The sequence below is a fragment of the Apium graveolens genome, chromosome 6 (genome assembly GCF_009905375.1).
Source record: "Apium graveolens cultivar Ventura chromosome 6, ASM990537v1, whole genome shotgun sequence".
Lineage (NCBI taxonomy): Eukaryota > Viridiplantae > Streptophyta > Magnoliopsida > Apiales > Apiaceae > Apium > Apium graveolens.
In genome coordinates this window covers 290,130,234-290,202,322 of record NC_133652.1, presented here as the reverse complement: position 1 = coordinate 290,202,322, position 72,089 = coordinate 290,130,234, and the positions used below count along the sequence as shown (strand labels likewise).

The following is a 72,089-nucleotide window of genomic DNA, read 5'->3' as shown; positions in this document are numbered from 1 at the left end:
AGTAATGAAGAAATTAAAGAGTGAACTTAAAGCAAAGAACACTGACCTGTCGCTGCAGTTCATCCTCAGAGGGATCAGGGGTATCTGCAACCTATTAAGGAGCATAATCAGTGGTTATATAAAGTTACATACATGTACTTCATTATTTACTGATTTAATATCCAAAAGTATTAAATGGGTTACTTACTGAGTTCTGACAAAATGTTATATCATGTCCTAGCTGCTGTGGTAAACCCCTGGAAGCACTAGGTCCAGCACCAACCACATCCTACCAGGATGATACCAGGCAAGTAAAAGATTCAGAAATATTACATTTACTAACATATGACTGTATTTTTGACCAGGAGCTAACATATCAACTTACAATACTAGAATTCTGCTTGTCCTGGGTTTTCTGCATGGAGGATATCATTACCATCATAGTAGACATCTGTGTTGCCATCTGAGCACATGTCTGCTCCATAACTGCCATTTTCTCCTTCATCTCACGTACCTCCGAATTAGCCTCCGACACCATCCTTAATGCCTCAGCACGAGTAGGCATTGGTCCTTTAGATTTTGAACGGGACAAATCCGACCTATTTGTAACCACCTGAGCATGCTTATCTTGTGCCATCATTTCTGTGAAGTTCTCTTCCTTATCTTGTTGGCTGTTACATGAGGTATCATGCTGCTGCGCACTGTTGTCTTGGAGTTGAGACTGCAATGAATATCCAAAGTCTCAATGAGACAGGCTTTTAGGTCAAACGTAGATTAAATACTGAATATACGATCACAGCGGCTGAGGCTTTATTCATAGCCTGCCCATCATTGCGAGAGCGAGTTAAAACATGTAGTTCAGACCGCGATGGCTACCTCCCATCCGGTCATTGTACATGCTATATTTACGAGTTATCAGAAAACATAAACATACAAATAAGAGTACGAAATATGAGGTACCCCGTATCTTACATTCTGCTGTCCCAAGTAAAAAGGTAGGATAAGACGGGAAGAAATAACAGTGATGACCAATCCTATCCTTTTTCCTTATCTGAAATAGCACTGGTAGGATGAGGTGTACCTCATGTACTCTATATAAATACATGCTATTTTAAGTTCTAAAAACTGGCAGTACCTGCTCCTGACGTAGACGTGCAAAGCTCTTAGAGCCTGTTGCATGGTCAGACTTATATTGTGCACGATTTGCTTTATTCCGAGCACTGCGTTCCTAGCAAAATGCACATATATTATCATAATCAGCTTCTATTAAGCACTAAAATAATAGCAGAAAGGACCTCAATTACCCATAAACTACACATGAAACATGGTAATGTTCAGTCCTCAAAAAACAGGATGATATTATTACAGTATTATCCAGAACATACTTGCCCTTCTGCAGAGCTCCAGTAGGAGACAAGCGCCACCCACTGATCTAGAGGGACCCTCTCGTCACGGTCAGCTATTCGTTCTTCATCAGTTGCATGAATGTTGTAATGGGCAATCTTTAACTTAGCTTTCCAATCTTTCCATTTTCTGCTGAGGGACTTCAGGACCCAATCTTTACATATAGTGTCGATGTCAAATTTTGACTACATAACAGAGAGAGTTCTCTTATTTACAGGATAAAAATAAATACTTTCCACAAAAGGCTGCGTTGACTAAAGATAAAGATGCTATGACCTCTAAATACCTGAACTTGCTGCCACATCTTTTCCTTGTTTGCCTCAGGCACTGCCCTCCAGTCAGCATATATAAGTGGTGCGGTAAGCCCATCCCGTGCCACAGTGCCCAGAAAACTTATTAGCTTAGATGCTTCGTCGCCAACAGGCTGGCCTGACTCGTTAATGGTAACGTATATACGTTTTCCATCTCTATTCCACAGCTTAAGGCAACGCGTGGGTCCACGGGTACGAGCATGCCTCCTTTTGCTAGTTGAAGTAATGCCTAGATGAATGATAATATTAAGAGTTTACTTTATTGTAAACTAAGCAGGTTAATCAAAATCAAATACAATAAACCCAGCATAGGCTCCTTCTTTTAGCTAATTTATTTATGATGCCAACTAAAAGTAATAATATCATAACACCACATGGAGGAAGAGTGCCAGCCAATGGAGAAACAACAGGTGCAGCTACCTTAAATGGATTTGGTTTCATTCAACTCGTTAAGATTCATGTTGACATCATTAATTAGTTTGTAGTACCTGGTTCTTAAAGACCTTAAAACTTACTACAGAAATCAAACACATGTTCAGTATTTTAAAAGAATAAATCACAATATACAAAAGAAACTGTTAAGGCATGAATAAGTTTTATAGCTTATACTGTATATTTCTCATGAAAATCACATGTTACTACATCTGTCCATCAGGATATCCTCTCTTCGAATGCCTTCATTTAGCACTTGAAGTTTTCAACATCTGACATCTTCATCTGATTCTCAAAGACAATTGAGAAAGAGAACACAGATTTATTTTTGAGTAATGAGTATAACATATTATTAAAAAGGCTTAGTAATGGAACTCGGGAGTCATATTAATTGCACTATGCCTGACATGAAAACAAGCTTAACTTAAATGTTGAGCTTTAATAGCAAATTAGGAATAATGAAACCATAAGATTTGAAAAAAAAAATTAATTTTGTGAACAAAAAAGGAAACAGAAAGCACAACAGTATAAACTAGGACAAATTTCAATTTTTACTCATGGAAAGAACAGTACCATTTTGAACCTCTGGTTGCTGCTCGGGAGCCTCCGACTGGCTAGAGCTACTGTCAGGCTGTTGCACTGAAGGCCTTGGCTGGTTGGAGCTTGTGTTGTGTTGTACCGAAGCTTGTACTCGGTTGGAGCTTGTATCAGGCTGTGGTAGCAAAGAATACGGTTGGTTACAGCTTTGCTGAGGCTGAGTTTTCTGTCTGTTTAACTGATCTTGGAGCTGGCAGGAAGTGATGGGATTATCTGAACCCACTGGATATCTTTGGTCAAGTTTCCTCTGTCTTACTTTAGTTGCAGTAAGAGGTTGATCACTATCGACTATAGGGAATTGTTGGGACTGAACATGGATATGGTCCACCAAATTATCCAGCATGCGGACAGAGTTGTCAGTATCTGAATCCACTGCATAGCCATCAATATGTCCCTGTTTTCTATGCCTCATGTTAAATTCTACAGGATGCGTAATTCTTTGGTTGTTATTTAACAAGGCCTGATGATGCTGCTCCTGATATATAGAGTTGTCAGTATCCTGACCCACTGGAATCCCATGCGTATGTTTGTTTTGTCCTCTATCTACTTCTCGTTCCCTATCGAGCCAGCTCAGGCTAGGAAACGGATGTTGCTTTTGGGGAGGATTCTGCCGTGGCCTATCACTTGTCGGAGGACCAGGAGGTTTCTGTATCTGGCTGCCAGTCAAGGATGGACATCCGGAATGTAATTGATGTGGGCCAATGTGACTCTGCAACTGGCAGGTAGAGTTATTAGTGCATGAACCATCTTTACATTCTTTACCACGCACGCTTTGAGGAGGCTGTGAGTGTGAAGATCCTTCACCAGGAGAAAAGAACAAAATAAATAAATCTTGTTGACTTATTGCATAAGAAAGTGCATCATGTGAGAAGTCAAGAGTAATGGCAAGTGGCTGCTAGTTCCAAGAAATAAGCAATCCTCTATTAAAAAGTTACGTGGATAAGAAATTTGTCTGAAAAAAAATACTAATTCTTCACACTTAATGGAACACCGGTTTGAGCACATCTAAATCCATAGCTGATATCTTGTCCATCTTGTTATTTAGGCATTACAAGAAGTAAGTGGAACACAACTTAGTAGTTACTAGTTAGTACATTTCTATGCCTGCTTCTGGAAGTGGTGATATACTGTTTCTTTCTAAAGTTACGAGGCATTTGGCCATATAGAAGATACCCACTTCCGCACATAAGTAACCAGTGACAACAAAGTGATCCCACCTTGTGTAAAATGAAAAATAAAAATACACATGAGAACAGAACATATGTTAACAACATTTGCTTTGTTCCCAACAATTATTATTGATTACAAGATACATGAGAGACTGTGCTATGTTAGTATATATGGTCATATATTTTTTAAAAATATATTAGCCTGCAAACTCTACAAACTAGATAAAAAAATATATCAGTGGAACACCCTGTCATACTACTACAAATCACCAATTATGGCAGTACAAATCACCTCATTATAGAAAAAATAAGTTTAAGCATTGGATTATGCGTATTGGCTGGTTGTGATGAGGTTGAATTTCTTTTGTATTTGAACACACAGAGACTTGTATATGAGCACGCACACGCACCGACACAACAAAATACATATAGATCTATTTAACTTTAACTGTTTGGTAAGGTGAGGTGATAAGAATGAAAAGCACAAAAGCACAGTGAATAATGGATGAACTGAGATTTAACCCAATTGTAGGAGCCTAACCTTTAACAGTTCGAGCTGGGTCCACAAACAACTTAGCTTCAGTCCAAAACCTCATAAAATTTGTCTTCACCCGCTTCATGAGCTCTAAGACATAAGCACCTTTTTTATTGTACTTGGAGCAATTCTCCCAAATGAGTTGTACATCTTTAAACACACCCTCTGAATTCACATACTTGACACCATCTTCTAAGTTCTTGCGTATTGTACCAAAATCCATAGGCGTATCAATGATATCATAATAATCCTTGTTCAAGACCCAGCCCAAAATTAAATAAAAGAAAATATATAGATTAGTCCATTGAAGCATTTCATCAAAGAGTTGATTATAGAACATGAGATAATGCTTTCTGACTGGAAGGTAGAAACTGTTAATATTCCATAACATGAAGTATTTCCGGAAAAAATACTTATGAAAAAGAATTATAATATCAGGCAACTGGTCATAAAAATTAAACAATAAGAGGCAACAGATTTCTGAAGAAACACAATTATTCAAGATATCAAATCTAATTTCCAATAAAAATATCATGATGACAAAAAAAACAATCTACACTAGAACAGGATTCACAAAAGCATTCAAGGCCTGAGCTGCAAAAGTATGAATTACAAAGCAACCGATACTTACAGGAATTCCCAGCAAATCAGCATCCACTGGAACGTTGAAAGGCTGTGCTGCATCTGATTTCATAATTATCTTAATCACCTACATGGAAGACAATGACCACATATGTACCAAAAGACTAGTTTAATCAATAAGACAACATAAAACATTAAGAAAATATATAATCTGTAGCATACCAACAGGGCAGCACTCAGTTCTTCTTCGTCATATCGAGGATCCTGGTGCGGTAATCTTGATTCTTCTTGGAAAGTCCTATTGCCTAATGATTTCACATTTTCTGCACTTTTTTCATTAACTAGTTTTTCCACACATAAATGCCGCTTCCCCATGCTAAAATCAGTGTGCGGTGTTTGAGTATTAATGTCATAGTCAAGTTCCACATGAACATCATCCTGAGAGTTAATTTCCGAATCACTTTCAACCATCAGAAGGGATTTATTTTGCCTTGGCTTCCCCTTTCCACGCTTCCGCTTCATTGTTAAGCTACCACTAAAACCGAAAAACATAAAATTAGAAGGAAAGCTTGGGTTAACTTTAATTAAATTCTTAACTATATTTTTCCTTGTCAAATCTTAGTTTATGCTACATTTTTATTGGTAGGATAGTTTACAATACACAAGTATGCAAAACAAACTAACAGCTCGAAACCTGAACCAAAAAGTACAAGATGTAGAGGCGCATAATTACATTACTAACATTTTTACTTGATTCGATGATGACAAATTTTACATAATAACATAATTATAGTTATAACTTGTAGTGGCAAATTATATTTAGGGAGTTGGTCCTGGGAATATAATGCAAAATCATCTCACACATATAATATGCTGAACTTCCAAACAGAATATGTGCAAAATAATGTCACAACCTTCTGCACATATTTTGTGCACCGAGGGAAAACCATTTTACCTAGATTAGCTCCAAAACATACAGCATGTGCGCAGTTTGGAGCTCCAACTTTTTCCAGGCTCATTAAGCTTCCTTAGTCAACATGCAGCTATTAAGTTATCGTATTGCGCCTTGTATATAATGTTAATACAAGTTTAATTATTGTACTGAGAGCAGATTAATGTCTATGGGAAACATCAAGTAGCCCAATTCAGTGACTACTTTTGTTCCGTAATTACTGCTCATTCTGCTGTATTACTTATTTACTTTATTATTACATTATTAATATGCAAATTTGGAACAAAATAGATTGTTTCCTAGGTACTTTTATCCCAACAAAACAGGAGGAGACCAAACCTAGGAAGTATAAACAAGTTATTTTTTAATTACAGAATAATATGACATGAGCCAAGAAATATCTAAAGGGCAATTGCATGCTTGTTTCAGCTACAGGACTACTTGATACCCAGATAACTATTTTACACTTTAATAAATGTACTTTATACTTACGAATATAATATATATATATATGTGTGTGTGTGTGTGTGTGAATATTTTAGTAATAATGTTTGCTACATCCGTATTTTACACCAATTAATCATTCTGAGGACTTTCCCACTAATTCAAATAATCGTTATAACTATTAAGGTACCCTAAGTGATTCAAACCAATTTCCAACTTTACAAAACTTTCTACAACACAAGTTGTTTAGGCCTCCTCATTTTCGTTGGTACACTACAGATCCCACCTGTATACAGCAGCTAAACTGAAGGAGTCCAGCGATGACACTGTTTCCGTTATATACTTTATTAAAAAATTACATCAGCAACAAATTTTTTATTAGCTTATCTAATAAATTTTTGTGACCTTACAAATCAGCAACAAGAAAGAAAACAGAAAATATGTAAATCACACTTTTTTGAATTTCTAAGAAACTCAAAGCAAACTGATAATAACATCCCAGAAAATTCTAGAGAATACAATCCCAAATAAGAAGCTAACTCTGAGCAGAAAAGTGATCACATTCCAAGTTAAAACCGCTTATCACACATTGCGCTAAGTTTCAAAAATACATGACCCAGAAATTAAATTGAAGTGTACCTATTTATTTCCAGCCCAACCATTGACAGTTCTCGTAACAAGAACTGGCTAACATCATAACAAATTTTCAGGCCAAACCCACAAAAAGGTTCCCAATAACAGCTTTATGTTCTTAACAAACAGAGGAGATTAAAAACTACCAATCAGAAAACGAAAACATCAAATGCAAACCCCCCCTTTCCTCATTGAAGTAAACGATCGACAGCTAAAACCTAAATACTAGGTGAGCATTTAATTTTACAGTCAATTACTGATTTAATTTACCAAACAAAACCTTCATAACGGAGTCCAAGACCTCCATAATCCCTTAAAATGTACAATCGCAAATTCTTTCAAAAAATTAAGTGTTTTTCATTTTTTTCGATAACCAACACCCAAACATATCGTTTAGCTACCATAACTCAACAAACAAAACAAACCCATCACACAAAAACTAAAAAGATTCAATTTTTACCATCAATAACAATAAGATCACCAACAATCACAGAAAAAATCAAGAAATGCATGTAAATCAGCATAAATCATGACCCAACAACAATTCAAGTGAAATTAATTAAAAATACTGTAAACCCATCATAAAAAAACTAAAAAGATTCAATCTTTACTATCAAGAACAATAAGATCACCAACAATCACAGCAAAAATCAAGTAAAGTTTCAAGAAGACTGACCTTTTGTATGTTTGAAGACTGAAAGTTGAAGTGTGGCAAAAGAGGGCCTAGGTTAAGTAAAGTCGTCACTTGAGGCTGGCTAATTCGGTTATTATACTAATTATCTAGGGGTATAATTGTCCTTTTGAAGAAAAAATAGAATTTTATTTGTTTTCCGGAACCATTTGTCGACAGAGTTGTACAATTGTCGTTGTTTCTTGGCTTTTGTCACAACTGCGATGCATAAGATATTTAAAGTTATTTTGTGTACACAAATTTGATTGATTTACTTGAAGAAACAATTACTCCCTCGGTCCCGGTAGGTTTTTAACATTGGAAATGAAGAGTTCGACACGCATTTTAAAACTCTTATTTAGTATATTCCATAACTTATTTTTTAAGATTTTTTTTTTGAATAAAAATTTAATGTTTGAACTTTTATTCAGAAAAAGAAAATTTTAAAAATAAGTTATGGAACTATACTAAATAAGAGTCTTAAAATACGTGCCAAACTTTTAATTTGAAACGATAAGTACCTAGTGGAACGGAGGGAGTATGTTATTTGAGGTGAACTGGCCACAAACTGCGTTGAGATCTCGTTTCATTGTAAACTAGCTCCTAAACCCGTGCAACGCACGGGCAATTCTTATCTATTGATTTTTAAATATTTTAATATTTATTAAATATATATTTTACAAATATTTATAGCTGAAAAATATGAGTATATTTATAAAAAATATGTAAAAACGTGTAATATTCAAAGTGATTGTAGTATAAAGGAAAACATTATTTTAATTTTCTTTATCGAACATTTTACTCTTTAAAATAAATTATTTGAATTAACTACGCAATAAGAATTGATCCAAATCATTGAAGTAGAGCATGATTATTATTAATTATGGTAGCTAAACATTTCATACCGAGATATTTTTAGTTTTTAACAGTAATGAAAATTTTAAAATTATCGTGAAATGGCGATGGTTGTTATGTCTGTTGTTTTAAGATTTTTTTTATCTTCTCACCATGTTCAAATATCAGCGGTATTAATTACTTCCCCCATGCAATTTATGGCCATACTCGACGTCACATATTATGTGTTTACGGGGGTATAGATTAATTCTAAATTATTTATTCATAAATATGATTTTATGTTCATAATTTTTAACTAATTATCGATTCATAGGGAATGATCCTCTGCTCTTATTATAAGATCGTAAATTGATATACATATATTTTGGTAAAGAGAAAAATCTTCTTCTTTAAATATTTTCATCTCAAATCTATTTCTTTACGACATCCTTCCATAGATGACTAAAAAAAGTACTGAGTTATTTGTGTACCTGCCTATCCCCTTGCCATTTTGCTCCTATTGGGATAAACATGATTATTTGATTGTTTTGTAAGACATATATAAATTATACGTCAATTTTAATGATAAAAAAGTAATCAACCAAATTACCAAAGTAATGAAAATGGAGGGTAATCAATTGACTTGTGAATTACAGATGTGTTGAAAATTTGTGAAGGGTTTAGTTCAGTCGGTTTGTATTTGGTTTTAAAAACATTAAAATCAACCCGTAACCATATTATCGGATCGGTTTTTATTCGGTTTGGTTATTAATTGGTTCGGTTTTTCATGGTGCAGTTTTGTTCAGTTTTGTTCGGTCTTGGTTTCAGTTTCAGTTTTTGGTCCGGGTTTGCTCATCCCTAAAACAATCACAAACATGTATAATAAAATCTCGATGAATGAATACATTCGGGAATGTAAATTTTTTATTTACCGAGATTATTAATTTAATTGATGAGTTTATTTATTTATCGAATGTTCGTCTATCGATACTGTATATTTTATGCTTATGAATATTCTACATTATTCTTTTATAAAATTAGTATAAAGAGGCTAACATGGTTCGATGGTTACAGAGAAAAATATATTTTTAAAATTATTATGATTAGAAGATCATGCTTCGGTTCGTTGATTAGAATAAGTTAGCTTTGTTACACAAGAAATTTGGGTTTAAAACAAATTTTTTTTATTAAAGTTGTCTATGAACTCTAAATTTAATTATAAATAAAAAGTTGTACAATTAAAATATATATACTCTTGTTGTTTTACCCTAGTATAAAGCTAGTATATAGAAATGAGTTAATTAATCAAGCCTCAAATCATTATATTTTTTAGATAAATCTAAATAAATATAGAGTAAGACACAGTGTAAATAAATAACCTCTACCTCAACACTTAATGTTATCAAGAGTTTCATAAATGTGTCTTTTGCTCAAGTGGTTGATATGCTAAATTTACAAATAGTTGACTTGGGTTCGATTCTCATCCAAAACAATAATTTTTAACATTTAATAAAATACATGGGTAAAATAGTAATTACGAATAAAATAAATAAATAACCTCTACCTCAACACTTAATGTTATCAAGAGTTTCACTAATGTGTCTCTAGCTCAAGTGGTTGATATGCTCAATTTACAAATAATTGACTTGGTTTCGATTCCAATCCAAAATAACAATTTTTAACATTTAATAAAATACAGGGGTAAAATAGTAATTATGAATAAAATGTTTCCCCAAAAACTTGATGTTGCAGTATTATATATATAATAGATTTTATTCCCAAGATATGCATTTAGCCAAACATACTGATTATTAAAATTTTATTCACTACGCCATAGATGGCCTATCGCAATGGTTTAATCATGCGTGTTACAAAATTATGTTACCTTAGGTATGCTCATCTTAGCCTACCGCAACCTAGTGTTTTTCATGTTACCATAGCCTTCATAACATGTTACTATACCTTCAAAGTGTTACATATCGTAACATGTGGAAACTTATGTTACAATAGGGTGTTAATGGATAAAAAAGTAATATTTTACAAACAATTAAATTTATATAATTATTTGACTTCAAAATTAATCAATTTTGATGACATAATTAAGCAATAATTTTAATATTAGCTAAGATTGATAAAATAAATTATTTTTGTTAAATTCTGTAAACTGTACTAATTAGTAACTAATAATTTTTTATTATTAAAAAATTTGAACACTATTTAAACTTAAAAGTTTAGTAAAAAATTAGCAATGTTGGGCTCTCGATAAGGTGTACTAAAGTAGGCTCAAAACTTTTGGAGAAGCGGTAGTTTTTTGGACTGACTTGGGTATTAAAATTTTAGAAAAGTCAAAATTTTAAAATTTTAATATAAAATTTTAAGTAATAAAAAATTAAAATATTATAATTCTCTTTCATTCTGATACGAGCATTGATGTACACATTTTTAAAAATAAAAATTAAAATGTAAATATACAGATTTATGCAAGTAACAAATTATATAACTAATTTTGTTCTAAAATAATGTTTTCAATATTATTTACTACAATTATAAATTACAAATTGTATACTTTTTCTGGAGACTTGAAATTTTTAAAAGCGGACAAAATTTGTAAAAAAATTCAAACGGAGTGCCCTTTTTTTGGATGAAAGCCGCCCAACCCACTTTTTATCTCGTCATTACACTCTCTTCCTCTTCTCCCTCTCTTGTACTCTTCCTAAAACTCTCTCTCTCTCTCTTAAACCTCTGTCTCATACATAGCCTCTCTGTAAATCTCTTCATCTAAAGTAAATTTTCTTCTTCAAATTAGGGTTTTTCAATATAGTTTGGCAAGGGCTCTTCCAATTAGGGGTTTCTTATTTTCAATTCATATGACTCGATTTCTTCGCTTTAACTTCAGGTAATTCATGTTTCTCTTTGGTTTTAGGGCTTCTTTAATTTGGATATTTACATTTTATATTGTGTTGTATTTCGGAGTTATTAGAATCTCGAAACGGGAGTAGTTTATCTGTTCCACAACTTCAGTGTATTATATTTCGGCTGAGCAGTGCACTTTCATTTGTAATGGGTGAAAAGAATCTTAATAATCGAATGCTTGGTCACCGGGAGATTGTAAGTTTTACTAGTTTTAAATGTATGTTTCTGTTTTACTGTTTGTTATATTCATAAATATGGATGATTTCCTAGTGTTGAATGAAATTTTGTGTGTGTTGTGTTTGTTATATTTTGAAATTTGGAAGATTTACTAGCGTTGAATGAAATTTAGTGTGGATTGTGTTTGTTATATTCATAAATTTGGAAGTTTTTTTTACTAGTATCAAATGTTGAGTGAATTATTTATATTTGTTAATTCGTAACCTTGACTAGTTTTGAATGATTTTTGTGTTTGTAAACTCGTAAGCTTGACTGGTTTTGAGTGTGTTTTTGTGTTGGTTTGGTTTCTGTTTTGCTGTATATTAGCTGGATTTGGTGCTTTTAGAAGTATCAAGTGTATATATATGTGCTTTAGAGGGGATGATTTGAATTGAGTAGTTTTGTGTGATGATGGGCATTTTGGTTTAGAAATTATCATACTTTTGGATTTGTTTGTTACTCAGTAATTAACATGAATAGGTATCTTTTAATGAAAGACACGTAAGAAGTGTCTATATAGGTAACGTGTAAGTTGGTTTAGTTTAATTTTGTTTTAGTCCAAAATTTGGTAAAACTTACGATTCTAGCTTTTCGCCCAGCATCTGTCTAGATCCTCACTGTGACTTAATTTATCAATTTATAGAATAAGCTATTGGCGTCTGGTGCATGATGTCCATTTTTAAGTTATACTAATCGCTCATTTTCCAAAGCATTATATATACAGTTTAACTAGTATTGTCCTCACTTCCTCTGTTTACATTACATTTTCTTAAGTAATAGTAAGATTACTTTTGTTTTACATGTAGCATGGAAGTTACGTGTGGCTGACTTACAAACAAATGTACAACATTGTGATGAAAGTTGGGAATGCTATCCGCAATTATGGAGTTCAGGAAGTAAGTGACTATCTGGTATTTACCACGATTTATGAGTTTTTTTAATTTGATTATCCGGTGTCTACAACGACTTATGAGTTTTTTAAATTTGAATATACTGGTGTAGGTAAAGTTGTTTCACGTTGTGTAGGCTTGTACATACTAAGTTGTGCAGTATCTTAAAATGAATTCAACTTATATTTGTTCTGTGTTAAGGGAAGGGTTATAACGTGCATTCAGTTTGAAGGCAGAGCCCTATATTAAAGTCACCAACCATTTAGGTCTTACTCTGAGCAAGAAATTTTCCTCAGTACATAAAGTGCAGATTCTTGTGTGTTTGGTCTTATGCATATATTACAGAAACTTATTATGTTGATTAGGATTTACGACTACTAAAGTTGTTCAGGAGGAAGGGGTGAAGGCCTAAAGGATTTCTATACGAATCAAATCATCAACTCGAGAATTCCACTGTCGTAAACTAATATGCTAGACTCATACCAATTATGGTTGTCATTGTTAACTTTGTAAAAGTAATTTTCCAGCTCTACTTCTTTGTATTCATATTCATGTTATACGATTGGTTCTCCTTTACGTGTAATAATGTTTTGTGCAGTTTTTGAAATAGTTTAATGTAGATGAGACTTATAGTCCCCACTAAACCCAAAAATAAAAAAAAATACTAATCATATTATGGTATATGATTGGAAATAATTTTTGCCCCCAGTAGAGAATTTTTTTTTTATAAAGAGATGTCTAACTTGTATGTTTTTAATTTATTTTAGTGCCCTGTCCCCTGAGTTAAGGTTTTCTAGCTCTACCATTGCTTTTTGATATAGATTCTTGTGGATCTATTAGTTAGCACATATTTAGATGCTGTTTAGGAAGACCAGGGAAAATAAACATCTGTTTAGCATGTGAAGAATACAGAACCTAAGTTTGTACACCTTTCTTTACTTATGCTTAGATTGTAGAATATTATTACAGAAGTAATGCAGAGTTTTGACTGGTGATAATCTTGTAAATTTGAATTGATTATGAAATTGGCAGCGCTGAATTTAACGCCTAGTGATATTCATACGCAGTTTGTGCTACGGCGCTTACATAGATCATGGGGCAACGTTATGCTGAAACATCAAAAATAATGTCAGCTAGGATTGTTGCAGGGATCAGGTAATTTATATCTTCACATCTGCAGTTTGTTCATTTAAATTTGCAATTGAATCTGTATAAAACAGATGTTAAAGCAAGATATGTGATTTTGTTGAATTTACTTATCTGAGGGGTTTCTTAGCACCAGAACAGTCAGTTAATATACATTGTTCTGTCATGGATGCGAAATTCGTTTTTAGAGGTTGTCGGCCTTTTTTGACATATACCTCTTTGTCCACAATTTAAATACTCACCTGCATTTCTGTTGAACCTGTATTTCTGGAATTACATGATACTGTAATGCTTTGTCTGCGTTCTGCTGAATGCATGTCACCAGATGCATTTCTGTTGAACCTGTATTTCTGGAATTACATGCTACTGTAATGTAATTTCTTTAGAATTACATCGTATAAGGCTTTATCTATTTCGGTTATATCATCCCTGCCCCTCTAATATTTTAACTTTGTTTTGTACGTACATTATATTTGTTTTGTAAATTCTACCATGTTTTTGCACTCTCATGAATACGGTTTACTGTTTGTCTGCCTAAAGCATCTATCAGAAGTGCTTAACTAATTTGTGCATTGTTATCTTTGGGGTATCATGCAGTTAGGGACATGCTGGTAAAAGAGGACACTTAACAAAAAGTGGACCAAACACTTGCGTCTGAAGTCGAGGAGAATGTGAAGAATTTCCAGTGTTACTATTTTATTAAGTTTATCTTTTTTTTCCTAATCTTTAATAAAGAACTGAACTATTTTGTTTTGTTAAAATAATTGTCGTTGTCGTAGTTTTAGACATGTGATGGTTTGAATGTTTGAGTTGGTTTGTATGTAATACATTTTGTGGTATGTAATGATGGGATTGTTCGATTTCAAATAGCATAATTTCATGTAGTATATGTGTTCAATTTACAAACAAATCATGTCAAATTAATATAATACAAATCATTATAAAAAATGGGCTCACCTGTGGGCCCCAATATGGGCCCCACAAGTGGACCCCATGTTTTTTTGCAAATTCAAAGTGCAAAGGTAACATATATAGTGTGATACTATAGACATACATTGACGTTACCTTTGATGTCTATTGTAACACAAAAGTCCATGTTGCACCAGGGCAAAGGAAATGTTACCTTAGGGGCCAAAGGTAACTCGAAAAAAAGCAACTTAAATTTTATGTTACCTTAGGCCTTTTTCTGGCTGTGGTAACACTTTTTTGGGCCTGTTGTAATATTTTCTTGGTGTTGCTGTAGGCCATTTATGGTGTAGTGTATTCATGACATTTTGTTGTATTCTCGAAAATTCAAGAGTATTAAAAGTCCAATATATGAATGTGTCAGAGAAAAATAATAAAAAGTCGTGTTAATTATCTTAAACACCTGATCATGCTTATTTACATTTATTTATGGGATCACTTCATTAACTATAAACAACAATCATCAAAACTCTTAGGAGGAAACTCCGAAAAAATCAATAAAAACTGTATAAGCACCAAAATATATAGAAAATCACAGAGGCACACAACCCAACATAAAGAAAACTAAAAAAACTCTACAATTGAAGTCGTTGTAAATCAATAGAAACATTCTCAACTACTCGAATTCGTCTTCTTCAAGAGGCCCTATCTAAAATCATGCAGATTTAAAGCCACCATATCCAAATTTAATTGATCGGCCCAAGTCCCTACGTGGTCTACTTCTCTTTTTCTTTCCCAGTACTAATATACGCCCAACCCTTTTAACCGGAGCTGATGCATACCGTCGCCGAACATGTCCATACCAACATAACCTACCCTCCCGTATCATATTTAAAAATAGACTCAACACCTAATACCGGTGTAAAGGGATCATTTGGAATATGATCTTCTATTGTACGCCCACACATCCATCTCAACATACGCGTTTCTGCCGAATCTAACCGACATTTTTGAACTTTCCGCAATGTTCAACACTCCGAACCACGTAAAAATGCTGGTCGAACTGCAATGGCCAACATTCTTGTAATATATGATTTCGTTAATTAATAGATCATATCTCGAAAGCAATATATATACTCCATTCCTCTCGTTTTTCTTGCCAATCCACATTTATTCAATCAAACCAAATACAATGATAAATGCCATAATAGAAAATTGATAAAAATATTCACACCTTTTTTACCTTTTATTCCCCTTTAATTTAACATAATAATAAGTTGGACAATTAATTTGGGACAAAAAAAACGGTAATAATGGACAAAATAATGAGACTGATGGGGTATATTTTGTTCATATATTACTCATTACTTTCTTAAATAATAATTAATCACAATCTTTTTAAAAAATTAGTTTAAATTTTGGGATATTATAAGTTGCTCCTGAATATGAATATTTGACATATTTTCTTATTAATATTTAATTATAACTTTAATTTGTGTTGTGTTTTTATTTTCTTATTTTAGTTTATATTAATAACCATAATTTTATACCTGCATAATACTTTTATTTAAGTATCAATCTTAATTTTTTGTTTAAAATATTTTTTTGGATTGTTTTAAACCATTATTTGACCTTCATTACAAATAATAACTAATTTTATCCTTAACCTTATATATAATAATCAACCTTATATATAATAATCATAAGTGAGTTCATCCAAAACTTTAGTCATGTATCCTCAAAACATTCTTAGCCATTGTTTAAAAAAAGATTATCAAAATTATATCTTATTACAAAAAATAGGACCTCTAAAATCAATTGAAAAAAATTCTTAATACAATTATAAATAAAAAATATTTTATTTGTCTATTACTATTCAAACACAAGAATGCGATACAATCTCTTAACACAACCATAGATAGAGTATGATTAGAGGTTCAACTTATTATAGATATAAAAGGATTATATTGTTCTACTACTCTTCAAATTTCAAAATATGATATAATGATACAACCGTGGAAAGTGAGCGTTGATCACCTTTTAACATTCGTCAAGGATAATTAGGAGATAAAAGTTGTTAATAGGCCATTATCAGGGCTAATTGGCTCTAATCGGAGCTTATTGGCCCTAAGCAAGGCTAATTTCTATGTATAAACTGCTAATTTATAACCTAATTTTGTGCTAAAGTGCGCTAATCGTCCTGAAAAGAGGCTAATCAAGGCTAATTTCCAAGCACAAGCTGCTAATTAGGCTTAATATAGTTTAATTTTAAGCTAAACTACACTAATTGGCCTTAATCGAGGTTAATCGACCATAATCGGGGCTAATTATCATGCATAAGCTGCTATTTAGGCTTAATATAGCCTATTGTAAGCTAAAGTACACTAATTGGCCTTAATCGAGGCTAATTGGCCCTAATCGGGGCTAATTTCAATATACAAGCTACTAATTACATTTACTACAGCCTAATTTTAAGCTAAAGTATACTAATTGGACTTAATTGAGGTTAATCGGCTTTAATCGGGATTAATCTTCATTAATCGGCCATAAACGGGGCATAATTAAAATTTAAAAACCTGAATAATTGGAAAATTTTCAAGTTTTTTGTCAAAGAGTTTCCCAGGAGGGGCACGAAAAAAACTCCAGAAGGCTCTGGACCAACCAAGACCACTCCATGAGGGTCCTATTTGGTCTTGGTCGGTCAGAGGCCTCCATGTGGAGGACTAGGCCGAACCACTTCTTGGTTGGCAGACACATGAGCTCCGTGAGGATCCTGGTCAGACGGGACAAGTCGGTCGTGAAGGTTCTCGAAAAAATTTTTGGTTAGCATTCTACTCGGCCCAACCCTTCCGTGTGGAGGTCTAGGTTTTGCTCACTCTTGGTCAGCCAGAATCTTTTTATGTGGAGGATTAGGCTTTCCTCACTCTTTGTCGGGAAGAATCTCACCTCCGTGAGGGTTTCGGTTGGCCTAACCCTTTCATGTGGAGGACTAGGCTTTGTTCACTCTTGGTCGGCCAGAATCTCACCTCCATGAGGGTTCTGGTCGGCCAAGAGTCCTCTTGACGAATCTTGTTTCCGTGGACGTCCTACTCTTCACGAAACTCATTTATGTGGACATTTTAATCTTCATAAAACTTATTTTCATGGACGATCTAGTCTTCACGAAACATGTTATCGTGAACGTTCTACTCTTCGTGAAACTTGTTTTCGTGGACGTTCTATTCTTCGTGAGACTTGTTCTCGTGAATGCTCTAATCTTCACGAAACTTGTTTCCGTGGACGTTCTAGTGTTCAAGAAACTTGTTCTCGGAAACGTTCTATTTTCACGACACTTATTTTCGTGGACGTTCTAGTCTTCACGAAACTTGTTCTCGTGAACGTTCTACTTCTCACGAAACTTATTTCCATGTATGTTCAAGTCTTCACAAAACTTGTTCTCTTGAACATTCTAGTCGGCTCCACCCTTCCATTTGGAAGAGTCAGCTGGGAGGAGTCTTCGCGAAGCTTATTTCCGTGAACTTTCTAGTCTTCACGAAACTTGTTACCGTGGACGTTATAGTGTTCACGAAACTTGTTCTCGTGAACATTCTACTCCACATGAAACTTGTTTCCGTGGACGTTCTATTCTTAATGAGACTTGTTCTCATGAACTATCTACTCTTCACGAAACTTGTTTTCGTGAACGTTCTAGTGTTCAAGAAACTTGTTCTCATGAATGTTCTAATTTTCACGACACTTGTTTTCGTGGACGTTCTAGTCTTCATGAAACTTGTTCTCGTGATTATTCTACTCCTCACGAAACTTATTTTCGTGGATGTTCAAGTCTTTACAAAACTCGTTCTCTTGAATGTTCTATTCGGCTCCACCCTTCCATGTGGAAGAGTCAGCTGGGAGGAGTCTTCGTGAAGTTTGTTTCCGTGGATATTCTAGTATTCACAAAACTTGTTTCCATGTATGTTATAGTGTTCACGAAACTCGTTCTCGTGAATGTTCTACTCCTCATGAAACTTGTTTCCATAGACGTTCTATTCTTCATGAGACATGTTCACGTGAACGTTCTACTCTTCACGAAACTTGTTTCCGTGGATGTTCTAGTGTTCAAGAAACTTGTTCTCGCGAACGTTCTAATTTTCAGGACACTTATTTTCGTGGACGTTCTAGTCTTCACGAAACTTGTTCTCGTGAACATTCTACTCATCACGAAACTTATTTCCGTGGATGTTCAAGTCTTCACAAAACTTGTTATCTTGAACGTTCTAGTCGGCTCCACCCTTCCATGTGGAAGAGTCAGCTGGGAGGATTCTTCGCGAAGCTTTTCTCCATGGACATTCTAGTCTTCACGAAACTTGTTTCCGTGGACGTTATAGTGTTCACGAAACAGGTTCTCGTGAACATTCTACTCTTCATGAAACTTATTTCCGTGGACATTCTATTCTTCATGAGACTTGTTCTCATGAACATTCTACTCTTCACGATACTTATTTCCGTGGACGTTCTAGTGTTCAAAAAACTTGTTCTCGTGAACGGTCTAATTTTCATGACACTTATTTTCGGACGTTCTAGTCTTCACAAAACTTGTTCTCATGAACGTTCCACTCCTCACGAAACTTATTTCCATGGACGTTAAAGTCTTCACAAAACTTGTTCTCTTGAACCTTCTAGTCGGCTCCACCCTTCCATGTGGAAGAGTCAGCTGGGAGGATTCTTCACAAAGCTTATTTCCATGGACGTTCTAGGCTTTACGAAACTTGTTTCCTTGGACGTTATAGTGTTCACGAAACATTTTTCGTGGACAATGTAGTCTTCCACATGGAAGACTATATTTTCATCTCCAAAGAAAAATCCTTAGACAGCCAAACATCAACATTTCCATCTTGCTCGGCTTCATTAACAATTCTCTGCTTCTGCTTCTCAACTTCTTCATTGTATGTTAGCAGAATGGCTTGATAATCTTGATTGCTCATATCTGAAGTAAGCAAGTGCTGTGAAATGTTGTCCAGTCCAGAAATCTACTCAACAAGAAGATCATCTACTATTGTAGGTTGAGTTTTAGTTGTCTGCAGCCATTGTGAGATGAGGTGTGGTTGTTGAGGTTGAGAAGTTGAAGGTTGATTGGATGGGTGTGAGGGTGACGAGGTAACAGAACCACCTGTGAAAGGAGTCACAGTTTGACTCACAGATTGCTCTGTGGTTATGATAGGGTGTTGTTCTCCACTTGTGGTGGGAACCCCTAGTTGAATTGGAGGGGATTTGAATGGGTTACTGTCATGTGCGCTAGTCTCAAACCCTTGTGTTTCTTGCAAAGTACTGTCACATGAATGTGATATTCTTGCCTCTCCCATAGCAGGGTCATTGACAATTTTACTCCCAGCTTCAATTGTTAGTACAATATCAGCTAGGGTTTGAGGGGGGTTGTTCATGTGACAGAAACCTCCAATTGATTTGGAAAAGATTTAGATAGCTCCCCCTTAGGAGTACTACCCTCAAACCTAACAGCCTGTGTGTTGGGAAAATAACAATAGTAAATAACTACTATACTAACACAATGAGGCAGTTATATAACCAATAATAAGAACAAGGCAATAGCACTATAACGAAAACAAAACATGAAGGTTGAAAATATAAAAAAAATTAATCAGCAACTGTAAAAGAAAAATTAGAAGAGAAAGAAAGCTTAGCATAATGAAGCTTTCAATCACAGCTGAGTCACCAATCCCTCGAGAGGAAGAGGCTGTTCTTGAAGAGTTTATTGCCCTCACTTACTGTGTTCAGAGACTGCAATAACCCTCCCAGGATAAAACAGCAACAACACACCAGTTCACAACAACTCGATGTACAAACAGCGATCAGACCTCAGTCGCCAAAACCTATGCTAATCTGTATAATTTTGGAGGAGATACAAAGAGGAAGATGATAGCTAGGGTTTTACGTATGTATATTTCAACGTATTTCAACCTACCTATTCCAAAATGTTTTGTTCAGTATATATATTACATCCCAAAACATAACTGAATAAGTTATATTAATTAAATAAATATTCTGACTTAAATGCATTTAATGAATACTTTCAGAATCGGAAATAGCCCATCCCCGGTGGATAACGCTTAGTACACTGATGGATAATCCATACATTGTACACCGATGGATAATGCTTACTTAGTACCCCGACGGATAATGTACACTTTGTACCCCGGTGGATAATGCACACTTTGTACCTCGGTGGATAATGCACACTTTGGACCCCGATGAATAATGTACACTTTGTACCCCGACGGATAATGTACACTTTGTACTCCGACGGATAATGTACACTTTGTACTCCGACGGATAATCAGTTCAGTTCATTTTGTACCCCGGTGGATAATCAATTCAGTGCATTTTGTACCCCGGTGGATAATGCACACTTTGTACCCCGGTGGATAATCAGTTCAGGGCATTACTCTAAATCCTGATATTCAAATTCAATATTCATATTAAAATAATATAATAAGTCAGTAAATATTATAATTAAACATTAAGTAAAATTCCTTGCTTACTTAATAAATGTGGGACAAACCCACGCAACTCTTTTCAAGCTACTAACTTCAACTCAATTTCTTTATGGATTACACTAAGAAAATGACTTAGATCCAAATATGAAAGTTTAAGTCCTCATTACAAGGAACAACCTCCAACAATTAGATATAGGAAATTACATTAAAAAAATGTCTAAAACATGCCTCAAACTTTCCATTTTCTAACAATCCCCCACAAATCCATACAGAAATGCATATCAGATTTTATCATGACTTGCTTTTCAGAGTCGGTACCCTCCCAGGTTTGAACCCTCCTAAGTCCTCTACTTCGATGGCTACCGGATATAGATAGAATATTTCACCTTGAATCTTTATCCGTGAAGTGTAACCACACTCCATAGACGACGACAAGTCAAAGGCTATGGTCAGATCTACGGCTTTGAGACATTATGGTCGTGTCTCGATCCTGTTCGTCGAATGCTTCAAGGAATAACCCTTTTCCTCTAATTGCGACCTCGCAATAACATTCTCTTAGCTGGGCATCTCCAAAGATGTACTGCTTACATCTCGTCTTACGACTTGACCCCATTCAGAGTTATAAAACTCTTGCTTTACTTGCAGTTTCAACACCTTTTGAGGTTTCCAGGGGATAGACTCAGATACGTAAGTATCAGTCTATATAAAGTAAAGGTACTACTGATTCATTCTTACAACTTGTTATTACCACATTGAATACACTTCGAGGGATCTCTTCTCAGGTGTATTGGGTTCCCGCTGTAGATGAACCATGATGGGTTATCAGTCACATCCCCAACCTCGACTTAAGGACCACAGCCTGCTCAAGCCCCTTAGTCAAAGGATCAGCTATATTATCCTGATTTCCTATGAACTATATAGCAATAATCCTATCAAACGCAAGACCCCTTATAGACTTAAGCCTAACTTGGATGTGTCTCTTTGTTTTAGCATTATACTTAACACTTCTGACTTTGTTGATAGTTGTACGGCTATCACAATGAACAGAAATGGCAGGAAGTGGCTTGCTTACTACAGGTAACATACTCATGAGTCCATGTAACCATTCAGCCTCCGTCCCCGTGGCATCAAGTGCACACAACTCAGCCTCAAAAGTAGACCAAGTAATCAAAGTCTGTCTAGAAGACTTCCAGGATAATGTTCCACCCGCAAGGGTAAACACATATCCAGTTACTCCATTGAAACCATATTTCTTAGCTATCCAACTTGCATCACTGTATCCCTCGAGTACCCCCGAAAATCTCCGGTAATGCAAGCCAAGAGAAATTGTTCCCTTGAGATATCTAAGAACTCTATCTAGTGCCTCCCAATGAGTCTTGTTCGGACAACTTGTATATCTAGCTAACTTAGACACAGAATAAGAAATATCTGGTCTAGTCACATTAGCAAGATATTTCAAACTCCCAATAATCTGAGAATACCTTAACAGAGACACAGGAACACCTGAACTATTCTTGATAAGGCCAACTTTAGGATCGAATGGAGTACTAGCAATTCTACAATTTGAATAACCATACTTCTCAAGTATAGATTTCTCTATATAATGAGACTGTGACAAGGTTATTCAATCGGTTGACCGAGTCAACTTAATACCAAGAATCACACTAGCTTCACCCATATCCTTCATCTCAAAGTGTCTTTTCAAGAAACTCTTTATCTCGTTAATAATCCCAATTTTAGTTCCAAACAACAAAATATCATCCACATATAGGCACACAATCACACATTCATTTCCTCTAACCTTATAGTAGACGCACTTGTCACTTTCATTAACTAAAAACTCAAAGCTTAAAACAGTTTCATCAAACTTCTTGTGCCAGTCTATAGGAGCTTATTTTAGGCCATAAATGGATTTGACTAACTTACATACTTTCCTCTCATTACCAGAAGCAACAAATCCCTCAGGCTGATCCATATAAATCTCTTCTTCAAGGTCACCATGAAGAAAAGCTGTCTTTAAATCCATCTGATTGATGATAAGACCATGTACGGAAGCCAATGCAATAAGCAATCTAATTGTTATCATTCTAGCAACAGGAGAGTATGTATCAAAATAGTCAATTCCTTCTCTTTGCCTAAAGCCCTTAGCAACTAGCCTAGCCTTGTACTTATCTATTGAACCATCAGGGTTTAACTTCCTCTTGAAAATCCACTTACATCCAGTAGTAGAACACCCATGAGGGAGATCGACCAACTCCCATGTTCCGTTAGAAACAATGGAGTCCATCTCACTCTTCACAGCGCCTTTTCAGTGCCTTGACTCCGAAGAATCCATGGCCTGACGAAAAGTTAAGGGTTCGTCCTCGACATTGTAAGTGATGTAATCACTTCCAAAGTCCTTGACTAGCCTTGCACGCTTACTCCTTCTAGGTTCCTCTACTTCATTAGGAGTAGGGCTACTACCAGGATCCGCCCCCATATTTGTCATCCTTTCCACATGATCGGGAATGGAACTCAATGTGCGAGTGGGAGTATCATCAAAAGTACCTTGTGGTATACCAGTCTTCATAGGGAACACATCCTCAAAAAATGTTGCATCACGAAACTCAACTATCGTATTCGCCATAATACCATCTATGTCAGATTTTAAAACCAAAAATCTCATAGCAATTGTAGTTTCAAGATAGCCCAGAAAGACACAATCAACAGTTTTCGGTCCTAGTTTCTTTCTCTTGTGTTCAGGGACAAGAACCTTGGCAAGGCACCCCCACACATGAAGATAACTCAAACTAGTTTTACGCTTTCTCCATAATTTATAAGGAGTCTTCTCCATAAACTCTTCAAGATTGTTGGGAAAAATAACAATAGTAAATAACTACTATACTAACACAATGAGGCAGTTATATAACCAATAACAAGAACAAGGCAATAGCACCAATAACGAAAACAAAAAACGAAGGTTGAAAATAAAAAAAAATTAATCAGCAACTGTAAAAGAAAAATTAGAAGAGAAAGAAAGCTTATCGTAATAAAGCTTTCAATCAAAGCTGAGTCACCAATCCCTCGAGAGGAATAGGTTGTTCTTGAAGAGTTTATTGCCCTCACTTACTGTGTTCAGAGACTGCAATAACCCTCCCAGGATAAAACAGCAACAACACACCAGTTCACAGCAACTCGATGTACAAACAGCGATCAGACCTCAGTGGCCAAAACCTATGCTAATCTGTAGAATTTTGGAGGAGAGACAAAGAGGAAGATGATAGCTAAGGTTTTACGTATGTATATTTCAACGTATTTCAACCTACCTATTCCAAAATGTTTTGTTCAGTATATATATTACATCCCAAAACATAACTGAATAAGTTATATTAATTAAATAAATATTCTGACTTAAATGCATTTAATGAATACTTTCAGAATCAGAAACAGCCCATCCCCGGTGGATAATGCTTAGTACACCGATGGATAATTTATACATTGTACACTGATGGATAATGCTCACTTAGTACTACGACGGATAATGTACACTTTGTACCCCGGTGGATAATGCACACTTTGTACCCCGACGGATAATGTACACTTTGTACCCCAACGGATAATGTACACTTTGTACTCCGATGGATAATGTACACTTTGTACTCCGACGGATAATCAGTTTAATGCATTTTGTACCGCGGTGGATAATCAATTCAGTGCATTTTGTACCCCGGTGGATAATGCACATTTTGTACCCCGGTGGATAATCAGTTCAGGGCATTACTCCAAATCCTGATATTCAGATTCAATATTCATATTAAAATAATATAATAAGTCAGTAAATATTATAATTAAACATCAAGTAAACTTCCTTGCTTACTTAATCAATATGGGACAAACCCACACAACCCTTTTCAAGCTACTAACTTCAACTCAATTTCTTTATGGATTACACTAAGAAAATGACTTAAATCCAAACATGAAAGTTTAAGTCCTCATTACAAGGAACAACCTCCAACAATTAGATTTAGGAAATTACATTAAAAACATGTCTAAAACATGCCTCAAACTTTCCATTTTCTAACACTGTGAAGGCTGATTTACATATGAAGGTGCATTTATAATCACCATGGGGTCTTCAGTAAAAACTGATAAATCCCCCATGTTTGCGATGGTGTCATCAAGGTCTACCCCAGCTAGTAGCCTCTCACCATCTAAATTTGGTGTCTGGGTGGTGAGCAAGGTTTCTTGAACCAAGTCACTTGAGGATGGTAACACTTGAGGATTAGATTCAAGTGTCTCATTGTAGGAGGAAGAAATATTATATAGAAGATTTTGAATTTCAGAACTGAGTGTTGGCAGCTCCACCTGCATAGATGAGGGAGCTTTAAGGGATGTTCTCTCCTTGTGTGTGTCATCCTTATTTCTCCTTCCATACACTTGGATTTGTTCAAGTGATGGTTGTGCAGACTCAGTACAAGGTGCATTTGGGCTAATGTTCTTTTCAATAGAGACATCCTTTTGAGAGGGTGCCTCTAGAGTCTGTTTAAGTCCCTTGTTTATAACTACATCCTTTTGAGAGGATGCAGAGGTGGCTTGAGTGGTCAGCTCTAACTTTTTAGCCTTCTTTGGTTTCTTGACTAAGGGTGACTCAGTTTTTGTGTTTTCCTCATCACTCTCATTTATGATTGTTAGGTTTGCCTGCTTTCTCTTCTTTTTACTCACCTCACCCTATTGAAAGGATGAAGTGGTTGGTTTCTTAGCTTCTAGTGGTATAGAAGAAGTGGTCTAATATTGGGAAGACCCTTGTTGGTTGTCCTGTATTTGTACTTTTATAGGTTCAGGGACCATAGCTGTACTAGATTGTGCATTGATCTCATGTCAGGCATGGGGTAAGGGTAAGTCTTAAACCTCTCTATCATAAATGAAGTGATTTTTAGACTCACAGTTACCTTGTTCTTTGTAGTAAGTGAGCCAAATATAATTTTGGACACTTGCTTACAATTGTCTATTGTTGTGCTGTCTATACCATTCAGCAAATGTATGTCTGATAATTTATGATTTAAAGTAGACATAATAAATCTAGGAAAGCAAATTTCCTTACCTCTTGCAGATAGGGGCATAGTTAGCCTGGTAGCAAGTTCTTCCAGGATCAATAGACCAACATTCAAGTGTCTGTTGTGGGCTATTGAGTACACCAGCTTCTGCATTCACATCTTGCTCATTGAACTCTATTTGTTGGCCTCCAATTGAGCAAGTTACCACCATGGACACAGAGTTGTCATTCATAACTGTACTCACTACAGCTATTGTCCAGAACTCATGCAGGACATCTAAATACAGGATTGGGTTAGCAGTTAAAGCACCTGCAAGATAAGATTCAGACAAGAACTTGACAAACCCCTTGAACCTGTCAGGGGCTTGGATAGCATCAGTGAAAGCAAAGTAGTTAGTTCCTTGTTTGGGGATATCACCTCTAACATTATTGAGTGCCATTGTTGTTGAGTAAGAATGAATGGGTAAGAAAATTTTGTGAGAAAGAGTTTGAAACGGGAGAGAAATCAGTTTGAAATTAAAAAATCTAGGTCACTTAGAGTTCTCGAAGGCATAAGTATGTGTATGTTGAGATGTTTGAGTATTTATAGTAAAAGCAAATGACTTATCGAGAACTCAAAAATAAACGTTTGGAATTTGTTTATCGAGAAGTCATTTTGAAAAGAGAATTACGTATCGAGAAGTCATTTAAATTTACTCTTTTAGAGAACTAAAACTGACTTGTCGAGATGTCAAATACAGTTAAACCTCTTTAAAGTAATAGGGTCGGGACCAAGAAAAAATATTACTTTAGCGAGTTTATTACTTTATCGGGAGCAAAAATATACCGTGTCTATTATGTTGGGACCGGAGAAAAATATTATTTTAGCGAGGTTATTACTTTATCGATTATTACTTCATCGAGGTTTAACTGTAAATACTCATTTTGTCCAAAATGGACTGAATTGTTTCCAATTTTTATTTGAATAAATCCAAGTAAAATCAGAATAATTTTGCCAAAAGTATTTTACTAAAATAATTTATTGAATTAAATTATTCCAGTTTTGAATTATTTATAAGTCTAAAATTATACTTGTAGAAAACTCTGTGAGTTAACACTTATAGAGAACTCTACAATGACTTATCGATAAGTCATAATAAAAGCTTATCGAGAAGTCACTCGAGAAGTCAGGAAATTGACTTATCGAGAACTCACTCGAGAAGCCTTAAAATGACTTGTCGATAAGTCAATTAGACTTATCGAGAACTCAGATCTCTGAATAATTTTGATCACTTTGATTCTGCCTTGTGCTAATTTTACATATTGAAAATGCAAATCAAAATTTAGACAGTTTTCTTATAATTGAAAAATTCCAAGCTAAATTTTGAATTTTGAAAAATAAATATGCAGAGATTTCTGAAATATTTATAAATCATATTTCAATTAATTTCCAATTAATCAAATGAATTTTAATTTATTAGAAATTAATCTGCTGCAAAACGTTAGCTGAGTTCTTGCCTTAGGCATACCAATTTCACCTACAAGTCTGGTGAAAGTTGCTTCATCCAAAGGTTTAGTAAAAATGTCAGCTAATTATTTTTCTGTTAGAACAAAAATAAGTTCAATGGTACCATTTGCATCATGTTCTTTAATAAAATGGTACCTTACATCAATGTGCTTTATTCTAGAATAGTTAACTGGATTAGCCACAATAGATATAGCGCTAGTATTGTCACATATAATTGGAATTTTGTGTAACACTAGGCCATAGTCCATTAACTAATTTCTAATCTAAAGCACTTGAGCACAGCAACTTCCAACAGCTATGTATTCAGCCTCAGCTGTAGAAGTTGACACAGATTGTTGTTTCTTGCTATACCAGGATACAAGTCTTTATCCAAGAAACTGACAGCTTCCACTAGTACTCTTTCTGTCAACCCTGCATGCAGCAAAATCTGCATCTGTGTATCCCACAACTTCAAAACCAGTTTCCTTAGGATACCATAATCCCAAGTTTGGAGTCCCCTTCAAGTATCTGAAAATTCTCTTCACAGCCATCAAATGTGATTCCTTTAGACTGGCTTAAAATCTTGCACACAAATATGTTGCAAACATGATGTCTGGTCTATTTGCAGTTAAGTATAGTAAAGATCCAATTATTCCTCTATAGCATGAGATATATACACTCTTGCCCTTTTTATCTTCATCCAACTTTGTAGCTATAGACATGGGTGTAGATGCAGATGAACAATCAGCCATACCAAACTTTTTCAATAAATCCTTGACATACTTAGTTTGGCTGATGAAGATTCCATCACTTCTTTGACTGACTTGAAGTCCAAGAAAGTAACTTAATTCCCCCATAATACTCATTTCATATTCATTCTGCATAAGCTTAGAGAATCTTTGGCAAAGCTTTTCGTTTGTAGAACCAAAGATAATATCATCCACATAGATCTGAACTAGGATCATATCATCACCATGCTTCTTGTAGAAGAGAGTCTTGTCAATAGTACCTCTAGTGAATCCATGTTTAATCAAATATTCTGACAGTGTGTCATACTAAGCTCTAGGTGCTTGTTTTAGTCCATAGAGAGCCTTGAGTAATTTGTATACAAAATTTAGAAATTATGGATCTTCAAAGCCAGATGGTTGTTGCACATAAATCTCTTCTTCCAACTCACCATTAAGGAATGCACTTTTCACATCTATTTGATATACCTTGAAATTTGAATGTGCAGCAAATGTAAGAAAAATCCTTATTGCTTCAAGTCCTACAACTGGAGCAAAAGTTTCATCATAATCAATTCTTTTTTCCTGTGAGTACCCTTTTGCAACCAACTTTGCTTTTTTTTTCTGGTGACAATTCCATTTTCATGCATTTTGTTCCTGAACACCCACTTTATTTCAATTATACTTTTGTTCTTTGGTGAAGGAACCAATTTCCAAACTTTATTTTTTTCAAACCGATTCAGCTCTTCTTGCATGACAGATATCCAATCAGGATCAAGAAGGGCTTCCTCAGTTTTCTTTGGCTCAACTTGTGAAAGAAAACACGCATGAAGGCATTCATTTGTAGTTGCACTTCTAGTCCTCACTCCAGCAGTTGAATCACCAATAATTGCTTCTCTAGTGTGACTTCTATCCCACTTTCTGGTGTGAGTTTGTTGACTTGAGTTTTCTGTATTTTCTTCACCATTTTAGGCTTTCTGCATTCAGTAGCAAAGTGACCCAACTCATCACAATTGAAGCATCTTATCTTTGATCTGTGCACAAATCCTGTTTTGTAGCCACCTTTGCTAACTGAATTGTACTGAGCTTTTGGTTTCCAATTGTTGTTATTGGAAGATTGTCCCTTGCCTTTGAAAAACCTTGGATTCTTGACTCTTATGTTGGAAAATTTCCTAGCCAAGTACGCCATGGATTAGTCCATTTCATCTAGCTCATCCAAGGTATAATTTTCATCTTTCTCCAGCTCCAATACAACTTGCTTCTGGGGTCTTTTGTTCTTTTGGTTCATAGCTTGCACAACTAAAACTTGATCATCTTGCTCATATTCACTTTCTTCTCTGTCATTTACAATAAGCACTTGAACCATCAACAATATGACCATAGTGTGCTTTTAATGACTTCCTTTGTATCATTTCAAGTTCATAAGTTTTCAAGATTTTATATAGGACTTCCAAGGTTATTCTGCCTAAATATCTTCCTTCTATGATAGCAGATATTTTCTGTTCAAGATGGTTAGGAAGAGCTAGAAGGAACTTTAGGTTAACCTTCTCAGCTTCATAATATTTATCATGTAGCTGCAAGTCATTTATCAATTTATAGAACTTTTCAAAAACTTCAGTGATTCCTTCTTTTGGTTTAGCCATAAACCCTTCATATTGAGAAACCAGAATCCTCCTTTGGTTTGACCTAACCTCCACTGTTCCTTCACATAAGATCTCTATTTTCTCCCAGATTTGTTTGGCTATGTCACAGTTGACAATGCTGTTGTACATTACATTGTCAAGTGACTCTATAAAGATAAGCTACAAGCCACTATCCAGATAGACTTTTTCTTTTTCAGTTTCATTATATTCCGAAGGATCTTTAGGAGCATAATGTGCTGGAATGACCATGTCCCCATCTGTAGATTCCTCAACTCTTACAATGGGAGTGAAAGGTCCATTCTTGAGGATCTGAATATATAATAGATTGGTCATCCTGATGCACAGCAGCATTTTCTTTTTCCATAGTGTGTAGTTAGATCTGTCAAGGTAGGAATTTTGATAATGCTAAGCTTCAATGTATTTATTCTTCCAAGTTCTTTAATTTGTTTGCTTTCAGATTTTGCTATGATACCACTTGTTGGGTAATTAATACAACATAGGGGGTGAATGTATTTTAGAAAATTTTAAAGGCTTTTTGAACTGTTAAGAATGGTAAACAAAGTAATCTTTCTTGTAGAGATAATATGCTTTAACAGGATTAATAAAACATGCACATGAACACACTATCTTTCAAAAATCACTTAATTTTATATTAAAATAAAGCATGTCTTGCTACAAAATTTATGGGTTCTTTGTTGATAAAGAATTCAGCTTCTCTCTTGAGAGTTACAAGATTTTCTAGATCTTTTTTGTTACTCTAAAACAAAGCATCCAGTGTTTACTTTATAGAACAGTAAATACTGGTTTTACACAGCATACAATAGCATGTACTAAACCCTACTTTAAGTTAACTAAACCTTTCTATTTCTGGCTTAGTGTATCTTTTCAAATTGTGCATGTCTGTGACTTTTACTTTGTCAGCTAACCTTGGCCTTTGATCTTGTACTCTTCAAGCTGCTTTTTGTAGACTTTTCAAATCAGTGATTGATTTGTTTGTTGATTGATAATCTTGGATATTTAACTGATCTGCACTTTGTACTTTGAGTTTTACTTCGAGATCTCCAGTTTTATATGGAGAACTCGACATCTTGATAAGTATAATGGCTTATCGAGATCTCTCATTACCCTATAGTTGTTTTGACTTATCGAACTCTCTGAGTTCTCTATAAGAGAATTTGGTTTGTCGAGGTCTCTAAATTTCTGCATGTAGACTTGAATTATCGATATCTCCAATCTTCATGTCTTCATTTTGATTTGTCGATATCTTTGAATTCTCTAGTACAAAAATGACTTGTCGATATCTCAGAGATCTCTAGTGATAATTTGAGTTATCGATATCTCTGAGATCTCTAGTGATAATTTGACTTGTCGATATCTCCAATTTACACATCTTCATTTGGCTTGTCGATATCTCTGAGACTTCTCTATAAGCTTTTCTTAACTTCTCAATAAGTCATTCTGGAGTTCTCGAATGACTTCTCTATAGCACTTAATCTGTGACTTGTAGATTTTTTGACTTAGAATGTTTTTCCCAAAATAGATTTATTCAACTCCAAACTTCTTCACACTTTCTTTGAGGCATGATCTTCATGATCTTCTTCCATGGTTTATTCTTAGGCTTGAGATTGTTTACAGAAAAATACTCCATTCTAATCTATCTACATTTTTACAGACTTAAATGATACAATACAAAATACAAACTTAGATTATCATACAACTTACTTAGGGCTGTCAATTTGACTTAGTCTTGTTATAGTACAGGCATGTCTTGCACAACATAAACGGGGCCAACGAATTGGAGATAAGAAGCCTAGGAGAGAGCTGAGTAATTTTCTGGGGACGCTAGTTAAGGATCATGTGTCGCTTACTCATGTTAACTGGAATGTTGTTTTTTGGAAAAAATAAAGAAGAAAATGTTGCATTACACACTGGTAACCTTTACTACCAAAACCTATTCCTTTCTTATTCATGTATTTTCTATGAAATAATGCATTTTATATTTGACATGTTATAGGAAAGCTATGATATTCCTGAACATGTCTATAAGTGGATAAACACGGCACTTAATACTTGTTTGGGAGTGCACAAGTTCTGTGTGAAGAAGGATCATTATCCAAAATATAGAACTGATAAGGAAGGATATAAAACAGGCTTGATGAAATTTCACTTGATGATTTTAAGTTGTTAATGAAGTATTGGGCAGATGAAGAAGTCCAGGTACCCTAAACGCAACAACATGCATATATAAAGTAATTCTTTTTTTACTAAGTAGAATTAAAGTTGAGTAACCAATTACTTCATTCATTTGGTACCTTTAAGTACAATTTAAGTCGAGAATTTAATTTTTTTTATAACAGGCACTTGCAAAGGACAATGCAGCCCATCATAAATTATATGCTGACCCACACACTCTCTGTCGTAAACCTCTTGCTGAAATTAGATACAAATTGGTATGACATTGTTTTATTTTATGAGAAATAAATTAATCAATTTTGATATGGTATATTTTAGTCAAAGCGATGTGACATGGTTTTTTATTTGTTTATATTTGCTAGAAAGGAAAAACCCTAATCTTGAATCCCACTGAAGCTCAAGTCTATTTCAAAAGTAGCAAGCGCAAACAAGGCCGCAAGTACAAATCTAATACGGAAGCAGTCAAAAAGCGAATTGTAAGTATTTCTAGTGATAAATAGTAAGACTTACATTTTTTTCCTGCTAATTTATAAATCTGACCTTGTTTTACATTTACCAAATATTTTGTAACTGTCACTTCTAGGATTCCATTTAGGAGCTGCTAAAAGAAAGAAATGATGCAGATGTGAAGCTTCCTATTGGCAAGCATAGATCAGATTGGTTGGTGGGAAGACGTAGTAAAATGATTGTCTCTAAAGCAACTCTTGCTACTCCACAATTGGAAGCTATGTTTAACATAAAAATTCAGTATAACATGGTTTGGATGCTAAAAAAACTAGGAGAGGCAAATCCTGATATGAAAATTGACATTGGAGACTTTTGTGCTATCGTCTCTAGTGATCAGGATGAGAATGGAACTCCTATCATTCCTGCCACTCAAACTCCTGGAACTTGAGGCAACGCTTCTTAAATATGCATTATTGGACTTTGTTTTATCGTACTTGTTAAACTTTGGTAATCGTACATTGTTACTTTTGCGCTCCCGTACTTTTGGTATCTAGCTGCTACTTTGATCGACTATATGTTTAGGTGATTATCATATAGTAGTTTGGATATTTGGTTGATGAATTGGGGTGACTTTTGTCATAGTTTGGCTTTGTAGTAGGTTGGCGTATTGGAGTCGTGGTTGGCATATTGGAGCTGTTGTTGTAGTATTTGAATTGAGATTTTAGTACTTTGGATGATATTTTGGTAATATTGTGTATGAGATTGTTTTTTAAACAGGGTTGGTATTTCAAATTTTATAAAATTACCTGTTGCATTTGCTTATTATGATGTAATTTCTTTTAATATTTTAGTGTTGCATTAATGAAACCTACTGTTGCACAATAAAAACACACTAGTGTTACATTACACAGACAGAGTATGGGACCCACATTGGAACCCACTTTTGCAAAATAATTCTAACCTAATGTAACATTTATAATATGTTACAATTGGCAATACAATGTTACATTAGGGATCTATTGTTATACTTGTCTTCATATACAATTGATAGCTGAAGTGTTACAATAGGATCCTGATATAATTATATAATGAGCTATTGTAATACCTTTCGGGCGTATTGTAACTAGAAAGACACTATAGGCACTGTATCAGGTCACTTATGGCGTAAAGTATATACAAAGTGAAAACATTATATCATTCTGAATTCACGTACTAAAGCTAAAAAAATATGTTCTCACTCTGATTTGATATATACAAGCTGAAAAACCGAAATAACAATTAATTTACACGACAATAAAAGTACTATAGTTTCTCATAATTAGTGGGCCACCCACTCGTAGGACAGTTACAAGAGATTTATCACTTTGATTAATTATCAAAGCGGGTCATTTTGATTAATTATCTCATAGATTCAGTGTTACAGATTTCGGAAATCGGAACTATTCGGTTGAGATACCGATTTACGATTTATCGGACGATTTTTAAAATATCGGATGATTAATCGGCGATTTATCGGAAATCAGTCAAATCGGACAAATATTTTTGACTGATTTTTGAGCGATTTATCGGCGGTTTTTGAAAAATCGGCCAATTTCTATAACAGAGCATAGATTACGTTTTCGAGAAAAAATTGAGTGACCGACCGACTAGTTCTGTGCTTCTTGTTTATAGTTATGATCGTTCGGCCGAGTTGACCGATTTTTACAGCCGTGCATAGAACAAATAAGAGCCTTAGAAAAATAAGAACAAGGAACATACATCTATAGTGTCTTCTCATTTTGTTACGCCCAGATCCTTTCGGTCCCTTGAACAGGTTTCGACTGGATTGAAGGTGGCTTCGGCCGTGCCTGAAAGTGAAGAGAATGCGAGGGTTTGGACCCCCGATTCACCTCCGGTGTCAGAATCAGAATCTGGTTGTAAGAATAGGGTAATAATACAAGAAAAGTAGAGTGTTTACGAGAGAATGTGTCTATGTTTTGTCTTACTTTTTTAGGGTTTTTATACCCGATTCTGCTTTAAATGTCAGTCGTTACCAATCGTTAAGGAGGGAGTGAAATGGGGGCGTTATGTCCCTTGTTCTGTCCAACGGTCTGCAAGTATTGGGCCTCGGCCTGGACTTTGGTGGGCCTCTGTTTCTCGGGCCTGGAGGTCCTTCGGCCCAGTACCTTAACCGCTTACTGGGCTTTCATTCAGTGGGCCTGGTTGGGCCTATAACCAACATGTCCCTGTCATTCGGCGACGGACACCAGTCTCGGCCCATATTGGGGCGAAGAAACCCTAGGGCAATCGCTTCAGTTCTGCCTCGATCTTCGGTCGTACACGTGGCAAGCTTGTGGGGACTTGCAGTGCATTAATGTGACAGCTGTTGGCACGTCGTTCCATGACTCAATCTCAGCCGTTGAATGTCAACCGTTTTGATCTGGGACGTCCATTTCAAAAACCCCCAATCGTCGCTTTTCTGAATTTATTTTAGGCGCCTATATAAGCCCATTTGTGCATTTCATTTTCTTTTTATCACTTTAGCTCCTCCGTACACAGTGACAAATTGCGGTGAATCTTCCAATCACGGGCAACAGCAACTCCATCTTCCCAAATCACCCCATTTCAATCCAAGAACATCTCCAAATAAGTAAGTCCCTTTTCTCGTTTTCCAGTTTTGAATTTGCATGCCAGTTTTTCTGTGTTTTAGGATGTTTGCATGTGGACTTTGTGGTTTCGTTCTGGGTTCATGGGGTTTTTCTGGGTTTTGTGTGTGTGCCATTGTATTTGTTTGGGGTTTTTGGGCATGTAATAGAAGTTTCTCCGGGTTTTTCCACTTTGAGGGGGCCCCACGGGTTTAAAGATGGCATGCGAGGCATTTTCTGACCAAGAACTTTCTTCAGGATTTCTTGGTTTTAGAACGTCTTTCGGGAGCCGACCGAGGGCGTAAACATGTGGTCTGGAAAGATGTTTGCGAAAGGTTCTGTAGGTAAGAACATCCTTCGGGAGGGCTTGCCTCAGTAGCAGCCTTCGGAAACCGACTCTGGGGTTCTGGTTCGTTCGGTCCTGGGACGTGTACTCGAGTTTTTATATTTTCTTTTATGTCTGCTAATTCGAGTACATGGACTAATGTATGGACCGAGCAAACTGTCCCCCAGATTTTTGGGACCCCTTGTCGAACAGCTTGGTGGGAACGTCTTCCATTCGCCCCGAGCGGACGGGACGGGCCCTATATGGTTCGGCTGCTGACTATCCCGCAGCCAATAATAGATCTGAACTGACGAAAGGACGTGTAGTTCAGATGTATGATGATTACTCTGTCCCTCGAGGGCTTTGTTGGCTGTACGCGCCGAGGGAGGGTGAAAGGATCTACGACACTCCCGGGGTGCCGGATGGATACGGAGGCTGCGCCGTAGTGGTTTCGGAGGCGGCCTTCAAGTGTGGCTTGAGGGTGCCACCGTTGAAGCTGATCAAACACCTTTTCTTCCAGATGGGCATCGCCCTCGGACAGATGGACCCGAACGGGTTCATCCATATTAACTATTTTCAGAACAGGTGTCTTCACGCTGGGATCGCACCCAACACTCGCCTATTCTGGTACCATTATGATTTTCAGAAGAATCCGAAGAGTTCTGGTTTTTACACCATCGCCCGTCGAGCAGGGCGACCTGATTGGACGGCGAACAATTCGAACAATAAATCCACTCACACTCATTGGTGTTATGTGAGTGGTCCAAGGTTGGCGGCCATGTCGGTTTGGCGAGATGTGAATCCCGCGCTGCTTCTCATGCCGAGCTTCACCTTGGAGGAGAAGGAAAATTACACAGCGTTGGTGGACGTCAATGTGAAGAAGCAGGGTCCCGGAGAGTTTCGGGACAAGGACTGGCTCTTCAGCTTGTGGGGTGGGGGTAACAAAACTTCTTCCTTTGTTTTTTCTTTAGTTTTGTCCCAGCACTTGTATATTTGCTTTTCCTAGTTATGCATTCGATTATATATGCTTGGGCTGACTTGTTTCCCCTTCATATTTCAATGTCTTCAAGGGAGGCTTTGATCGAGAGGAAAAAGGCCAGGGCGGCCGAGAAGAGGGCGGCCGAGGAGGCGGCGAAGAAGGCCTCCGACCGGAGGGTTACTCCAGACCCTTCGGAGGGCACATGTGAGAGGGCTCATACCGAGAGGGCTCCTTCGCCCCGCCAATCTCATGTGACGACTGAGGCCGGGGAAGGGGATGACCTGGAGTACATGGGAGAGAGAAACCCATCCAAGCGGACCCGGAGCAAGGAGGGGATTGTGCGCTCTTATCTCCCAGGGTGGGGCGTGCTCACGTCTGACCACACTGTATATCCAGCCAGGCAATCCACGAAGGAGGTGGCTTCGGACCTATGTCATGGCCTCCAGCTTCCGGTCGATCTTCCGACCTTTGCTTCAGCCTCTACTACCGAGGCCTGTACGGAGCTTCTGTCCTTCCTGTCCTTGGTATGTTTTTTAATCTTTCTATTTTTTGTCCATCTTTTTTTCTTCTTTTTCTTTTTTTTTGTAATCGGTACTCTTTGTAATTGGTACTTTTGCCTTCGGGCTTTTGTAATTTAGCTAGTCTTCGGGGTTTTATATTTTAATGCATCTTTTGTCTTTCATCAGCATTGTCCAACTGCATTTAATAGTTGTATCTTTGGCTTCATCCGCCTTAATAATTAAAACGAAACTCCTCTTCGGCGTTATTGATGCCTTAACGATTTTAATGAAATAAAACGTGCCTTCGGCTTATTCATCCGCCTTAACGAAAATGAATTGTATCTTTGGCTTCGTTCGCCTTAACAATCTTTTTTAATAAAATGAATCGTATATTGGCTTATTCATTCGCCTTAACGATCTTAATGAATTGTATCTTCGGCTTTATCTGCCTCAACAATTTTAACAATTTTAATAAAATGAAAAATGAATCGTATCTTCGGCTTATTCATTCGCCTTAACAATCTTAATGAGTTGTATCTTCGGCTTTATCTGCCTCAACAATTTTAACAATTTTAATAAAATGAAAAATGAATCGTATCTTCGGCTTATTCATTCGCCTTAACGATCTTAATGAATTGCTTCCTTACAACCCCCTACGTCCCCTAGGGTTGAAGGTCGAAGGTGAGTTCGGGTTGTTAATCCTTTTACTGAATTCAGGCGAAGGAACAGGGGTGCTGATCTTTCAGCGATTGCCCCTAGATCAGCAGGTCATGGTTCGTTCGTCCAAGTGGAGGTCTTCTTCGGGATCGCCCCTAAACCTGGTTTTTGATTTAATTTTGTGTACCTGATTGAGGCTGAAGGACCATGTTCTTCTTTTGATCACCCCGGGACAGGGGTTCCTTAGGCCTTATTAATAACAAATGATTAAGTTAAGACGAATGATAGGGCGTTATTTCAGGATTTCCCCTTAAGGCCCTTAATTCGTTATTTCAGGATTTCCCCTTAAGGCCCTTCGGGCCAGCTTCATCTCTGCGAGGAGGGCCTCATATTCGGCCTCATTATTTGTCAAGGGGAAGTCGAACCTTATGGCTTGGCATATTTCAAATCCTTCGGGGCTGGAGAGGATCAAACCGGCCCCACACTTTTTTCCGGCTACTGACCCTTCTACAAAAAGCTTCCACTTTCTTGGGAGCCGGATTAGTTGTTCATCAGGTGAAAGATCCTTCAGGCCCGAGAATGTGCATTCAACCATGAAGTCGGCCAAAGCCTGGGCCTTAATTGCCGTTCGGGGAACATACTCGAGATCGAATTCCCCGAGTTTGATGGACCATGCTACGACTCTTCCAGAGGCTTCGGGCCTAGTTAAAATCTTCTTTAGAGGCTGGCTGGTGACAACTTGGACTATCCGGCCTTGGAAATAATGTCGCAATTTTCGGGAGGCCATAACCAACCCATATGCGAATTTCTCGGCGTTGGGGTACCTCGTCTCCGCATCCTTGAGGACATGGGACACTTAGAACATGGGATGTTGATTACCTTCATAATTTTTCACAAGGACGGCCCCAAGAGTTCTGTCGGACACAGCTAGATAAAGCTGAAGAGTTTCCTTCGGGTCGGGCCTCATCAAGAGTGGTGCCTTCGTCAAATATTCTTTTACTTCTTCGAACGCCTTTTGGCATTCGGGCCCCCACTCAAAATTCTTTGACCCTTTGAGCACGGCGAAGAAGGGAAGTGCTTTCTCGGCTGACCGGGAAATAAAACGCCGAAGGGCGGCGAGCCGGCCTGTCAATTTCTGTATATCTCTGATGTATTTGGGAGGCTCCATGTTGATTACTGCTTCGATCTTCTCGGGGTTCGCCTTTATCCCCCAGGGTGCTGACCATGTACCCGAGAAACTTTCCACTAGAGACTCCGAAGGTACATTTGTTCGGGATGATCCTCATGTTGTTCTTTCGGAGTGTTTCGAAGCATTCCTTTAAATCTTCGGCATGATCTCGGAATAGTGATTTTACTATCATATCATCCACGTATGCTTCCATGTTCCTTTTGATCTGCTCTTTAAAGACCTTGTTCACCATTCGCTGGAATGTGGCTCCAGCGTTCTTCAGTCCGAAGGGCATTTTAATATAAGCATAGGTCCCCTTCGGAGTTATGAACGCTGTCTTGGGCACATCCCTATCATTCATAGCAATTTGATGATAACCAGAAAAAGCGTCCAAAAAACTAAGTACCTCATATCATGCCGTTGCGTCTATCAGTTGGTCGATGTTAGGCAAGGGGTAGTGATCCTTCGGACATGCCTTATTGAGATCCGTGTAATCCACGCACATCCTCCATTTCCCATTCGACTTCTTCACAACCACCACATTGGCTAGCCAATCGGGATACTCGATCTCCTCGATAAATTTGGCTTCTAACAATTTCTCCACTTCGGCTTCTATTACCTTCTGTCGTTCGACTACAAATGTCCTCTTCTTTTGTTTTACCGGCTTGGTCTCGGGCTGCACATTCAAGCATTGTGTTGCCATCTTAGGATCCAATCCGGGCATATCTTCCGGCCCCCAGGCGAACACATCGTGGTATTGACGGATAACAGCTATTACTTTTGCCTTCAGATCCGCCCCCATGTTTTTTCCAATCCGAACCATCTTTCCCGAATGGCCTGCGTACAATTCCACTTCTTCGGTCTCTGCTGCGGGTTCGGCAATTGGGCTCGAGAGATCGGCCCCAAATTTTTCCAGCTCGATGTTTAATGTTTCCCGACTTCCGCTGGGTTCGGATTCTGCCCGCTTCCTCTTCCCGGTTCCATCTGGCCCTTCATACTCCTGATCCTTCTCAAGGTCTTCGAGCATTATGATTCGGGCGGTTTTCTGATCGCCCCTCATTTTTCCTACCCCTTTTTCAGTTGGGAACTTGATTTTGAGGTGGGGTATAGACTCCACTGCTTCGAAGTTTGATAAGAAGGGCCTGCCAAATATTGCATTGTACGGGCTTTCAATCCGAACCACATAAAACTTCACCAGCTTTTCGATGGTATACGGCAACTTGCCCAGGAGGACCGGAAGAGTAATCGTTCCTTCGAACTGGATAGGATGTCCCACAGACGGCACCAAATGTTACGCCCAGATCCTTTCGGTCCCTTGAACAGGTTTCGACTGGATTGAAGGTGGCTTCGGCCGTGCCTGAAAGTGAAGAGAATGCGAGGGTTTGGACCCCCGATTAACCTCCGGTGTGAGAATCATTATCTGGTTGTAAGAATAAGGTAATAATACAAGAAAGGAAGAGTGTTTTCGAGATAATGTGTCTATGTTTTGTCTTACTTTTTTAGGGTTTTTATACCCGCTTTAAATGTCAGCCGTTATCAATCATTAAGGAGGGAGTGAAATGGGGGCGTTATGTCCCTTGTTCTGTCCAACGGTCTGCAAGTATTGGGCCTCGGCCTTGACTTTCGTGGGCCTCTGTTTCTCGGGCCTGGAGGTCCTTCAGCCCAGTACCTTAACCGCTTATTGGGCCTTCATTCAGTGGGCCTGATTGGGCCAGTAACCAACACATATATTTACCTTATTTTTCTTGCTTTATCTCAATAAGAAAGAAAGTATCAGTAAGAGCTGTTTCTGCAACCATAGAAGCTATGAAGAGACGTACTGCCTGCACAATAATAATTTGTCTGTTGTCAGAAAGTCGAATATATGGTCAAAGAATATACATGGTGTGTGATCAAACAAAAAAAAAAGAATTTTAACTTCTGGAAATATGATATCCTGATTGAGTATCTCAGTAAAGATAATTTGATTGTCAAAAGTTCTTTATAGCAGTAGTGTGATTGATTATTTACCTCAGTCTCACCCATGACCTCTTCTTTGTCAACAATATTACCAAAAGGTATGTCCAACTTCTTGATAAGAGATAAGCCTGAGATTGAAGACAAAGGCATTACTGTCAGATTGTCTATTACCCTGAAGCTTGAAGGTCCTTTGATAAATCCATCGCTTATTTTGCCTTCTACACTGAATGATTTGAATTGCATATGATTACATAGCTCGGCTTATAATGTTCACAAAGATCTGGATATGTTGGTTTTGTAGCATCGTTAATACTATTCATCTGCTGACGCAGAGCAAGACCTGGTGCCAATTTTGAGTCGATCAAAGCTTCCTTCATCTCCGATGATTTAAAGAGTTCGACCTCAGTATCGTTGATGCTCTTGTACACGTTATTCATGCATCCTTTGAAGGGCAAATACGAATTCTTTTGAAAAAGAAAACCAACTGGGAACGTCAGAAAGCTACAGAGTAAATCGACAAAGTCATTAGCAGCTTCTGCAAATAACACTGTATTGTTGATTGAGTTGATAATAAGCTTCAGAGAAATTGTTTCCTCTTTCTTGGTTGAGCTACTGAGCCTTTCTTGGAATTGACCTACATTTCCTGGAAAACTAACCAAATTGGAAATGCTGCAACTACTTTTAGTAGGAGGAACAGCGTCCAAGAAGGCTTCAGTAAGCGGCGTCTTTGACACTAGTGACAACTTCAGCAGCTCCAGAATCTGTGGGAAAAAAGAATGTAACAGTAAGTACTAAGTACATACATACACAAACTTGTACACTTTTTCGGGATACATTGAAGAAGCTTAGGTAATGATAACATAGAAAATACTAACCTTATCTTTGCCTACATTTACAGTTCTTTCTTCCAGCATACTCTTGTCACCTGCCCCACACGATTTAAGCAGGGCTAAACCTGCCATAATAGATACGGGCCTTACTTGAAGGTCATCTGTTAACATAAAACGAGTAGTAGATTTAGTGAAGCTGCCTTCGAATGTAGGGCTTGGACTGGGTAATCTAAACCTGTATTTCCAGGAATTTCCACAGCTACAGCGACCATTTTGGTAATAGTAACCAAGAAAATTGCAGAATTCACACCCAAAATACTTAATACCATCAGTTTCATACATGCTGACTTTAAGGTCTCTCCCGTAGATTTCAACTGCACTCCGAGGATGAAGCAGTACTTCCCTACAAATCTTGCTTGCTAGGAACTTGTCATCAAGATTCTCAACACTAGCATAAACGTTACTTATGCAACTGAATGATTGACAACCAATGAGTTTGATTAATGCTCCGACGGGAATGGTCATAAAACTGAAGAGAACGTCTACAAAATTGTGGTCTGCCTCTGCAAAAATTACTTCATTTTTCTTTTTGTGTATCAAGAGTTTCAGACTCAAACTTTGTAATTCCTTGACATCCATGCTCTTGAAGAAAGTTATGCACCAGTGATCAACAGAACAAATCTCGAAAAATGGATGAAGAGGTTACCTACAGCTACCTGCAGCGTGTAGATTTGGACAAGATATATAAATATCTGCAGGCGTTACTATTTTTATCTAGACCTTGCTCCCAACACCTAACTACTATATCTGTTTCAAAATTTTCACTTGTCTCGGAGTTGATAAATTTTATAGACAAAGACACATGAATATGATACAGATGTTAATGTATTTTGGTGGAATTTTAGCTTTGTATTATCACAATCAGGCCTTAACATATACAACATCAGAACAGACAAGGGGAAGAACTATACAGCAGAAGATCGGGATGAATGATTTGTCCTTTCAGATATATACGTAACTTGTAAACACCAAAACTGGAAAACACAATTACCACAACAAGAAAATCAAGATCTCCAAAATAATCCTAAAATAACAAAATTTAGTGATTTACGTCCAAATAATCGATATAAAGATCCTATTTCTTCCAACAGCTACGAAGACGACATAGGTTCCATATGCTTCCAGCAGTGTTCTAATTTATCAATTTGTTGTGCATCAAATTCGATACATTGTAATAAAACTCTAAAAGATATATTTTTACATTCTTCCTAAAATTTCACGAATACTTCAAACTGTTTGCTAATAGGCAAGTGCTCTGAACTTATTGGATTTTACTGAGAAGATCAATATTCATATGTTTAGATTACACCAGAGGTATGCTTGACTGCTTGTATTAGTGTACATAGCTTCATAGTTGAGGAGGTAAAAAGACGAAACTCAATGCACTCCTATCTGTTAAAATATCTGTAAACTATCAATTACTTAAAATGAAGAATCTCTAAAAAGTAGAAAGATGAAAGAAAGAATAACTTTTATGCAAGTGTTTTCCAAGAACAATTTGTTGCAGGTGAAAATTGGAAAACAGGGGGGTTTTATACCAAATTGCCGGCCGAATTCGTTAAAATGTATCAAATAGCTATTCAATCTCCACGGCGACTCATTTAAACCACTAAATACTAGTATATATCACTCGGTTAGATTTTTTAAAATTTATTAACAGAAGTGTTGTGTTTGCCGAGTATTTCTTTGATTATTATGGTTTATGAGCAAATTTGAGTGTCTCTCTCATTTCTATATCTATTTAATTGGTTCTCAAAAAATCTTTATCCTCACGAGTAAAATAAAAACTGGGTGGTCTGCAATTGCAGTAATAATTTGAGTAAAATTCAACAGAGAGATGAAAAAATTATGTACTTTCAATTAATACTCTCGTTGTTTATCTCAATTTCATGTGTCTGGAACAAAAATATACGATTACAAAATTTTAAAATCAACGTTTTCCGTTAAAAAATTTTAAAAAATCCAATGAAGTGATATATAATAGTATTTTAGTGATTTAAATGAGTCGCCGTAAAAACTGGGTAGCTACATGATATATTTTAACGAGTGCGGTGGGCAATTTGATATAAAACCCGAAAACAGGGAGCTATACAGTATGCCAACATTAACGATGTTCAATCACTCGATTTCAAGTTTTTATTAGTCTAATTAGGCGATGCAATCTTTTTGAACATAGTGACTCAGTTGCAAGTGGAGTTCGAGTTCAATTATGATTAAGCCATTTAACCCAAATTCAACCTGCACCTTTTTTTTTGAAAAGTCATTTCATTAAAACAGACCTCCAATTACAGTAAGATTTCAAACCATTACAACTAAAAAAAGGAAAAGAAAACAGCCAGTCCTTGCTGCACCAAGGATTCAGACTCGAAACAGATTACAACAACTACAAGCAACCAACTACTAGAACAAGGACTAAACTAGGAAATAACTAGAACAAGGCAACTTAAACAAAGGAATTAGCCAAGCCACTTTCCAACAAACTCTCTGCACCTTGAGCAAGATTCTAGATCTTATCCTTCACAAGCCCTATGCAAGACTTTAGCTCAAGCTATTACTTGACTTAACATCACATTAAGATTAAACATTACTAGAATAATTGGTTTTAGTCACAAGTCTCAATACATTACTATGCACCATATAAGAACTGGATATGCATTTACTGCACACCACTGATCAACAATTAGAAAACTCAACAAACCAGAATAATTTGAGATTATATCTTAGATCTGTGATGACGGGGATATGAGGTCTAAATTATTCACAACATGTTTGGTTTGCTCAATGCTATGACAAGCATTTATGAATTCATCAATTGAGTTTTTCTCCGCGCTTGAATGCATTTGTACATGTTGGTTCACTCATCCCCTGCAGTATTATGTTAAAAAAAGCACACATTCAGCTTCCAAGGAAAGTTTATCAGAACAAATATTGGTATTTAAATTCTAATTCTTTAATTTTGACAGGAAGAAATTTATTACCTCTTGTCCTTCTGATGCATTTGCTCTTGTCTTGGAAAATAAATTATCTGATTTTAATTCTAATATTACTACACTGGTGTCTGCAAGCACTATCTTATAGTTTGTTCAACCATAAAAAAGAATACATTAAACAAATTAACAAAGCATCTTTCCAAATCTTTACCTTGTTGTTCTTTCTTGCTTTATTTCATCACGCAAGAAAACATCAGTAAGAGCATTTTCCGCAACCAAAGAAGCTGTAAAGAGACGTATCGCCTGCACAGTAGTAATACAGAGTATGTCATTTTTTTAAGGCAAGTCTTATGATTATGTGGCTGAATAATAATAATAATTGAACTTAACCAAAGGGCTCTTGCTCTTGAGGTAGCACCTTCAACCCTTTACAAAAAGTTAAAGGTTGAGGCCTTGACAAAGGCAAAGTAGTTGTGTGTGATCGGTGACATTTATGGTTTGGAACCTCATCATGATAATTTGATCGTAATTATTACTAATTAGAGTGAGAGTGTGCTTGTTTGATGATTTACCTCAATTTCACCCATGACCACTTCTTTCTCCAGAATTTTATCAAAAGGTATCTGCATTGTTTCGATAAGACGTAAGCCTGAGATTGAAGATAGAGGCATTACTGCCAGATTGTCCATTATCATAAAGCTTGATGGTCCTTTAACAAATCCTTTGGCAATTACTGGCTCCTCATTGCAATACTTTGAGTTGGTACTATATTTCTCAGCTTTATAATGGCCAATGAGGTCAGTATATGTAGGGCTTGTAGTGTCTTCAATACTAATAACCTTCTTGAGCTGAGCAAGACCAGGGGCCAATTTTGACTCGAGTAAAGTCTCCTTCATAATTGGAGATTTAAAGAGTTCAACTTCAAGATTGTTAATGCTCTTGTACACATTATCCATGCATCCATTAAAGGAAAAGCAATCATTCTTTTGAAAAAGAAAACCAATTGGGAACGTCAGGAAGCTACATAGTAAATCGACAAAGTAACTATCAGCTTCCGCATATAACACTGTATTATTGACTAAGTTGATAATAAGCTTCAAGGAAATCGTTTCCTCTGTCTTCGTTGAGCTACTGACCCGATTTTGGCTATAATCAACGTTTCCTGGACTATTAATCACTGACCCTATTTTGACACTGCAACTACCAATTTTAAGAGGGATCAAATTTAAGAAGGCTTCAGTAAGTGGTCTCTTTGACGCCAGTGAAAGCTTGAGCAACTCCAGAATCTGCGGAATATAGTAGATACAAGTAAGTTCACACTGAAATTTGGCACTTTTGTCTGACAATTAAATTTAGACACTTCTCTAATACAAACAGAGTTTAGTACCTTATCTTTTCCTACATCTACAGTCCTTTCTTCAAGAGCATTCTTCTCACCTGCTCCGAGCAATTTGAGCAGGGTTAAACCCTTCATTGTAGATATGGGCCTCACATTGAGGTCACTGGTTATCATAAAACGAGAGGTTGATTTAGTAAAACCGCCTAGTAGTGTTGGGCTTGGACTTGGTAATCTTAACTCGTAACTCAAGCGCTTTCCACAAACACAAAGACCATTTTGCCAATAATAACTAACACGGTCGCAAGATGTACACTCATAGTACTCATTACTATCAGTCTCACACCAATTGAGTTTTAGGTTTCTGCAGTAGATTTCAGCTGCGCTTCGGGGATGAAGCAGTACCTCCCTGCAAGTCTTGCTAGATAGTAAATTCTCATCAAAATTCTCAACACTAGCACAAAAATTTCTCATACAACTGAATGATTGATCGCCAATGAGTTTAATGACTGCTCCGACGGGAATTGTCATAAAACTGAAGAGAACGTCAACAAAATCATGATTTGCTTCAGCGAAAACTACTTCATTTCTTACTTTGTGTACCAAGAGTTTCAGACTTAAACTTTGTAATTCCGCAACGTCCATGGTCTGGAAAATCAGAGTCAGAGTCAGAGTCAGAAAGGTAACCCTTATGATGATTAGTGAAAGTGATACATTTGTGGTAAGTTTTAGCCCTTCCCTATGAGTGAGTGACCTTCTAGTTAGTTGTTCCATGTCACATCTAGGGTGACATGACAAACATTTTAAGTATGCTTCTTAACACGTTAAGGTCTTTAGGAGTTCGTAAGCAGAGGTCTTTGGACATGAAGTGAAGGGGAGCATTGACACATGAACTTGATATATAATGAGTCCTTGTCCTAACTTAATATTTATGATGCGGTAATTTGTAACTTAACAATTGATTTATATAATAGGGATCAGGCTTTTATATGCACAACAGAACACAACAGGAAAAGAACAGAAGATGTCCAAATTACACAACCAGAAGACATTAAAACCGGAATGCGCAAGTACTATAAGAAATAAATCTCTACCAGAATGAAGTTAGTTAAAAGAGATAGGTTACCTGAAGAATCGAAGAAAATAAATCTCGATGATGGTTGTCAAAAATCTTTCTGATACAATGGAGATTTAGGATTAGAGTAGTTAAATTTTTCTGTATTGACAAAGCAACTTACAGCAAGATAGACTCTGGCTTTGGGAATACTGAAGTACTTCAGCTACAAGAAAAATGTGCAGGACTTGATCCTTATTACTTTTCAGCCTTTCACCTTTTACTTTATCACTTTTCTTTTTGAAAAAACAAAATATGTCACCCACTCAATAAAGATTTTCCACCACAATCATCTATGGGGTCAAGATCTTAAGACCAATCTTAGAATTATAAACCTTAGTGTTATGCACAGACAATTAATCAATATGCAGATAAAAGATTTTCCAGCAGATTAGTAGAAGACACTGAAAACTGTCATTTGTTTCATCTAAAGCATATCCCCTCTTCAAGTTATCAAGCACAGAACCAATTTGGTTCTCATCAAAATTCATGAAATCAGTTTAACAAAATTCGATAGATTTATATAACTCAGAAGAACATTGTTTTACATTATTTTTAATTTAGTAAGTGCTTTGAACCATTTACGGAAGATTTTCTGAGGAGATCATTTTGTTTCATTTGAATGGAGTGGCCAACAGAGAATCAAGTACATAAGGCATATTTCATTCGAAGTTCTGATGCTTGTACAGACGGAGAAACCTGACTACAAATGAGTCAGTGATGATATTTAATTTGCGAGGACCTATTCATACTCCAAATAAGTGATCATATATGATAAGTTAGCCCCTTAACAAATTACATTCCGTGTTTAAGTAGGTAGACAACTAGATGTTACTTGTGAACCAAACAATTAACATTTTTTGCCGGCCTGTGCACTGAAAGATGTCGTATATACATTACTAATATATTAAACCAATTGCATCTGCAGTTGACCATGTTAAAATATCTGTCACAGGCTAAGAGCTACACGTGTCCGAGATGATGTCTGCAATGACTCTGTTCTATGTTGATCAAGAAACACAAAGGCTGATATAATCCCATACTTTTATGATGTCATGCATTTTCTAAATATAGGTAAGAGTTTGATAATTGGTTACGCTCTGCTGTGAAGCACAATAGATTTGTATACAAAGATAAGACAAAGTATCTGTCCATGGAGCTGGTCAGATTACTTTGAAAAAACGCTCATTGATTGACTTCAATAAATAATGCTAACGTTTACTTGATGGCACTGAAATCCAGCTTATCATATCCATTCTAATAGTTTATGACCATCTGTCCGATAATTTAAGAGAATCGTATAAGTTCAGGTTGTTACTGCTGACATAGAACAAGTCCCAACCTTCTGACAGAGACATGTAGAATAATATTTTGCAACATAATTGACCTTCTTCCTGGATTGTTATATGTTGCTTCTACCACAGACAAAATCTCTAATATCTTGTCTGCAGTTTCCAGATATATCTTTCGAGAAAGATATGAACGATAATATGGCTGCTCACGGTTCTAACTTGCATCTTGTATCATCAATATACACAATCATCCACACCCTCTTGATCTTTCAAACTATCCCTTTTGCAGCTTCTCTATCCTTCACCTTCAACAATTTTAGTCCTAATATTGGTAACATATCATTTGACCGAAATGCAACTTTATCTAGCAACACAATCCAACTCACTGCAGACCTTGCATCCATGGGTAGAGCCACATATTCTCAGCCTATGAATCTTTGGGATGATACATCAAGAAATCTCACAGACTTCACAACTCACTTTTCCTTTATGATAAACTCACAAAACCGGACAAAATACGGTGATGGGATTGCGTTTTTTCTGGCTCCAGTTGGCTCCAAGATTCCAAGAACCGCAACAAAAGGTGGCAGCCTTGGCCTCACAACTGATGAGCAGCAATTGAATTCGACAGACAATCCGTTTGTTGCTGTTGAATTTGATGTTTATACGAATCCACGTTGGGATCCTGTTGGTGAGCATGTAGGAATTGATCTCAACTCTATGAAATCTGTTACTAATGTAAGCTGGTTGGGTGGAAAATCTAGTGTATTGGAGGGGTTGAAAAATGATGCTTGGATAACTTATCGATCTAGTTCTAAAAATCTTAGTGTTATCTTTACTGCTTTGAGTAATAACAGGACTATTAATCAGAGTGTTTCGTACATAGTTGATTTAAGAAAATACTTGCCGCAAAATGTTACTTTTGGCTTTTCTGCTTCAACAGGAAACCAATCAGCTATATGTAGTATTTACTCGTGGGGCTTCAATACAAGTCTAGAGCTACACGAAAGTTATCTGTTCGATCAAGCACAAAGCTCCTCTAATGATAAGGGAAAGCTAATTGGAATTGTAGTGGGGGGAGCTATAGTACTCAGTGTTGGTGTTTTGGCCTTGGCTTATTATAAAAAGAGAAAGAATAGAGATGAGGATGAAGATGAAATTACTTTTGATGATACGATGGATGGTGAATTTGAAAGAGGTACCGGACCAAAGAAGTTCTCGTATAATGCATTGGCTCGTGCAACAAAGAACTTTGCAGAGGAGCAGAAGCTTGGAGAAGGAGGCTTTGGTGTGGTCTATAGAGGCTTTTTGAGAGTGTTGAATTCTGATGTTGCCGTTAAGAGGGTATCAAGAACTTCTAAGCAAGGGTTAAAGGAGTATGCATCAGAAGTGAGGATCATTACTCGATTGAGACATCGAAATTTGGTCCAGCTCCTTGGATGGTGTCATGAAAAAAGTGATCTTCTACTTGTTTACGAGTATATGCCAAATGGTAGCTTGGATTCTCATCTTTTCAAAGGTAAAAGCTTGTTGACTTGGCCAATAAGACAGAAAATTGCTCAAGGATTGGCATCAGCTCTGTTATATCTACACGAAGAATGGGAACAGTGTGTTGTTCATAGGGATATCAAACCAAGCAATGTTATGTTAGATTCAAATTTCATAACAAAGCTGGGGGATTTTGGATTAGCAAGATTAGTTGATCACGAGAAAGGAGGCCAAACAACTGCTTTGGCTGGAACCATGGGCTACATGGCTCCTGAATGTATCACTACAGGTAAAGCCAGTAAAGAATCGGATGTTTACAGCTTTGGAATTGTTGCATTAGAAATAGCATGTGGGAGAAAAGTGATTGAGCCAAATTTTGATGATAGTCAAATGAGGCTGCTTCAATCGGTCTGGAGCTTATATGGAACAGGAGAACTTCTGCAAGCAGCTGATCCAAAACTCTGTGGAGATTATGATGAGCAAGAAATGCAGCGGTTGATGATTGTTGGCCTTTGGTGTGCACATCCAGATAAAAATCTTCGACCTTCAATTAGACAAGCGATTCATGTCCTTAATCTTGAGGCTCCATTGCCTATTCTTCCACCTACAATGCCTGTTGCAACTTACTATGCTCCATTGAACATGACATTAGCTCCTCTGGCTATAGCATACGGTCAAAATGTTTGGAAACATAGACCTGGAGAATCTTCTGGTAATTACAATACTCAATCCTCAAGTTATGCTTCCATTGATTCCACAGCTCCTTCAGTTTTGTTTCCTAGATAAATCACGCCCTGTTCATAAATTTTCAGTTCCTTTTTATTTGATATTATTTGTAAGTTAGGACCACTTCAGTCATATTTATTGTTTCGTTGTAATGCTTTATTACTAATTCTTTCACCCTCTTCGACAATGTTTACCTACAATCAAGTTGTCTTTTCGTAATCCAAAGAGTAATAAACAGAGCATAGGTGCTGCTGCCGTGATACTGAAACTAATTTTGAAGGCAAAATCTACTTGAATTTAAAATTACAGGCCGTGAGCACTTGGGATTAGCCAGAACTGCATCAAAAAAATTTCGCTTCTTTCACAGTTTCAAATTCTTATCAATGTTATACCAATATTTGCTTGATGTAGTTCTTTGTATCCATCATGCTTTAGCTCTTTTATGTAGCTAATAGGAATAGATGATATATTACTGTGAAAATGATGTAAATGTTAATGTATCAGAATGTTTACATCAGTGAGGTTATTATATACATAACAATTTTACATGAAATACTTCAAGTTACAAGAGATAAGCGTAATATATAATTTGTTGTGGTTAATTCTTGAGCCTCATTAGTTTGTTGCTTCTTCTGTGTTGACTTGGTCTGGTCGGTACTATCATTAGGCCCCCTCAAGTTGGGCGTGGTTTCAATAATCCCCAACCTGGTAATATGAGAGAAAAAGCAGCTCAAGAAAGAGTTTTGGTAAGTGTATCAGCAAGATACACTAGAAGTGTATAAGATAAAGTGTATCAGCCCAACATTGTAGACTAGAAGTGTGCAAGATAAAGAGTGATGCATTTGACAGTGACATGAAGAACACTTTAGAGAGCAGTAGTGTATAGTTCAGTGGCCACTGATTTTTTACTGCGATGCACAATACCAAGCACAATTCTAGGTTTAATAAGAGGACTAATGTTGCATAGTAACGATCAACGGAGTCATCGGGTGTATGCTTTATTCTTAGTAAAGCATCAAATTCATCTTGCATGACCTTACACCACTGAGATAACTGATATATATGCTCGTACATGTGTGTTGGGGGGGATGTGTTTGTTAATATGCCCTAACAACTTTATTTTACATATGAAAAAGGGGTAAAAATACTGTTAAAATTTAAAAAAATTAGTACCGCAGCCGGGAATTGAACCCGGAAATTTTCAATTAGTTGTTGTTTGAATTAGCCAGAGCTACGCGGTTTTAGGATGTTTAAATTGAAATAAAAACTTAATTAAAGACAAATGGTTAATTCATACTGAAACCTAACAAATTTTTAGTTTGAGCTGTTATTCTTTAGATGAATTTAGATTAAAGTAATTTTACCGGATTAATAATGCTTCAATCCTATGTAACAAATTCTTACTAATGAATTGTGCTTAAAGCTTATGTAACAACCGTAAATTACCGTGATTGTGTGAACAAGCGAGATAATTTCAAAACCGCTCATTTTCCGAGTCAGCAATTCGCGATGAAAATGAAGTATTATATTAATTATTTTTTTAACTTACTAGGAATTTAGGGAACTAATCATTTTAATATCATATAAATAAATAGTATGAATAATCTTAATTCATATTTTGTAAATTGATCCTTAAATGACTAAAAAATTCTAAAATAAAATAATATCTTATTCCCATGTCTTAGAAATAAGAAAAAGTAGAATTTCAGTTCATAATTCTTTCTGATATTATTCCAGCGTAAAGTTATAAATTTTTTGCTTAATGTTTTAACCAAAACCAAAAAAACATACTAGTAATTTTTTTGCTTAACGTACTAATTTTTTGCTCGCACTATTTGCAGTCGTACCATTTTTTAGGATAATCGTAAAATATGGGTCATTAGAAAATTAAAATTATATGAATGTCATATCTATGCCTTGGGGAATTAAATTTTTAAATAACGACAAAAATAATAAGTACATCCAAAATTATATAAAACTGCAACCGTATTTTATATTTTATTTCTTTTGTTTCTTTCTGATGTGCCTACAATATTATTATATTATTAGACTGTAATTTTAGGAGATACTCTCTTTACTTTAATTTGTCAGCCTCTTCAAATGAGGTTCCTGTCTTATATTTATACTAAGTTCTAAATGGGTTTTTTCTTACAAAATGGGCCTTCTTGGGCTATGCATTATGTTTCACAATTATCCTAACTATATTTCATTTGGGTCGTCTTGTCATGGTCCAACATTTGTCCCCCTCCCAGTTCAAGCAACCATCTTTAGATTTGCGCTTTTATTTCGGGACCTGAGAGTTAGTAGAATGAGTAAAGCGTGGAAAAAAGAATAAAATAATGAGAGGATTAAATGTTAGTAAAATAAAAATAAAAATAAAAATAAAAAATAAAAAATAAAAATAAAAAAGATAAGAGTATTGGGATGGGAGTGAATGTGTTGTGCATATTGTTGTATTTTAACTTTACTTCTTTTTTTTTAAACGTATAAGTATTTTGGTTTTTATTTTCTGGGGACTATTGATTAGACATTGGAGCTTTGGGACTGTTCGGCTTCTGTTTCAGTTAACAAAAGGGGAGCGGCTGGCCGGATTACTTCCTATTTCATCTCAAATTCTCGGCTTCTGCAGTAACCGCCTGTAAGTCATCTTCCACCTTTTATATTACCTTTTGCTTCTCTTGATTTAGTTTGTTCAATTACAATCATTTAATGGATCAATCTAGTTCGTCATCTATCTGTACTGTCTCTGGTCGAGATCCTGGTAAACGGCCCCTCAAGGAGGGTGATCAGGAGTCTTCTTGGAATTTGAATAATTTGGAAATTCCCGATTTAGAGCAATGTGGATCTTTTGATTTTATGAACGAAGATGAACTGTTGAGGGGCATTCCTACAGGACCTCTTCTTTCGCCCGCTTTGAGCCCTCGAACGTTAGAAAGGAGGCGTCGAGTTGTTGAGGATGGTCTTCGTGCGGGTATGGAGGAGTTTGGGGATAAGTCGAGTTTGAATTATTTAAGTTATTATATTGCTAAGGATCCTCTAGTAAGTAAGTTGAAATCATACGTGGATTTATCGAGTGGTTATCCACTACGCCATAGATGGGCAAATAAGACACTTTTCTAATGTAATGCCTGTTTTGCGTTACATTAGACAGATTTTTTTGACCTATTGTAACACTAACGAAATAGCGTTACTTTACATGTAAAGTTACTGTTACGTTAGAGGACTTGTGTTGCAGTAGAAAGCTAATGTTACAATAGTGCTGACATGACGTAACGCTTTGCTTTATCATTATAATAATATTTAATTAATTTATTATTTTTTTGGGCCCCACAGTGTACACGTCAGCAAAAGTGGGTCCCACATGTGGGCCCCACTAAAACTTGTTCCAGAAAGTGGGTCCCACACTAACAGGTGGACCCCCCATGTGGGCCCACACTGCCACGTCAGCAAAGCGTTACGTTAACTTTTCTGTTACAACGCTACTGTTACATTTGCTCAACCCTGCCACGTGTGCACCGCCACGTCATTAAATAATTAATTATTTAATTATTTAATAAATAATTAATTAAATAATTAAATAAATAATAATTAAATAAATAAATAATGGAGAAGTGGGCCCCACATGTGGGATCCCCTTATGGGCCCCACATGTGGGCCCCATATTAAACAACTATTTAATTATTTAATAAATAATTATTTAAATAATTAAATAAATAATAATTAAATAAATAAATAATAAAGAAGTGGGCTCCACTTGTGGGCCCCACATTTAGGCCCCACATTATCCAATTATTTAATTATTTAATAAATAATTATTTAAATAATTAAGTAAATAATAATTAAATAAATAAATAATGGAGAAGTGGGCCCCACATGTGGGCTCCCCTTGTGGGCCCCACATGTGGGCTCCCCTTGTGGGCCCCGCATGTGGGCTCCACTTGTGGGCCCCACATGTGGGCCCCATATTAAACAATTATATAATTATTTAATAAATAATTATTTAAATAATTAAATAAATAATAATTAAATAAATAAATAATAAAGAAGTGGGCTCCACTTGTGGGCCACACATGTAGGCCCCACATTATCCAATTATTTAATTATTTTATAAATAATTATTTAAATAATTAAATAAATAAATAATGGAAAAGTAAGCCCACATGTGGGCTCCACTTGTGGGCCCCACATTATCCATTTATTTAATTATTTAATAAATAAATAAATAAATAAATAAATAAATAAATAATCAAAAAATATAATGCCCGGATGGTGGTCGGATCGTAATAGGGTTCATATGTCAGGATATGATTCATTTAACGGTTCGACCCATATATCCGTTGTTCGATTTTTTTAATCGGTTTTCTCGACGATCCAACCGTACGGATGTTATTAAACTGCCTTCCTAACATTGGGAAAAAATAATCAAAAAATATAATGCCCGGATCGTGGTCGGATCGTAATAGGGTTCATATGTCAGGATATGATTCATTTAACGGTTCGACCCACATATCCGTCGTTCGATTTTTTTAATCGGTTTTCTCGACGATCCAACCGTACGGATGTTATTAAACTGCCTTCCTAACATTGGGAAAAACTAATCAAAAAATATAATGCCCGGATCATGGTCGGATCGTAATAGGGTTCATATGTCAGGATATGATTCATTTAACGGTTCGACCCACATATCCGTCGTTCGATATTTTCAATCGGTTTTCTCGACGATCCAACCGTACGGATGTTATTAAACTGCCTTCCTAATATTGGGAAAAAATAATCAAAAAATATAATGCCCGGATCATGGTCGGATCGTAATAGGGTTCATATGTCAGGATAGGATTCATTTAACGGTTCGACCCACATATCTGTCGTTCGATTTTTTTAATCGGTTTTCTCGACGATCCAACCGTACGGATGTTATTAAACCGCCTTCCTAACATTGGGAAAAAATAATCAAAAAATATAATGCCCGGATCATGGTCGGATCGTAATAGGGTTCATATGTCAGGATAAGATTCATTTAACGGTTCGACCCACATATCCGTCGTTCGATTTTTTTAATCGGTTTTCTCGACGATCCAACCGTACGGATGTTATTAAACCGCCTTCCTAACATTGGGAAAAAATAATCAAAAAATATAATGCCCGGATCATGGTCGGATCGTAATAGGGTTCATATGTAAGGATATGATTCATTTAACGGTTCGACCCACATATCCGTCGTTCGATTTTTTTAATCGGTTTTCTCGACGATCCAACCGTACGGATATTATTAAACCGCCTTCCTAACATTGGGAAAAAATAATCAAAAAATATAATACCCAGATCATGGTCGGATCGGGACATTAAAATATCGTTTTTTCTAAAATTTACGAAAAAATGAAAAAAATGAAAAAATAAAATAAAATGAAAATCATACAAAAGGTGCAGTGAAAATATGGGCGGCGAAATTTCCCCCCAAAAACATCACTCTCTCTCTCAGACTCTCTCTCAGAAACATCACTCTCTCTCGACCTCGCTCACTCACCTCAGCCTCCCACCTCGCTCACTCACTCACCTCTCACCAACACTCCCTAACTCTCACCCATCTCACTCTCCCTAACTCTCACCCATCTCACTCTCCCTAACTCTCACCTCACCTCAGCCGCACTCTCACCTCAGCCTCACCTCAGCCGCTCTCATTTCGGTGGATTCAACAGCAATTAGGTGGTTCTCAGCAACATTTCGGTGGTTCGGGTTCTCTACAACGGAGTTAGGGCGTGCAATTAGGATTTCGGAATTTTAGGGTTTCGGTTGGAGCTAGCAATTAGGGTTCAGAGCTGCTTTGTGGTTTCGATTTTGGACCAAGGTAACCTCTAATTGAACTTTATTTTTGATTTTATGTATTTATCCCTGCTTATTTAATATGTTTAATATGTGTCTGTGTTTAATATGTGTAATATGTGTAATACGTTTAGAGTTTGTGTTTAATATGAATGTAATATGTGTTTGTGGTCATCTCCCCCCTCTCTCTGTCTCTCTCTCTGTCTCTCTCTCTCTCTCTCTCTCTCTCTCTCTTTGAGTTTTATTGTTTTAGATTCTTGTAATTATGGTTATTGCATTTCTTGATGTGATTACGTGCCGAGATGAATTGATGAAATTATGTTGCTTATTCGCTGTTTTTTGTTATTTAATGTCCAAATGCAAGGCTTAACTCTGTTTGCCATTTGGTTACTGTGTCTTGTTTTTATCGTCTCTTAGCAGTACTGGGCCTTCCTTAGTTCCTTGTACAATTAAATAAATATATATTATTCGAATACTTAAGACATTAATCTAATCTCAAACTGATTTTATGTGCTATACAAGTCTTTGACTATTGATCTTTTACATTCTAACATTTATTCCCTGTGTGCTATTCAAAAGTTACAGTTGTAATTTGAAGTAAAAAATTTAATAAAAATCAAAGCATGGATAAAAATGGGGAATGAGATGTAGGAAATTATTAGTTTATCTAGTATCACTGCAGTATAGTGCACAGAGAGGATTACACGGGCTTTTTTAGGTAGACTTATAATCTTTTAACTTCGCAGGCTATATTATACAGTGTACTTATGGAAGATGATTATAGTAGCTGGATAGGATTTCCAAAATCTAGTAAAGAATATGTACGAGGGATAAAGGCATTTATGGAAAATTCATTTCCAATTCATGCTAAAGGAGAAGAAATGAAGTGCCCCTGCAAAGTATGTGTCAACCGTTATTGGCACACTCAAACAGTTATCTATGATCATCTCATATGTAGTGGCCCTTCTCCACTACATATGAAATGGATTTGCGAGGTATCATATACCAAAGTAGACGGTAGTACTGACTTCATGGATTCGGGGACGGGGATGGATTTCGAAGATAATTTAGGTGAAATGTTCAATTGTACGGGTAAAAAGTTTCGAGATTTAGAAAATGACTATGAAAGTCTAACAAATGCAGAGGCTAGAAAGTTTTATGGCCATGTTAGGGAGGGTAAACAACCAATATACCCCGGATCCACTAAATTCTCTCGGTTAAGTTTCCTGATCAAACTTTATCATTTAAAGTGTGCTCATGGAATTTCCGAGTCTGCCTTTGGGGAATTGCTGGAGTTAATAAGAGACGCCTTTCCTGATGCCCAAATACCTTTGTCTTTGAATGCTGCAAAAAATATGATCAAGGATTTAGGCTTACATTATGAAAAAATACATGCATGCTGAAATAATTGCATGTTGTACTAGGGAGAAAATAAAGACAAAGAAAAATGCGACAATTGTGGTGTTTCTAGGTGGGTGTTACCGGAAAAAAAAAAGGCAATGATGCTAGTGATCCGGGGCAGGTTATACATAAAGTGCCAGCTAATGTGATGAGGTACTTCCCTCTAAAGCCGAGATTGCAGAGGCTATACATGTGCAAGGAATATTCGAAACTAATGAAATGGCACGATATGGGACGTCAACAGGATGGAAAAGTAAGACATCCGGCTGATACAGAGGCTTGGAAGACGATATATGCTGACTATCCTGATTTTTCATTAGAAAATCGGAATGTTAGTTTAGGAGTAGCCTCAGATGGATTCAACCCCTATCGTTCAATGAACCTAAGTCACAGTACCTGGCCAATTATATTGGTCAATTACAACCTCCCACCTTGGCTATGCATGAAACAAGAAAATCTAATTCTTTCGACACTAATATCTGGTCCAGATTCACCAAAGAATAGTATTGATGTGTTCATGCAACCTTTAATTGCCGAGTTAAAAGAATTATCGGAGGTCGGCGTTAATACTTATGATGCCTTGGCTGATGAAGATTTTAATTTACGTGCTAGAGTGCTATGGACTATTAGCGATTTCCCGGGATATGCTATGTTGTCCGGCTGGAGCACAAAAGGCAAACTAGGGTGTCCTGTCTGCCATTATGAAACTTCATCACTTTATTTGAAGCATAGCAAGAAAATGTGCTATATGAACCACCGAAAGTTTCTTCCTTCTGCACACAAGTGGAGAATGGATACTAAAAGGTTTAATGGCGCAATTGAAATGGGGCAGTGTCCTTCAGTTTTAACGGGAACTGACATTGAGGAGTTGTTGTCTGGGTATGTAAACCAATTCGGCCTGCAGAACAAAAAGGCAAAGAGTAAAACTGAGGGCCCTTTTAAAAAGAAGTCAAATTTTTTTGATTTACCTTATTGGAAGCATAATCCACTTCGACATAACCTTGACGCCATGCACATAGAAAAAAATGTTTGCGATAACATATTGGGCACTTTACTCAATATAAGTGGCAAGACAAAAGATCATGTTGCCGCTCGTAAAGATTTACAAGAAATGGGAATTAGAAAACCCCTCCATCCTGTTCTATCAGAAGATGGAGCACACCATGAAATACGAGCAGCAATCTTTGACTTGTCGAACAAAGAGAAGGAGATCTTTTGTTCAGTGTTGGAAAATACTAAACTGCCGTACGGTTGTGCCTCCAACATAGGGCGATATATGCACACAAAGGAGAGGAAAGTAGTGGGGTATAAGAGCCATGATGCTCATTTCATACTGCACTACTTGTTGCAGTTTGCCATCAAAAAAACTACAAAGGCTGAGGTTGCTGTACCTTTGATGAAATTGAGTGCCTGCCTTAGAGCTCTATGGAGCAAGGTTATCGATTTGGAGGAGCTTGAGAAGTTGGAAACTGAAATCGTCGAGGTACTTTGCCAATTTGAGATGATTTTTCCATCAGCTTTCTTCGACATAATGGTGCACTTGCTTGTTCATCTAACTAGAGAAGTTAGACTTGGGGGACCTCAGCACCTTCGAAACATGTTCCCAATAGAGCGTTATCTTGCAAAATTGAAATCATACGTTCGTAATAGAAGTAAGCCGGAAGGTTCTATTGCAGAAGGTTACATAGCTGAAGAATGTGTAACATTTTGTTCAAGATTTTTGGCTGCTGATGAAATAACAAAAAACAACATGTGCTCAATAGTTTTCGAAAGAGGGCCAACACAAGCTGAATATCATATCGGAACGAGAAGGAATAAAGATGGAACTATTATTCATTTGGAAGATGTTGATTGGAAGGCAAGTCATCGCTATGTTTTATTCAATACTGGTAACAAAGAAGTAGAGAGGCTCCTCGAGTAAGTTTAATAAGCTCTAACGTAAATAATTTTAATTCATAATTCAAGAACTTTTTCTTTTCTGCACTGTTTTAACTTAGTATAATTTTAGGGAACATCAAGCCTTGGTGGACAGCCACGAAAATATGAACAGATACAAGAGGGCACGAAGACACACGACAGAATTCTGGGACTGGTTACGAGAAGAGGTTGGGAAAATGGTGGAGGTTTCATCTGACTTGGGGGTGTTTGCGTTGGGGCCTAATCGAACAGCTCGAAGGTTTACTGGTTATGTTGTTAATGGCTATCGATTCCACACAAGTGATAGAGATTCTCGATGCACAACACAAAACAGTGGTGTATATTTGACTGCACAAACAACTAGTTTCTCTAGTTCTAGAGACGAGAACCCTATAGTTGGGGATGTCAGCTACTACGGATCGATAGAAGATATCATAGAACTTGATTACTGGGGATTATTTACAGTTGTCCTATTTAAGTGTCGTTGGTACCAACAACAAAAAGATCCACACGGTCACATTCGAGTAAATTTCAATAGGTTATGCCATAAATCTGATCCTCATGTCTTGGCCAAACAAGTGCAACAAGTTTTTTATGTGGAAGACCCAATCGAAAAGAATGTACATTACGTAATTAAGAAACTACCGAGGGAGTGGTGTGATAATGGAAACGTGGATGCACATGAAGATGTCAACGATACTGATCTCCGTGAGACTGAATTTGTTTGTGGACTTCAAACTCATGTTGATGAAATGAGTTGGTGCAGAGATGATATCCCTACAACAAGAGTTCCCATTCCCGATAAATGAAGCAACCAAACTGCTAAACATTTATAAGTTTAAAATTAATCACAGCAGTGAACTTTATTTTGTATTTTCTCTGTGTTTGGACTATTTAGATGTAATTGAATATCTTAATTTATTTCTTCCATGAATTCTTCAATGAAATCCATCTTTGTAGTTTAAATTTTTTGTCGTCGTTGTCTGATTTGTAGTTTATATTTATTGTCTTGGTAAGTTCAGCATGCCCTTGTTATATTTCGTAGTGTTGGGATTAAATCTCCTTACTGTAATTTAGTTGATTCAGTAGATGCATATGATAACTATTTTTTCTTATTTTTATAATTTTGTATGTTAGCTGCAAATATCCTACACGTGTAATAAAAACAAATATAGTATATGAAGTAGATGCTTAATAACTTTTTGTGATCGAAATTGTGTTTGTTGCATTTGTGTCGAGTGCCAATTCATGAATATTTTGTTGTTTATTATTTGATCTAATATGTGTTTACCAATTAGTTCGAGATATGTGTTTATGGCATACTAGGATTTGGAAAAGATACATTTGAAATATTTTTGTTTAATGGTCAGCCATTGACATCTCTTTGAACTCTGTGCAGGATGGCAGAAAAACACGTTAATATTGGATTGTACCACGGTGGGGAGTTTCAGAGGACAAGTTACTCTGGTGGAGATTGCTTGACTATTTATAATGTAGATGCTGATATGTGGGCTTATAATGATCTGATGGAGGAGGTGAAGGATCTCCTCAAACTCAATGAAATCGGAGGAGTCTATGCAAAAGAAGGAAAACATGGTGGTTGGAAGCTGCTGAGGACTGACCTGGACATCATTCAAGAGATAGAAAAGTGCAACGATGGCGAAGAGGTCAAGCTTTATGTAGACACAGTTGTTGACCCTGCAATTGAGCCGTTGTGTGATATGCAGCCACACGTGATTGTCAGGCCGATGAAAAGCCTGTTTGAAGGTATGCCTATTGCTGATAAATAATTAGGTCCCCATTACGTACACATCTCTATCTATTTCTGTATCTCTTTATATATGCATAATGGGACTTGGATGTCCATATTAGTTGAAGATAATTCTTTGACTTGGATTTTTTTCTTGCATAAATACGGTTTCACCGAAGAAAATACAAAAGCGGAAATATATTACCACACATGAACTCCAGCAGAAGCAGAACCCAAGGAAGATTGTTAAGAAGACACCTGAGCCCAGTCGGAGGTATGCGTTACGATCATCGCCAGCTCTGTTGCTTACTCAGCAAGATACAACTGCTGGGCAAGGAAACGATAAAGGGTCTGCTAGAAGGAAACTGCGGTTACAAGATGATATTATTCTGGATAAAGAGGTATTTTTTTAATTTTCATTCTTAAAAACATAAGTTATAATGATTATTGTTGTGTTATGTCAATTTAATCACTGACCTTGTCTTCATAAATTATTGTAGTTGCCCCCACCACCACTGACCGAAATCAAAAGAAAAAGACCCCGTACTTTACAAAATAATGAGAAAATGAAAGATCAGCTACAAGGTGATGCACGCCAAGTAAGATGTCCCCTTGAACTTGCTATACCTGACATCGAGGTATCCTTGTCAATGTTCCTCTTTTTTTTCTTCTAACCTGGACTGTAACACTTGTAATATTCATTTAAACACTCCTTCCAAATTTTTAGAAAGAAAGTACAATGCATAGTTGAGCTACACTAATAGTAGTGCTGATTTATAATTATTGCAGGTGCCCCCCCCCACCGCTACCAGCATGTGAGCAAGAAAAACTTAATCGAATGAAGGAAAATGATAGAAGGTTGGAAGAACTTGGGATCAAAAAATTAGTGATTGATTTGAGAGCTCGATCAGCAACAGTTATTGAGAAATCCAAAGAAAAAGACAAAGCCTCTCCGGATGATGATGATTATAATCCGGAAAGTGAGGACGAACATGATAGTGATGATTCATCTGAGGTATGGATTTCTTTTACAGTCTTCATTACTTTGGCCTTCCTTCCTTGTTTCTCAAGAGTGTAAATTGTGTTTTTTATTAGTTTAAGACCTGATATTTTGTTTATCACTATATCAAGTTTCCTATATATTTTGTTTTTATTTTATACTCTTTATTGCTTTGGCCTCACATTATATTTGCAATCCTAATAATTGTAGAGAACGAAGAATGGGAAGAAAAAGAACCATGTCCCCCTTGGACCAAGAACTCGTTCGCGAGCTAATGTCACCGCTGCAACAGAGAATGAACCATCGCAAGCTGGTAAAACATCTGACAAGGAAATGACCGGTAAATCTAAGCTCCTGAAACCAACATGTAGTAAAATCTTAAAATCCGCGAGCAATTCAGAATCACGTGGGTCTGTATCTGCTTATTTAGCAATGCGGGAACGTCAAAAGCAGGGCATTCTTCCGCCAACAACCGAGAATGTGCACGCTTCTAATTCGGAAAATGTTGTTGAGGAAGAAACTGAAGCAGGTACTTTTACTTTCTAAATATAACTACGCATGAATTATGCACACTAATTATTTATTGATGGAGAGGCAGTAAGAATTTAATTAATTATTAAATTCGCAGTCACCTTTTTTTGTGTGTGCATGTACTATGAAGTACCAAAGCCCAAAAAATGGAGAGGAAGGACAAAACTGCTAACTGTTCATGCAAGGACATGTGATGAAAGACCGGTGATTTTTTTGAACAAACAAAATGTACCTGTTTCAAGAGACGGAAAAGTTACGAGAGAGCTGAGTAATTTTCTCGGAACAGTTGTAAAGGACAATGTCTCTCTTACTTATGTCAACTGGCGCCTGGTTCCTGAATAATTGAAGAAGAAAATGTGGGACTATACTCGGGTAAATTCTATTACCTAAACCTCAGTTTCATTTATTTTTCAATTAACCCCTTCATTTTATTGATCTTGAGTTTATTATATATTAGGACCATTATATTATTCCGAATGAAGCTCAGTCCTGGGTTTATGAGACAATTAATAGATGCTGGAGGACTTACAAGTCTCGGATGAAGGCAAAGCATTACACACAGCATGCCACTGATGATGAAAGGCTTGAACATAGGCCCAAGGAGATTCCGCTCGAGGATTTTAAATTGCTGATAAAGTATTGGGGAGATGAGTCGGTGAAGGTGCCTTCGTGCTTCTTTTTAATATGATTTTAATGATTTTAAAGATTCTCAAACTGGATTGTGCAATTTTTTTAATAGGAATTAGCACATGATAACAAAGTAATTCGTACTTCGGTAACTGACCCACACAATCAGGGTGCCAACAGTAGTGCAGAAGTTGGAGAGAAGTTGGTATGATTCCTAAATTAACTAGTACATTTATGAATATTTCCCCTTTTATTTTGATATTATAATTACGGCCCCATGGTTAAGTTAAATTGGATTAAATTTTGATTATAGGATAAATTTATAATTTAATTAGATGGGGACATGTTCTTAAATCCAATTTTAAAATGGGACATGTTAGAACCCCCCCCCTTTTTTAAATAATGTATCTGTCCTTGTCGATATCATCATTATAACTAGCAATTATTTAGTTGTCTGATTAGTTATGATATTCAGATTATTACAAACCAATCCGCATTTATATAACTTTAAATAATTCACTGTGAACAACCCGAAAAAACTAATAAAATAGAGCTCGCAGACACAATAATTTAGTTGTTCATGTCAAGTGCCATCAAACATTTTTGTGCTTTAATTCTTCAGAAATCATATGCATGTCTATTTTTTGCTGGTATTTGCTTGAATTTAGATATTCAATTTCAGAACTGCATTAATATTGCCTTCATTGACTTCCCGTACACACTTGGATTGTGTCTACTAAATAGTAATGACTACCTAGTTGTTTGTTCATAAATCCTTTGATTGAATGTTAGTGCTTAGGCATTTTTTAAATAGTTGATGTGCAATTTTTCTTAAGTAAATCAATAGTTATGTGGTAACTTTGAGCTAGATAACCTTGTCTTTTTCTTTTGTGCTCGATAATAGAAAAAGACTGATCCTAATCTCGCCTCGCCATCACAAGCTGAAATTTATTTGGAATCTCATGAACAAGATGGCCGAACATACAAGACTACGGCTGCTCCGCAAAAAAGAAACGTAAGGACTTTACTTTTTTTATGGAGGTTAAATGCTGCACGGTAGTTCAATTTGTCTATTTCTTTAAAATTAAGAGATAAAAAATGCTTTGCCAAGTATGTTTTGTTGGTTTAATTTATTTGGTAAAACAAATAACATAAGAGACTTAGAGGAAATAAAAGGTTGTTAAGTATTAGTATAGGCCACCTTAATGCAAACCTTGTTAGTAGTTGTGTAGCACAATTCTATGGTAAAATTGATTAATATTTAACAACATTTTTCTTGTAGAGAAAGAACAAGAAAGCGATGGAATCAGATTCGGCTCCTGCAGACACTTATTTGGAAGATTTGACTGCAAAGATCAGGGGAGAACTTGAGGCTGAACTGGAAGAAAAGGTTTCCAAGAAAATACAGGATAACTTGTCAGTTATTCTCAAAAAGATCGTAGCAGCTAATCCAGGCTTGAATCTGGACATTGGAGAAGTTGATGCTAATATTTCAAGCGAGGATGATGAAAATGGTACACCAATGACTATCGGGACTGCTGGGACTTCCAAGACTGCCTGGACTTCTTCTTAGATATTTCTCTTTACAAGAATTAGCTTGAGTTAATAGTATGGACAGTTATGTTATTTAGACTTTTGAATTATTGGTTTATAACTTTTGGTACTCACTGTAATTGGTGGTGGATGGTGTTTATTTGGTTTGGTTGGAGTTGGAATTTGGGGATTGTTTGGTGTTCTTGTTAGTATGATTTTGGTGGAGTGATGTAGTGAATCGTACTATAATTTTGGCGAAGTGGTTATTATGTTGGCGGAGTTGGTGTTCTGAATGCTGTAAGACTAGTTTGTTGGGGAAATATGTTTTGGTATAGTTGAATTGTTATTTTGTTAATGGCAGTAATGTGTTTATCAAAACTACATTTCAAAATGTTATCTATTAGTGTCACAATAGCTATATTTATCACTGTTATAAAATCTAAATTTGTGTTTCTTTTGCCAAAATACAGTGTTATATTAGATTTGTTTACTGTTACGTCAGTAATAAAAGTGGGCCCACATGTGGGTCCCACATGGCAGTGGGACCCACTTGATGATGTTACAATGGGCCCCACTTGATGACGTGGCAGTGGGCCACACTTGATGACGTGGCAGCGGGCCCCATATGATGACGTGGCAGCGTGCCCCATATGATGACGTGGCAGCGGGCCCCATATGATGACGTGGCAGTGGGTACCACTGATTAGCCAATCTATGTGGCAGTCCACGTGGCAGTCCATGTGGCATTGCTCGCCACGTGTCAGTGGGTCCCTCTATATGACGTGGCTGCCTACGTGGCAATCCAGTCAGGTGGGTCCCACATGATTTTTTCAAATGCTAAGGTAACACTGAATTGCCGTTACGTTTGATTTATCTAGTGTTACTCTATCTCCCTAAGGTAATGTTTTTATTTGTGTTACGGTTAATAATCAAAACATTACATTAGATAGCAATGGCAACATTTGCGGATGAAATGGTTATTTGGCGTTACAATAGGCCTATTGCAACATAAAACGGGCCTAAGGTGACGTAAAATGAGTGTCTTATTAGCCCATCTATGGCGTAGTGATCGTTATTGAGTGACGACGGCAGATGAAAGGGTATGGATGATGCCGGAATATGGGATACACGGGATACCGATAATACTTTTTCACTTCGGGCTCCGGCTACCTATGCATCCATTTTTTTTGGTGATGTTCAAGGCTATTGGTTGCGAAGTTAGTCAATTGACGCCCAATTCCCTCGCACAGCTTAGTGGGTTTGTCGCTCTTTGTTGCGATAGAAATTTGATTCCTTCGTTTAAGCTTTTCTTCTCAATTTATACAGTTAGGTATCACGATGGATAGGTTTACTTCGACTGTCCTTACAAAAGGGTTAAGATTGTCAGTGTTAGGTCCTCTAACTCGGGGTATCACTCCAAGTGGTTGTATTTTGGGGGGCCAGATTTAGAATTTGTGAAACCGTGTGGGAAAGTAAGTCGGCTTACTATCGACTACTTGAATAATCTCGAGAAGTATGATGTGAAGTATTTGAACGGGTTTCATGGAGTGGCATCGGTGTACACTCATCTTCAGTTAAAGGAACCTGTTTTTTAGAAATGCATGATTGTAAGGGGGGGATTTTCAGTGATTCGTTCTTTTTTCTCTTTTTTTTTATTGTTGTATTCCTTCCTTCTCCTCCCCTTTTCTTTTTACTGTTGTTTCTTGCATTAATATTATTCGTGCTTAATACTTCTTTTGGTTTGTTTTGTATTAGTGGCTGGAGCTTCTTTGGAGAAGATTTTGAACAGCAGGGTTAAAGGAGAGATGGACAAGGCTATGATGTTGCTTATTAAGCGAGCATCGAGGAAGAGGGTTGATAGTGCCCCCTCTGGCCCGTCGAGGGCTTGGCATTCTATGTCGATCGAGTTATTGGATGACCAAGGAAATAAAATTGTAAAAGATCCTGGGAAGGCTGTGTCAGATGTGGAGCCGGCAGATCTGAATCCTCGCAAGAGGGGTCATCGAGAAGTGGAAGAGGAAAATTGTGGAGATGGTGGGTTTGGTGAGGCGAACGTGCTGGTTGGTGGGGTGAACAGAACCCTCACATTGGTTGGCAACAGAGCGACAATGGCTCCTACCGTCGATCCCCGATCGAAGAAAGAAGTTGTAAAGGTCAAGATTCAACCCCACGAACGTTGGACGGGTGGGGCTACTGTGCCGCTTAGGGTCTTTAACCTTTTTCATCTTCCTCAAGATGCGGTTGCTTTCGATGGACGTCATCGAGAGGATTTAGCGGATCGATTTAAGAGTCGAGCTGGGAGGGTATGTTAGTTTATTTTTTTATTTTTTTTTGTACCTTGTTTTGGTTCATTTTTGATTGTTGTAATTTTTAATTGTGGCAGTTTCTCGCTGATTTCATGCATATCGTGGAAGAATTTCGAGCCGGTGGAAGCGATGAGGCTCGAGCGAAGTTGGAAGCTGAAGTGATCACTCTTAAGGCAGAGAAGAAAATGCTTGAGATGAATTACTCGGGTTTAGAGAAAAGGTCTGTTGATTTGGTTAATGCGAACACCGCATTGTCAAAGAAAGTAAGTGAGATGGATATTAAAGGTCAATCAATGGATGCGCAGGTGTCGGGGCTCGAGCACAAGCTTCGCGATGTTGAGAAGGAGCGCGACAATCTGAGGATCAAATGTGAGGCCTTAGAGCGTCAAGTTGATGGGATGAATTCATCATATAAGCTTATTGTTGACGAGAATACCGCTTTGAAGGCGGAGGTTGAGAAATGTATCGAGGATATTGCGAACGCTCTCGGGGATGGTTATGGGCGATGTGTCACGCGCATGCAAGGAGCGGGGTTCGACGTCACGGGGCACACTTTTGAAGACTATATATGTGACCTCGCGGCTTCGCATCCTGATGATCCTACCGATAAAAACTGAAGGAGGGGAATGCCCCTTAGATGATGTATTGATTTTAAGTTTCATTTAATGACCTTGGATTTGTGGTTTCTGTGAAGTTGTGAACTTAGGCTTTCCTGATGTTGATCTTCAGATTTATGATATTTCTTGCTACTCGTGGTTAGTGGATTTTATTTGTCATTTGATGGTATTCTGTGTGTTTGTGCTTAAGGAAATATCTCTATTTTAGGAACTTAAAGTGTTCTTTTGAGTTGCGATATAACTTTCCTGTAGTTAAGAATTTCGTTTTTCAAAAATATATTGTGTTATTGCTCCCCATTCGTAGCTATCAAGCATTTTTGTTTTACTTGGATTTTTGTTATAACACTGAGTTTTTCATGCAGTCGAATCTATTAAAGATAGAATATAGAGATAATTCCACTTGATTGATTATTTTTTTGGGTAAGCGGGAGACGAATTATGGCATTTTCGCAAAATGACTTAAAGCTTTCATAACTTAAATTCCCTCGATGGGGATGTCATAACAACCCTCATTGCATCGAGGGCTGGTTTTTGGTAGGGCCCTACGGCCTTGAAGTCTTAATCATTACAAAGAGAATTAATCACTGGTAGAATTTCTTGAGATGGATGTCATTCCAGACATTCTTAATTGGATGACCATCGAGGTACGAGAGCTCGTAGGTTCCTGTGCTGACGACCTTCGATACCTTATAGCGGCCTTCCCATGTTGGTTTAAATTTCCCTGAGATTGTTGGCTGTGAAGCAGCAGAGTCTCGAAGGACAAGGTCTCCCACTTGGAATCGCTTATTTTTGACTTTCTTGTTGAAGTACCTTGTTGTCTTCTCCTGCTGAGTGATCATGCGAATTCTAGATTCCTCTTTTGTTTCTTCAAGTAAGTCATTGTGAAAGCGTAAACCTTCGGCCGCGAGAGAAGGATCGAAGACCTCGATCCTTGGGGAAATCAAACTAATCTCGACGGGCAAAACGGCGTCGACGCCATACGCGAGACGGAAAGGAGTTTCTCCTGTCGCACTTCGAGGAGTTGTTCTGTTAGACCACAGCACGTTAGGGAGCTCATCAATCCAACATCGGGGGATTTCTTCTATTCTTTTCTTTAATCCTTGCAAAATGGTTATGTTCGTTACTTCTGCTAGGCCATTGGCCTGTGGGTATGCAACCGATGCTTTGATGTGTTGGATTTTCAAATCGCTTAAAGTTTTCTCGAATTATGCGCCTACAAATTGTGTCCCGTTATCCGAGACTAAAATTCTTGGAATTCCGAATCGAAACATCACATATTCCATAAAAAATTCAATCATCTCTTTTTCTCTGATCTTGGAGAGAGGTTTTGCCTCGACCCATTTTGTCGCGTAGTCGACTGTCGACTGCAACCACGATGTATTGACACTGACCTTTAGACTTTGGGAATGGTCCCACGATATCGACTCCCCATTGATAGAAAGGGCAAGGAGCGAGAATTGAGTTGAGCTCTGTTGTGGGTCGATGACTCACGTTCCCATGTCGTTGGAATGCCTGACATTTACGGACGTAACTTTCATAATCTTTTCGAAGTGTGGGCCAATACATCCCCTGTCTCATGATTTTAAGAGCTAGGTTCTTTCCCCCGAGATGTTCGCCACATATTCCCGTGTGAACCTCGAGGATTGCTTGGTCGGCCTCTTTTGGTCTTAAACATCGGAGAAGTGGTTCAGTTAAAGCATGTCGATACAACACTGAACCGACCGTGCAATAATTTCTTGCCTTAAACATGATAGCGCGGGCTTCACTTTTTTCCGTGGGAAGTTTGTTTCCTAGGATGTACTCGAGAATAGGGCTTCGCCAGTCAGGATTGCTCTGAATATTGTGGTCCATCACCATGTCGATAGCGGGGGATTTCAAGCTGTAAACATATACTGGGTCGAGGTTCATTTTCAGATTGGACGAGGCTAACTTGGCGAGGGAATCAGCCCTTTGATTTTCTGTTCTATCAACATTTGAAAGTTTCCAGGAGGAGAATTTTTTGAGCAGTTCTTGTGTCATTGCAAAGTATTTAGCCATATTTTCATTGTGAGTCTTAAACTCTCTGATTATTTGCTTAACCACCAGCTGGGAATCGCCAAATATGTCGATGATATCTACCTCGAGGTCCGTTGCCAATTTTAATCCCGTAATTAATGCCTCATACTCGGCCACGCTATTTGTCGCTTGAAATTCGAACTTAAGGGCTTGTTGGACTTTAAACCCTTCTGGGCTGATAAGAATTATCCCTGCGCCGCCAGAATTTGAGGTCGATGATCCGTCAACAAACAATAACCACGGCCTTGGCTGGTCTTCTTCGGGGTCCAACCCTTTGGTCTTGAATTGGCATTCTGCCACAAAATCTGAAAGGACCTGAGCCTTTATGGCTGTTCGTGGTTTATACTCGATGTAGAATTGATTAACTCGATGGTCCATGCAGCGAGCCTTCCTGTCATATCAGGCTTGTGCAAGATTCTTTTGAGCAACGCATTTGTCAACACATGTATTTCCCTTGCTTGGAAATAATGTCGGAGCTTTCTGCTTGCAATGACCAAGGCGTACACGAGCTTTTCGACGTGAGGGTATCGAGTTTCAGCGTCGCACAGTGAGTGACTAATGTAGTACATGGGGACCTCCTTCCCTTCGTCGAGTCGAATGAGGACGGCTGCAACTGTTTCATCGGATGCCGACAGATAAATACGAAGAGCCTCGCCTGGGATTGGCCTAGTGAGGATGGGGGGTTTGTTAAAAATGTTTTGAGTTATGTGAAGCTGGATTTGTACTCATCGTTCCATTCGAATGGTGCTGACCTTGAAGCTTTTTTTATGGTAGCGAAGAAAGGGAGACACCTTTTGGACGATTGAGGGATAAATCTTCGAAGGGCTGTTATGCACCCTGTTAGCTTTTGCAAGTCTTTGATGGATTTTGGATCCTCCATTTCCAGGATGGCTTTTGTCTGTGTGGGGTCGGCCACAATGCCTCGCTGTGTGACCAGGAATCCCAGGAACTTGCCGGACGTAAGCCCGAATGAGCATTTGTCAGGATTGAGACGCAAGTTATGTTTCCGGGCATTTTCAAAAGTCTCACGAAGATCAAGTGAGTGGTTAACGGCGATTTTGGACTTGGTTATCATGTCGTCGACATAGATTAACATGTTTTTCCCTATTTATGAGCCAAAGATTGTGTCCATCATCTGTTGGAAGGTTGCGCCAGCATTAATTAATCCGAAAGGCATGACTCGATATCTGAATACTCCTCTGTGAGTAATGAATGTTATTTGCTCCCAATCATGAGAATCCATTTTTATCTGATTGTACCCTGAAAACGCATCCATGAAGGAAAGGAGTCCGTTTCCTGCTGTAGAGTCGATCAGCTGATCGATGTTTGGGAGTGGGTAGAAGTCTTTGGGGCATGCTTTGTTAACATTAGAATAGTCGACAGACATTCGCCACTTTCAGTTGTGTTTCTTGACTAAAACGACATTGGAGATCCATGTGGGGAACTGGACGGGCTTGATGAATTTGGCTTCGAGGAGTCGGTCAATTTCTTGATCGATAGCTGCTTTCTTTTCATCGAAAAATATTCGACGTTTCTGTCGTACTGGGATAATGTTTTTGTTGATGTGAAGGGAATGGCGTGCGACGACCTCAGGAATTCTCGGGATGTCTTTCGGGTCCCAGGCAAAAATATCGACGAATTCTCTAACAAGGTCTATGATCTCTTGTTTCAAATGTTCAGGGAGTCCTTTTCCCACCTTGGTTGTCTTTGATGGGTTGCCGATGTACACTTCGATATCTTCTGTCTCTTCTGCAAGGAAATATGAATTCTGACTTGTAGATTCAATTGAGTCGCGGGGGTCAATCTCGAGTACCTGGTTGACTCCTAGAACTTCCTCCCCCTTTTTCTTTGGGGAAACTGTTGTCAGGTAACATTGTCTCGCGATCACTTGATCTCCAATCATTTCTCCGACCC

The 72,089-nt window shown here is 37.1% G+C and overlaps 3 protein-coding genes and 1 long non-coding RNA gene across 10 annotated transcripts in view; 2 read left to right on the top strand and 2 right to left on the bottom strand.

Annotated features, from left to right (window-relative positions):
* The window catches only part of LOC141668186 (uncharacterized), an 8,370-nt gene extending 505 nt beyond the window's left edge, over positions 1 to 7,865 (bottom strand). The window contains exons 1-11 of one of the 3 annotated variants that reach the window (XM_074474917.1): positions 7,715 to 7,864; positions 5,232 to 5,544; positions 5,059 to 5,136; positions 4,434 to 4,677; positions 2,700 to 3,521; positions 1,670 to 1,923; positions 1,365 to 1,568; positions 1,115 to 1,207; positions 365 to 700; positions 188 to 268; positions 47 to 91 (exon numbers count right to left, since the gene is read on the bottom strand). In XM_074474917.1, coding sequence (XP_074331018.1) covers positions 47 to 91; positions 188 to 268; positions 365 to 700; positions 1,115 to 1,207; positions 1,365 to 1,568; positions 1,670 to 1,923; positions 2,700 to 3,521; positions 4,434 to 4,677; positions 5,059 to 5,136; positions 5,232 to 5,531 — 2,457 coding nt within the window. In that variant the 5' untranslated portion in view covers positions 5,532 to 5,544; positions 7,715 to 7,864. Of the gene's footprint in view, positions 1 to 46; positions 92 to 187; positions 269 to 364; positions 701 to 808; positions 1,031 to 1,114; positions 1,208 to 1,364; positions 1,569 to 1,669; positions 1,924 to 2,699; positions 3,522 to 4,433; positions 4,678 to 5,058; positions 5,137 to 5,231; positions 5,545 to 5,964; positions 6,199 to 7,714 lie in introns of those variants that run through there. The other 2 variants (XM_074474918.1, XM_074474920.1) reach the window with 2 other exon arrangements.
* Positions 7,866 to 11,309: 3,444 nt separating this feature from the next.
* On the top strand, positions 11,310 to 14,410 carry LOC141666406 (uncharacterized). Of its 2 annotated transcripts, none has more exons than XR_012552200.1 (5): positions 11,310 to 11,438; positions 11,523 to 11,650; positions 12,478 to 12,567; positions 13,629 to 13,716; positions 14,305 to 14,410. It is a non-coding gene; the product is annotated as an uncharacterized LOC141666406 (long non-coding RNA). The 2 variants fall into 2 exon arrangements; XR_012552199.1 differs by having other exon boundaries at positions 11,320 to 11,438; positions 11,516 to 11,650.
* A 29,585-nt stretch (positions 14,411 to 43,995) lies between these two features.
* LOC141668181 (uncharacterized) lies at positions 43,996 to 47,293 on the bottom strand. Of its 3 annotated transcripts, none has more exons than XM_074474909.1 (6): positions 47,125 to 47,293; positions 46,050 to 46,646; positions 45,235 to 45,948; positions 44,874 to 44,965; positions 44,711 to 44,790; positions 43,996 to 44,597 (listed from the first exon to the last, which is right to left on the bottom strand). In XM_074474909.1, the coding sequence occupies exons 2-5, from the start codon at positions 46,641 to 46,643 to the stop codon at positions 44,754 to 44,756; spliced, it is 1,437 nt and encodes a 478-aa protein (XP_074331010.1). In that variant the 5' UTR covers positions 46,644 to 46,646; positions 47,125 to 47,293; the 3' UTR covers positions 43,996 to 44,597; positions 44,711 to 44,753. The 3 variants fall into 3 exon arrangements, with proteins under 3 accessions (XP_074331010.1, XP_074331013.1, XP_074331011.1); XM_074474912.1 differs by having other exon boundaries at positions 44,711 to 44,757; XM_074474910.1 differs by lacking the exon at positions 44,711 to 44,790 and having other exon boundaries at positions 47,125 to 47,291.
* A 983-nt stretch (positions 47,294 to 48,276) lies between these two features.
* LOC141664070 (L-type lectin-domain containing receptor kinase IX.1-like) lies at positions 48,277 to 51,078 on the top strand. 2 transcript variants are annotated; one of them, XM_074469929.1, is made up of 2 exons: positions 48,277 to 49,080; positions 49,348 to 51,078. In XM_074469929.1, the coding sequence occupies exons 1-2, from the start codon at positions 48,519 to 48,521 to the stop codon at positions 50,676 to 50,678; spliced, it is 1,893 nt and encodes a 630-aa protein (XP_074326030.1). In that variant the 5' UTR covers positions 48,277 to 48,518; the 3' UTR covers positions 50,679 to 51,078. The 2 variants fall into 2 exon arrangements, with proteins under 2 accessions (XP_074326030.1, XP_074326029.1); XM_074469928.1 differs by having other exon boundaries at positions 48,277 to 51,078.
* Positions 51,079 to 72,089: the final 21,011 nt, after the last annotated feature.

Bases quoted from the DNA above. Each gene is read 5' to 3' on its own strand.
- LOC141664070 (XM_074469928.1), top strand. From the start codon at position 48,519: ATGTTGCTTCTACCACAGACAAAATCTCTAATATCTTGTCTGCAGTTT.
- LOC141668181 (XM_074474909.1), bottom strand. From the start codon at position 46,643: ATGGACGTTGCGGAATTACAAAGTTTAAGTCTGAAACTCTTGGTACAC. The intron at 45,949-46,049 runs GTACTAAACTCT...TATATTCCGCAG, and splicing joins TAGATGTAGGAAAAGATAAG to ATTCTGGAGTTGCTCAAGCT. The intron at 44,791-44,873 runs GTAAAGATTTGG...TAGTGCTTGCAG, and splicing joins AAGCAAGAAAGAACAACAAG to ACACCAGTGTAGTAATATTA.